Source organism: Sceloporus undulatus, chromosome 4, assembly GCF_019175285.1.
Source record: "Sceloporus undulatus isolate JIND9_A2432 ecotype Alabama chromosome 4, SceUnd_v1.1, whole genome shotgun sequence".
NCBI lineage: Eukaryota > Metazoa > Chordata > Lepidosauria > Squamata > Phrynosomatidae > Sceloporus > Sceloporus undulatus.
In genome coordinates, this window is record NC_056525.1 from 214,169,561 (window position 1) to 214,241,649 (window position 72,089).

A 72,089-nucleotide genomic window follows, 5' to 3' on the forward strand; every position below is an offset into this window, starting at 1 on the left:
ACAATCCTCAAGACAATACGCAGCCTCTTGCAAAGCACCCTTTGAGCCAAGCAATACCCCACATATTTAAAGATGCTGACATAGTTTGTGGAGACACCCCCCAGTCCCCTCCCACCTTTTTGGGTAACACTTGAGCCACCTGGAGCAAGCAGGAAGCAGAGTGCCAGTATCATGACTCTGGGTTGCCATATTACCTGGCTAACCAGGCCTGAAATTTTTCAGAGTTATTCTCTAGGTATGAGAACAGTATTTACTAATATTCCAGAAATGGTCAAAAAACATGTTTCTGTGGCATCAAGAAACTTTGATGAGAAGAATCCTGAACTGATCAGATCCTGTCAATTTCAGACTTATTCTTTGCAAAATTTGCACATGTTTAATCCTATAAAAGTAGGGAAGGGGTTTCTGCTGCTGCTGCTGATCTAGCAAGTCTGCCTAGATTCTTGATTTCTTTAAAAATGGAACTTCTTCTCCAATGTAATATGAAGAAATTACATCATTAAGATCAAACAGATTTGAACCAGATCAGTTGTACATGTGGAATAAACAAATGTTTGCATATAAGAGCCAAGAGAAACATAAATCTTATCCTAATAGGCAGATGTGAAGGGGATCTAATCTGGAAAAGCATGCTACTGTATGCTTTACTACAGCAGCAAGCCATGTTACAGTATCTTGTACTGTATCAGATAATTGATGTCAGTTTTCTGGGTGTGAAAAATATTTGCTCAGTGTGAGTGAGCACAGCGACAGCTGAGTAAAAAGATCTTGGCGTTGTAACTAGCTTGAAGAGAATTGACCTTTCTCTGCCTTGTCTGCCAATCTTTTAGGTAATCCTAGACACACACACCCCTTTAATGCCATGAACCAATTGTGACTGACAGGACAACTGGTCCATCTGTTCAAATGCAAAACAACTCTTTCATATTCTCCTGTGAGGCATCCTTTCCACATTTTCCCAATATAGGCTCTTTCTTCCACATGTGGTGGACTTGCCCTAAAACAAGGGAGTTCTAGTCCAAAACACTTATGATAGTCAATCAGATATTAGGAATTAATTTTTTGATGTATGCAGAATTATATCTTTTAAACATCACACATATGCTAAGCCAAAATGATGAAAGGCAATATTGGAGAATATTGCTGTAGATAATTACAGCAGCCCATATACAGTACTTTTTGCCAAGAAATGGAAAGCCAAGGAGTTATCGACAACAAATGATTGGCTGATAAAATTAACAAACATATTAGAACTGGACAAACCTAGAAACATAGAATCATAGTGTTGGAATATCTGTCTGATTAATAAGTGGTATTTGCAAAATTTGAGGAGGACTAGCATCCGGTATTAAGGTATTGAAAAGTCATGTGGACAGGTCTTGATAATATATTTTAAATGGCTATAGGAACAGAATACTATTATTATACATAAAGGAAAAGGTTCCATACCAGAGATAATGACTATATGATAGAAAAAGCTCAGTTGATGGAAATAAGACAAGAAGTCACTAAAAATTCTACTGGGTTGGAATTGAAGATTTGTGGAGATTAAAGGTAGAATACACAAGGATTTCTTTTGGATTAAGATATGAAACTAATGAAGGCTCCTATATAGTATTTATTTTTTTTTAAAAAAAAAAGATTTAAACAGCCAACAAAAGCAAGAAAGGAAGCAGGGAAATTTAGATAGGATTTTGACAAACAGCTTCTAGGTTAAACTGAATAATTTTAAGAGGCAATAATGTCATAGGAAACAAAGTAAATATTTATTCTGAATTTTTATTATTACAGTTGTCCTTTCTTATCTTAAGGGGATCCATTCCACTCCCCACCCCCGGTGGATAACAAAAAATGTGGGACCTCAAGTCATGTTGGCTTCTATGGCAGCATGGTTATGTGCATGCACCTCCATTGCGAACATCTAGGTTTGTCATCTGTGGAAGTTCAAATCTGCAGATGGCAACCCCATAGATAATGAGACCTCACTGTATAAGGATATTGAGAGTATTGATATATTATCAGAATGAATAATAATCTTGAAGAATATTTTTTTTTAAAAAAAATAAATTTTTTCAAGGAGCATGTTGGACAAGTTCAGACAAAAACCTGGAATAGATTCACCTCTTCCTTGATCTAGGAGCCCTCAGCTGCCACCAATTTTGTGGATCTTCTCCTTGCTCCTTTTCCCCAAGAAAGGATGAATGATCAGCAAACAAGGGGAGATGTGTCCATGCTGAATCTCCAGATCAGGGATAGATGTGGTGGCTGTGTGTCTTACTTTGCAGTGAACAGTTTTTTTTATATGGAGAGCCCCAGGAATCATTTATAACATAGGTGCTTAACATTGGCAGGGAGATTGTGAATAATTTTGACTAGCTAAAAGTAGTGTTTTTAAACAAAACAATGAAAACACAACACACTGCATTAAAGCAATGTATTATATTCCCCTGCCCTACCATCACAGGATCCTTGTCTATATGAAGGGCTATCAGTGGGTCATTTTGTTTCATTTTTAAGACAAAGGCCCTATAGGCCTATGGGCAGAGTCAGGGTGCAGTGTCCTGATGATGCATGCCCTGACTCCGCCATGATGCTGTGTGCTGCTCCATTTTGATGAGCGGCATCATGGCGCACCTCCAGTGGTGTGTCCAGATGACGCAGCACCATACAGCTGCGCTGCCATGGCTAAGAAACCCTTTGGAGAGCACAAAAAGGAGCCACTTTTTGCAGCTCCTTTTTGCTCCCTCTAAAAGCTGGATCAGGGCCATGGCATAAGGTTGCGGCGGTCCCAATATAGCCAGGAAAGGCCACCCCTTAGGGGCAGTTTGTAGAGCCCCATAGAATCATAGAGTTGGAAGAGACCACAAGGGATGTCCAGCCCAGCTCCTTGCCATGCATGAATACGCAATCAAAGGACTCCCACAGATGACCACCCATCTGTTTACAAACCTCTAAAGGAGAAGACTCTACTGTACTACATTTTGGAGATTTTTAGATGAGGAAATAAACCAGGAGTAAAAGGCATAATCTCAGCATGAATGATTTATTCATGGATGTGTGTGGAATGTGATCACAATATTATTTGGTATTTATGTCACAATTATTGCATGATTGTGTGAAAATGTCAGGTGCTATAGTGCTACTGTTGCATTAGTTTTCAATACCGAGCATTGACTCCACCACACTCTGATTTGACTCACTAGAAAATACAATAATGCTTGGTAAGGTAGAAGGCAGCAGGAAAAGAGGAAGTTTACATTACAAGTGGATAGACTCAATCAGGGAAGCCATGGCCCTGCGTTTGGATGACCTGAGTAGGACTATTGATAGCAGGGTGACTTGGAGGACTCTCATTTCTAGGGTTGCCATAAGCCAAAGTTGACTTTAAGGCCATTAGCAATGACAATCAGTGGGTAGTCCTCTCTCTAAGGATGCCCTTAAAACAGTTAACCACTAAAACAGTAGATGTGGCTGCTTGCCACAATTCAGTAGCAAGTGCTGCCCTCTGCTGCCTCTTGGGGAGAAATGAAATCTAGATGAATTTTTTTCTCAGGCTCTGTTTTCTCGAATATACATTAAGGGAATCATTCAGACAATTAATAAATATGTAAATACAGTTTTTAAAATGTCTTTATTAGTGTTTGCTGCTGTTGTGTGGCTTCAAGACATTTCTGACTTATGGTGACCCTAAAGTGATCCTATCATGGATTTTTCTTGGTAAGTTTCTTCAGAGAGGGTTTGCCATTGCCATCCTCTGAGGCTGAGAAAGTATGATGTGCACAGAATTGCTCAGCTGGTTTCGATGGATGAGCTTGGATTTGAACTTTGGGATACAGACTCATAGTCCAATGGTCAAACCACTACACGACAATGGCTCTTGTTTTATTAGTACACTTATGTATATTGGCTGGCATTCTGTATTGTAACCTAAAGTTATAATATAAAGATAGTAACTGCTCCATATTCACTAACTCTACATTGATTATCATAAATAAACTCCCAAACAATGGATGGTGAATCCATGGATGCAAAATACATGGAGAAAGAGGGCTGACTATACAATTGGAGATGCGCAGGCCTGCTAGATGTCCTGTGGACAATATGTGCAAATATGGGGAATTTACTTTTTAAACAGCCCCCCTTTTTTAAGTGCTATAGAAGGTGCTAATATGAACTCAGGCAAAACTGGAAATCTGACGAGAAATTATTGGTGTTTGAAAGAACCTCCCCCACTCTCTCCTGGTATGTTCCATGCCCCATCTTTTTCACTGTGTTTGTAATGTTCAGGAGATTTACAAGGAAGCTGTATTTAGGATTATGATAGTGACTAAACACTATGCTCTTTTTGAAGGAGAGACAGAAAGATGGTAAGATAAAATACTCCACTCCATCAAATGCATCTCGGGAAGTAGATGAAATATGAATATTTTGTGTGTGCATTTAATCATCATATCTATGAAAGCTCATGCTGTCAACTTCTTTCTTTGTCTCAAAGGTGCTACAAGATCTCTCTACAAGGTAAATATGAGTTTCTGTTTTTTAATCTTCTGTACACCTGTATATATTTTTAGAGAGTATTTGCTTATCAGGACCACTTCAACAGCTCCCCAGGCCACAACATATGCTTCTGTATGTATTATGTGTTCAAGATGTGACCAAAATTTGTGTTAGCCAAATAATGTTCTTGCCATTTGAAGAGATTAACAATGGAAGATTGTCGTAAGGCAAGTGTGTCAACTGTGTCCATTCCTGGATGTCTGGTCTGGCTATGGTAGTGCATGCCTTTGATACATCCTGCCAGTCATGATTAACATAGCTATCAAGTTCATCAAATGTATGTCAGTTACATGCAGTTTAACACATTCAGCACGAAATACCAAATATGGATATCTCGTGTCTGTGTTTAATCATCATGTACTCATGAGAAAAATGCTTGTTCAAATATATGTCTTATATGAGAATGCCAGCCATGTCACTGTTGTATTCTTTGTAGTGAGAAACATGTCTTTCCATGCAAACTGTAGAGCACTCCTTAATGGATACATTCAGAAGGAAAGTTGACTATTTTTTTTTTAAAAAAAAGGATGGGGAACTTGTAACAGTTAATTTATATCAAGATCTATGTGGCATTTAGCCCTTACTTTTTGAAACCAGTGTCTCTTCCTTGTTTTTGTTTGTTTGTTTGGCAAGTTTCTTCAGAGGAGGCATGCCATTGCCATCTTCTGAGGCTGTGACACACCCAGGGTCACCAAATGGGTTTCTATTGCTGAGTCAGGATTCAAACCCTGGCCTCCAGAGTCATAGTTCAACACTCAAACCACTACACCACACACAATACTCACTACAGCTTCTTATATTCATGGAACTATCAGAATGTATAATAAGACAAAGAAATTTCAGTTCCAGTAAGAAAACTACCTGTACAACAAAGAAATATTAATAGGAATATGCCAAACTCAGCTGTAGGTATTTGAATGTATGTATGTGTATTAATGTGTGCATTGGACTATGGCTCTGGAGAGCAGGGTTCAAATCCCATTATGTCCATGGAAACCCACTGGGTGAATTTGGACAATTCACACTCTCAACCTCAGAGGATGCCAATGGCAAACCCCCTCTGAAGAAACTTGTCAAGAAAACCCTGTGATAGGGTTGCCTTAGGGTCAACATGTTGGAAACAACTTGAAGGTACACAACAACAACAGATGTGTGTGTGTGTGAAAAAACTTCTAATCAGTTGTAATTACAGGAGTAGATTATAATTCCAATGATGTTCTTTACAAGAATAGTATTTTCAGGTTAAGAACTAAAGGCTCCATGGACCCTTCCTAATATGTTTTCCAGTTCTGTCCTCTGAGAAAAGAGATGTTCTCCACTGAGCATACTCTTTCTGCAGAACAAATGAGAAAGTCAAAGTGATATATTTTTCAAATTATTATATGCTGCTATCTTTTTCTCCCAGTTCTTTCTTGGGACACAAGCTATTTGTGAGGAATTGCACTTCTCCATTTAAAAAGATCAACATCATAAAAAGAGGGCATCATAATCTCTTTTCTCAGACAAGAAAGGTGTGTGGGTGGCTACAGAACCTCTGAATTTATGGTTAAACAAATGCTGCTTGCCCAAGCATTGAGGCATGCAAGTTGTTGACTTATTGCCCAACAATGTGGGTAAGTTCTATAATTGAAACACTGAGTCCATGCAGCTGTAGGAAAAGGTACATGGGTGTAAGTTCAGAGAGAATACTTTCCATGCTTGGGGTCTTAAAGTACTGTTGTACAGATAAAAAAATCTATGGATCTCTCTAAGTCACTGTTTTGGGAAATAGAGGGCAAAGCGAAAGTCCATAAAATGTTAGCTTGTAAAAAGATGGCCTATTGGGCAAGAACTAATTCAGAGGGTGAACAATAAAGCATCAGGAGCATGGATGTAATGTGATGGCCTTCAGACTAAATGTGCTTCCGGATCTGGTGCCAATGATAATGAATGTATACTGCATAGTCATGACACCTACGTATTCCATGTGTGCACATAGGCACGCTTTTGTAATGTACAATCCTGGTTGGGGGGGGGAAGAGAATGGGTGAAGACTTAACTTCTGGTTATCTGCCCCACCAGATTGTTTTTCAGGGGCAATTTAATCCCTTACACTATCTACACATAGACATGTGTATAAAACCCAGCCCTAATTTTAGAAGCCTAGGTGATATCTGTGGCATGAACCACCTTTTACCAACTGAGATTTATATGCCAAATGCAACCTTCCCGTGGACAGAAATTGCCTGGTCCACAGTATGCAGTATTGTGTTCCAGTGCAACATGTTCCAGTGGTGGCGTGTAAATTTTGAAGTCCGTGCTGTCTAGGAGGGCACAAAAACACAGGCTGCAGTGTTGACCCATATCTGTATGTGTGTGTTTATGTTCTATGTGAGCTTACAAACTACAGTGATTACAACATTGGATCTCAGTTAGACCTCAGCTGGAGAGACCTGAGGTTGTATGACAAAGAAGTACAGCCAGTCCCCAAACAGCATAAGGACTTCAGCTCAGTATTCCCCACCCCCCAGACTTTCTTTGTCCAGGTCTAAAAGCTTTTTCTGAAACCCATTCTTTCAAGTTTTCACTTCCTCCCAGGATATGAAAACTCTCATGTAAAGCTAATGAGCCCCAATTTCCCATCAGGATCAAGCCAGGGTGACCACAAAGGAGGACAAGGCATCACAAAATGTAGGACATTTAAGAAAAGTGTCTGACGTTACTAAATAAAAGCTCTCCTATAGTTAGAAATTCATGGTTCTTAGTCATGCTCGAAATGGAGGACATTTTGAAATTCCTCCTGGAGAGAAGGCTGAAATGTGGGATCCTGGAATATGAGGACTTCATGTCACCCTGGATCAAGCCAACCCAAATAAGTTTCATTGCAAACAGAAGAGAGAGCTCACTACTGTTTATTCTTGATATTTAAAAAAATCTGTCAGGTGTGCTGTAGTGATTTCAGCGTTGGACTACAACTCTTGAGACCAGGATTTGAATCTCCACTCAGCCATGAAACCCCACATGGGCAAGTCGCGCTCTCTCAGCCTCAAACAAAGACACTATCTACTTGGCAAGAAAATCCTGTGATAGGTTTGCCTTAGGGTAGCCATAAGTCAGAAATAACTTGAGGGCACACAACAATAACTTTGAAAACTGCTGCTAAGCTCAGAAGCAACAAGAAAATCTGAGAGAGCGGCACATTATATCATTATCCCTTGTCAATCAAAACGTGTCACTGTTTCAGCACTGTGAGCCCTCCTTCCATCACACCACTGCAGGTAACATCCCAAATAGATTAAGGCAATGTGTGATATGTGAGGCTGCCTCTAGTAACTACTCAGAAAGTTAAACTGATGCAGAAAACAGCAAACAGATTATTGACTGAAATTAGCTAAATGGAATCCAAAATGCTGGATTTTGTATCTTGTTACTGGTAAAAATAATACATCAGGCAAGCCTTGTATGCAGATAACATATTTGCTTTTTCACCTTTTTCCTCTTAGAGTTCCTATATCATCTTTCCTATTTTGTACATGCTTTTCTTTCTATGTTTTTTTCTCTCCAATCTTTCAATTGGCACGCTCAAGAGAGAAACTTCTAACAAACAAACAGAGAAAGAGCAACATATCTATAAGGATTTAACACATGCAAGTCATGTTAAAGTGTTTCATAGCTTGGGACCCAGATATCAAATAGATGACCTAACCTTTGTATGAACCCACCAATCAGTTAAAACCTTCAGAGTTCATTTTCTAAATGGAAGTCTTTGAAGAGTTGGTGTTTGGTATTGAACAGAAAAGGCCTTTTCTGTGTTAGCACCCCAATTGTGGGACGTTTACCTGTGCAGTGTTGGCCTTGCATCTACAGTTTCATAAAAAACAAAACAATTATAGATGTGGAGTTATGAAACCACTTGCTCTTGTTGAAAACTTGCTATAATCAAGATACACCATACCACAGCATTCCCCTGATCTACCAGGCTAAAATATATCAAAAGGGGAACATAAGGCTAATCTAGCATGCTTGTTGTTGAGACACATTGTGTTTTTATTGATATCATTTATAAATATGCTGAGATCAATGGCTAGATGGATAGATAGATGATAGACCGACTGACCGACCGACCGCAGGGGTTATGACTGCTCTTTTTTGGCAATGTATGGCCAACCTATATCAGACAAATTGTAACTTTCACTTCAAACAGAACTGTAATCTGACACACATTTACCTAGTAGCAAGCCTCATAGAATTCCTTGGTGAATTTACTGTTGACATTCATATAGCCATGTTCTAAGAAGTTGCTATTGCCATTTCTAAGAAGCTGAGGGCATAACATCTCTGTTGGAAGAGAAGTTGAAATGCTTAGAGGACAAATCTGAGAGCAAGCAAGAGCCATACACCATGTGGAAGGAGATGATGGCAAGTAGTTCTTGGGAGAGGACTGGTTGTTTCAAAATGGAATGTTCTTGGAAAGGTCATTGAGTGTCTCCAATAGGACAAGGGAACCTTTGATGGAGGTGAAGGTTATGTGCTCCTAAGATATTATTTATCCAAAGGTCATGGGTACCTAAGGGATTTAATGAGCAGCCTGTGTACTTCATGTGGGGTGTTAGGAACAAGTGTAAAAGAAGAGTGCAATGTTTTACATATTTCTGTGTGGATGTGCAAATGTGAGGCAACTGTTCGATAAAGAACATAGGTTAGTTAGAAGATAAAACTGTAAGGGAAAAAACCCCACTCTTCACATTAGTTGTTCCACTGGGAAGAAGAACTAATGCATGTACAGCTGATGCCATGATTGCAGAATTACTGGCTTGAAAGGAAATCCAAATGTCCAACTTCTGGATGTGAAAAAATTCACAGCTAAAGCACTCTCTATCTCTGTTTAAAAACCTACAATGAAAGAGACCTACTACCTTCTGGAATAGTCTTCAATGTCAAACAGCTCTTGTCATTAGGAAGTTCCCCTAATGTTTAGGTGGAATCTCTTTGCTTATAATTTAAATCCATTATTTTGTGCCCTAATCTCTGTAATAGCAGAAAATAAGCTAGCATGGCTAAATGACTTCACAAATTATTCACTTGAAGGACTGACCAGACAAAAGTCAGTTTTAAAGTTATAGGAAGAGAGCAGAAGAGGCCATAAATGCACAGATAACAGACTGAGTAGGCACATGGATCGCCTGATTACAATCACTATGAAGAGATGAATTTTATTTCTGTTTGAATTATAGTAATTACTTCTAAGTTTAGATACATGCATCTATACATTGCTTCTTTTTGGTAATATATTTTCATTTTTTTTAGTGAGGGTACTTTAAGAATCACTGCCACCACTCACCTGATCAACACCTCAGTCAAGCTAAACTTTAGCCATGTTGGCCAATGGTCTGGGATTCTGGGAGGTGAAGTCCAAAATCCCTTAAAGAGCACAGCCTGGGGACCACTTGTGTACAGTGTCTACCTTAATGTCTACCACAGACTATGAACTCATTGCAGAGACCCTTCAGCAAGTTCAAGGATGGACACTCAGTGCTCATGGATATGTTGCAGATTTGTTGAACATCATGTCTTTTCATACGGACAGTTATTACAACCAAGAACTAGAGTTGTGAACTTGGTAGGAAAAAAGAAAATTACCACCCTGGACTGCTTTTGCCATATTAATACCAGCTTCTTTACTGATTTTTCTGGTCACTCATTCTGCATAAATCAATTCATGAAAGAAACAAGCTTACCTCCTAAAATCTACAGAATGCGTTTTCCCCCTGGAGCAAGAATTGGTATAAACACAAATTTTCTTTTACTGATAATCAGTAGGGTTTTTTGTTTGTTAATTTTATCAATAAATGTTTGACAGAGCTTGGAATAGTTTGAACCACAACTTCTAGAATTCCCCAGCTAGAGTCCAACTCATAGGCAGTAATTTATTTCTTCATTAAACTCACATCAATTGACCTCATTACCTTCTTCTCTGACCTCAGCTCACTGTTTTATTTTGCAAGGTGGTGAATGTTCCAGATCATCCAAGATTCCCATCTAAATGAACATAGCTTTCAAGGTCAACATGTGACAAAAAAGCTGTACCTTGCTAGAGAGGAGATGCCAGTCTTCTGGAATTTCAAAGCAGACATGTCCAGGGTTTATAAAAGCAAACAGCTTAAGTCAGATTGTCATTCTTGGATTATTCTGAGCCAGCCTTGCCAGCATATATAAATGTAGATAGCTCATCTCAGATTTTCATTCTTGAATTGAGATTTGGATTTCAACACACATGTCACGCATATGAATACCTATGACAAATCACCTACTTACAGAGATTAGTGAGTTTCAGTGTATCATATTTGGAAGCTGTGCCTTAAATAGATGAAAGATTTGTGTTGTATAAACTCCAGATGTATTAACCAATTGCCTGAGTACACAAGAGATAGATGGATGTTCTCTCTTACAATGACATTTTTTAAACCTAAAATATCTCAGGGTGAAAAACAACTTTGCTTTGTCTCCTCAGATATTGCATTCACATGCTCATCATCATAGTTCCAGCTGCATAATTCTATGCAACATTGAAGGAAAGTGATTGTATAATGCCAGTGAGAAGGGATTACACAAGTAAACTACTATGTACCATAACGGTGATCTGCTGCTATATCTGTGAGATTGTGTCATTTTTCTTATGTACTAATTTTCAAGCAAAAGCAACCAACCCCCTGTTCTTGCATTGGCAAGAAATTGTACTAGGTGACCACAGGGGATCCTTTCCACAACTGTGTGACTGTATGGAAATGGCAGGTAGGCAGATACTTCTCCCTGATTTTGAAAAGGACAGCAATCTTTGCCTCTGTGTTTTGCTCTTATAGCTTTGGCAGCACTTCCAAGACAGATCTGGCTCTTGAGGGGTTTCCATCCGTACCTATCATGTTTTCCATATTGTGGCATGCTGCACAGTGAAATGAAAGGCTTATGAGAACCTGGCTTGTTGGCTGCAACATACCACCAAAAACTTGGCATCCCTCAATCAAAACACAGTGTGACATGCCTTCAACTGTACTGAGAGGCATGTTACATGTCAAATGCTATCAAATGTGGGATAACTCCACCTCACACTGAGAAATCAGCTCTTACCCTTAAGAGTTTCATATCTTGGCTGGCAAATCACAGGTACACTCCTTCTTTTGGGTAAGCAGCTTGCAAGAATTTGTAGCCACCATGTTCAGAGAATAACTAGTGCTGCAATATTTAATTGATGGATCAATCCCCTTTATCAATTAAAATGTTGGTGATTAAATTGTGCCTCTAATCAAGCAATAGCTAAATACAATATCTTTCACAAATTCTGGGTGATCAGAGTGTGGTATAGTGGTTTCAGCATTGGACTAAGACTCTAGGAGACCAGGGTTCGAATCTCCACTCAGTCATGGAAACCCATGGAGTGACCTTAGGCTTTCTTGACAAGCTTTGTTCAAGGTGATTTCCCCTCTGTCACACTCTCTCAACCTCAGAGGACTGCAAAGGAAAGCTTGCCAAGAAAACCCCATGAACCTTAGGGTCACCATAAGTCAGAATCAACTTGAAGGCACACAATAAGAACTCTCTTGGAAAAGACCTTCTCAATTTTTTTACACACAGTAATATAAGCATCTACTTAGAGAGTTTTATCATGTACAGCCTGAAACTAACAGCTTGCTAATAACTTTTGCAATTAACTAGTTTCTTGTAATTGTATATTATGTTTCAGTAACAAAGATATATACAGTCAACAGTGACAACATCTATGCCATTCAGTATATATCCCATGACGTGTCCTGGAAACCAATAGTTTTTTTTAAATAATCAATAACAATTAATAAATAATCAATAAAAATTAATTCAGTCATTTGTGCTGTGATAAGGAATTATCTCCTCAATATCTAATAATTAACATTATCAAATTAAGTTTCAAACTGAACATTTCAAGCTCTGTCAATAACTAACTACTCTGAGGTACCTTGTAGCCAATTCCTTTTTAAAGGTCATTATCTGATTTTTGCTGCTGCATCTGCTGTGCTATCTTCTAAGCAGAAGTATTCTTTCTCTCCATTCAGGGCTTTTCTTTATTCAGTTAATTGGCTATAGTTCATACAATTACACAAGTCATTTGTTTAATTAGTTTAGCACTGGAAATTATAGTAGTCTTCCCATAGAATTAAAACTGACACCATCCTAGTCTCATAGAGATTCAGACTTCTGGTTCATCTAGCTCAGCATGGTCTCAAACACTGAATGCCAGAGATCTTTCAATATTTCAGGGCCTTTTTACATTTCACAGTTACAGTACTATGATTTCACTTTAAGGAAAAATTTAAGGATTTGCCAAGGAAAATCCTATAGAATTCTTGGATTTGCAGTTTCAGGAGAGACTGTTTAGAGAGGACTTCTCGTTTCCCCATAGGATACTATCATACCAATTAAAGTGGAATATAGCATTACAATGGTATAGTGTGAAAGGGCCCACAGGGTACATCTACATTGTAGAAATAATGCAGTTTGACACCACTTTAAGTGCTATAGCTCCATCCTATGGAATCCTGGGATTTGTACTTTTACAAGGTCTTTAGCTTTCTCTGCCACAAAACTACAAATCCAAGGATTCTGAAGGATGGAGCCTTGACAATTAAAGTGGTGTCTAACTATGTTATTTCTGCAGTGTAGATGCACCCTCAGACAGGGGTCTTTCTCATCCCTCCCTGCAGTCAGATACCTCTTGCAGTGAATCCAGTTACGGAAGAGCTGGACACATCTTCACTTATCCTGTCTGGTCTCTGGCAATGGTTGCGTTGTGAGAGGAGGAGGGCTGCACTGCTTAAAAGGTATGTTGAAGGAGAATTTTGGTTGTTGAATGATACGTCTTTTATGACCATGCAATGACTATAAAAATGATTTGTGATGACACAGGTCAGACTTAGGCCATCATAATTCATGAACCGGATGCCAGCCTTACATATAGCTTTGTTTTATTTTAGTAATTCCAGAAAATGTTTGGAAGGGGTCACCTGAATGGATCAGCTCCCCAACATTGTTATAGTCATAGGTCAACAAACTGATGAAGTGAACTAGAGTCCATGAAAACTTACACTAGAAGGGAATCCCAGTCCATGGAAGCTTCTGATAAACCTCACTTTCTATACTGTGAAGTTGAAGGCTTTCATGACCGGCATCCATAGTTTTTTGTGGGTTTTTCGGGCTATGTGGCCATGTTCTAGAAGAGTTTATTCCTGACGTTTCACCAGCATCTGTGGCTGACATCTTCAGAGAGTGCTGACCTGGAAGAGAGTGGGTGTGTGTGTATGTATGTATGTATATGTATGTGTATACACACACACACACACACACACACACACACACACACACTGTGTGACCCTGAGTAAGGAGGAATGATTCCCATGTTAATCTGTCTATTGTTCTGTTGTTGGTGGCAGGGCCTTAGGGTGGAAGGCAAGTTGGCTGGGGCTTCTGGCAGTTGAAGCAGACACTAATCCTCTTTTGCATATCCTCTCACCCTGGAGAACCAAAGTTTGGGAACCACTGGTTTAGAGGCTCCAGAAAAGCCCTGGACATGAGCCCCACTTTTATACTGTATCCAGTTTATATCTAGTGGTGCAATTCATTTTATCCCAGATGCCATGATCTCTCTGGAATTCATTATAGTGGATGTTCATTTTTTCCAAAATAAAAACATGCTACACTAATGTATCCTAAGGGACTGGTTTAGGACATTACCGTTTCATAATAAGTAGTGGGAATGACGATAAGGGCCATTTCTGCTTAATGTGTTTGTTTTACCTGCCTTAATAGCCTCATCAGCTGTAATATGGCAAGGTGCAAATTTAAGCAAAGTTCAATTGGCACTATTCTTTATCTTTCCATACTCCTATCCATCCAGGAGAGCCTTTTACTGGCTTTAAATCTACCAGAAAGCATTCTTTAAGATATGAAGTGATGATTACAGCTGGCTCTTCTGCTTGCATCTCTCATTGAAATGACAGCTGTACAGAATCCCCTTTTGGATGGATAACGGAGGCTGCATTTAGATGCTGTACTGTAGTTTTGTCATTTACTTTTGACAGGCTAGTTCTGAAGACTTGAAAGAATTCCTTTTTATTAGACTATGGCGTGGGACAGACCACCCAAAAAGAGTGGACTCCCGGTGCCTGTTTTTCCGCCAGAGGGAAGCTGCAGCCGCCAAACCGCAAAAAGCGGGTTCTTTTAAAGCCGCAGTGGTGGCGTAACAAGTGCACCACTGGTGCACTGGTTATATAAGCGCTGTGCGGCACCATGCAGATGCCACGCAGTGCTTACGTAACAATGGCAGTGCCCAGGCAACCCTAGCATGTTTCGAGGGCATCGCAAAGGGCCCGTATGTACTGGGCCTACAATTCCCAGAATATGCCAGCTTACTACAGTATAAGCTTATAGAGACTCAGTCGTTGAAATATGGCTGGGGATTTCTGAGAGTTGTAGTCAAATAAAAATGAACTTTCCTTTTCAAATTCTGTTCAGGAAAGTTTGTGGCTCTTTAGAAGCTTACCAGAGATTCTCAGACTGAATTAATGAAAGAAGGTGGGCAAGATTCCATGACAAACAGCTTTTCCACAACTACTGATCTCCTTCTGCACATACTATGATGAAGAGGCCTCCACAGGAATTCATTGTTCAGGGTGGAACATGCCCCAGGATGTTTTATAAGCCATACGTGGGATTTCCAAGAGCCCTGTTTTGTATGGGACATCCCATATTTGAGGTTATAAAGTCAGGTTCCATGTTAGAGTCATAAAGGGACACCCCGAAATGTCATATCTTCATTAACACCAGCTACATTCCCACCAGATCATCTGGCATGTATGTAGCAATTGGGCCTTACATACCAAATAGAATTGCAGCTGGCATAGCATCACTGTTCCTCCTCTCTGGGCTGACACCAAGCAGCAGAGTTAAATTCTCATCTCACAATGGCTGGCCTGCCATCACAAGACTGGCATGGGTTTTGGGGGTTTCCATGAGATTGAAAATCTCACAGAAGCCCTGAGACCTTGTGAGAGGCCCTTCTCTTCCTATTTGGACTGCCTCATGGACCCTTTACTGCTGTGCAGGAAATCTGGAAGCCCTACAGGAGACATCATCAGTGAGCATGCAGAAGGAGCTACTGCTTTGATTTAGAACAAGATCATGCAGGTTGCTAGTATCAGTCAAATGTGATATTGCATCTTTTCAGAACTTGGAAAATTAGATTTTGGACTAAAGTCTCCACTATCACTCATCCAATATTGGCACTGAGCAGGCTGGCTGGGAATTTTGAGATGTAATAATAATAATAGGATTTATTTATACACTGCCCAATCACTGGGAATCCGAGCGGTTTACAACAGAGGGGATAACAGATGGTTCCCTGCCCTCAGGCTTACAATCTAAAAGACACAACACAAAAGGAGAAGGAAATGGTGAGGGGGGGGGGATCAGGTCCAGTAGTTCTTCTCTCCCTCTGAGGCCTGGGTCAAGGCAGATGGACCGGAGGGAGGGCTCTCTATCTTCAGGCTGGCCCCTGATGGAGCTGAGCCAGCCTATTCTCTCCCTCAGAGGCCGAAAGATGACAGTTATGTAGGCACAAAAGTAATGTTTAACACCACTGTTTCTTGTGGGTGCATTATGGTGGCCTACCTCTGCCAGCATTGTGGGAAGGGGGAGACCATAGGTGTAGTACCTGTGAAGGAGGGAAGGAAGGAGAGAAGGAAGGAAGGAAGGAAGGAGAGCAGACAGGCACTGGAGAAATACACAGTTTGGAGCTGCCTAGTTTGTCTGATTTCCTTCACACTTCTGGAAAAAGTGCAACCACTAGAGTATCATGCCAACAGAATTCTGGTCTAAAGGTCTGAGTGTAGAACATACAAGTTAATTAACAAAACACATAATTCAAAGACATGGCCATATTAGTCTGGAGAATCAGAGTGCAAAGAGAGCTTGTAGCACCTTTGAGACTAACAGAAAGAAAAAAGCTGGTAGCATGAGCTTTTGTAGATTTCAGTCTACTTCCTCAGATGACCCTGAAAGCTATGAAAGCTTACAGGACTGCTATAGAAACATTTGCACAAGGAGAAAATAACTTTGTATTTAATTTAAAATTTCTTGTGCAGTCCTCTAGTACAAATTGTAGAAGAGCTCTTCTGCAAGGGAAAGCATACCTTTAGCCCAGTCTTATGAGAAAAACAATGTCATCATAATGGGTTTGATCCATACTTAGCCATGTTTACATCAGACCCCTTAAAAGAAATGGGACTTGCATACTCTTCAACATTTCACAAATGAAAAGTGGGATACCTGTGGCCAGGCAACATCAGAGTACAGTCATGATGGCAAAAGTTATTAATGAGGAAGAACACATAAGCTAGGAAGACCTATAACTGTTTGCTTTTACCTGAGCCCAGTGGGAAAGGCAAGATTTCACCCTCTGCTCTCCTTACCTCTGTCACCCACTGAGTTACTTTGGTGCAAATTATTTTTGCATTTTAAACTCAGTCTGCAGCAACTGAAGTAAGGGGGAATTGCAGATCAGATGTAGCCTTTGAAGAGTCTAGTCACTAGACTCTAGTGCAACCCTTGGGATCCTCATTAACCACCCAAAGGCCCTGGCACACCCTCTAATTTTTGCCCTTCCCCTTAAGACTATCTGTGCAGCTGTTGCATGTTATTTCAAGTGGTTCTCCATTGTGAAATCTCCATTGTTCAATCAAACATCCCCATGCCCTGTGAAACTACCCTGGGTCATGTGTACTCTCACCTAAACTGGCATCTATGATGTCCTGTAATGTACTAAAGGAGCAAACAGTCAAGTGGTGCAGCCCTCTGAACTGTGAAGTGTACTCCTCTTGTTTTAAAACAGTAAATTTCACACTGGGTGTGCTCTAAGCTGGACTACGTATCTAATACAGCACAATTTAACTATTTTTGTGTTCTCACAAGCTAAGCAGAGTCAATTCTGGTTAATACTTGGATGGGAAACTGCTAACAAATACCAGGTGCTGTGGGCTATATTTCAGAGGAAGGAACTAGCAAGACCACCTCTGAGTACTCTTTGCCTAAGGAAAGCGTTATGAAATTCATTGAGTCACTGTGAGTTGACAGGTGACGTGAAACACATACACACAAACACACATTTCTTCATAAAGAACAGAAGAAACATTTACTGAAAGATTAACACAAGTGCTAAGAACTGAAACACATATCAGTTTAATTTGCATGTATTTACTAATACATACACACATACATTACTGATGATCATTTTATTCTGTTGTTGTTAACTATCCTCAAGTTGACATTGTCTCATGGCAACCCCTGTGGAGAAGACATCACATCACCAAGACTCACTGTCTTCTCCTGCTCTTCTTAGGTTTGGCAGACTCATGCCTGTGACATCTCTAATTGAATCTATCTACTGTATCTGGCATGAAGTCTTCCTCTCTTTCTACTACCTGTAACATTTTTCAGCATTGTTGTGTTTTCTAATGATTCATGTCTTCTTATGAGGTGGCCAAAGTACAACAGCCTCAATTTGATTATATTTGCTTCTAGGAGTATTTCAGGCTCGATCTGTTCAAGGACACAGGTGTGTGTTTTTGGCTGTTCACAGTGTCCTCAGCACTCTTCTTCAGCACCACATTACAAATGAGTTGATTTTATTTTTATCTACTTTTTTCACTGTCCAGCTCTCACATCCATACATAGTGATGGGGAATACCATAGCTTGGATGATTCCAACTTTAGTGCTCAGTTGTATATCTAGCCAAGAAGAGAAATTCTGTTCATAATTCATAATTGTAATATGCCATCAATTGATTATTATTATTTCTTTCAGGTCTGTGAAAAGAAGACTTTCTAAAAGATGTTATTATACTGTATATATATTTCTAACTGGCCAACCTCAGGTTACCTTTTGAGCCTTGTCTCTGTTGAGCACTCCACTTTCTTTGGAACAATAATTAGTAATGTGAGAAGCATATCCAATGACAACGCTTGATTTTAAGCACCATGCCCATTACATGAGCCCAAAGGCAATGCAGGTTTCCAGCTTTGATGTCTTTGCCAACACCATTCTTCTTTTCTGCTCTTGGCACTGTTCATGAATAAGAATTTGTACAAAGTTGGTATAAGCTTCTTCAAGCAGACATGTTGTCTTTTAAGCATCAGGGAAACTGACTATGCCTTTACACTGTGGTAATTAAAATAAAAGAGAATATATGATATCATCTGTTAAGCTGACTGTCTAGATGACTTCTTGGCTGAAGTAGATTTCCTCTGGTTGGTGCCATGTATGACTTTTTTAAAACTGATGTATTGTCAACTGATTTGTTTTTTATGATTTAACTATAATTTCTATTTTAGTTTTGGCTGCCTTGAATGCTGTTTGTCATGGAAACAAATTATAGACGTACTGCTAGAGGATAACTGACTGTGGATGGGAAATGTAACTGTCCAGTGTTACGGCAGAAAACAGGTATGGGGAAAGTGCAGCCTATATACTGTATGTAGTTCAAAGCTCATTCTTCTGGCCCCTAAGGTCCCATGGCATTCCCACAATGAGTGCCATACCAAATATATTTCACACCCAGTGTGGACCATTTTTAACACCCCTCTCTCCTCTCTTCAACAGCCAGTGGCTATTGGTGGGAATGGGGTGCTCCTGTCATCTTGCAGCCTTTCTGGGTTTGGTGGAGCAGCTGGCTGTGTGGGAGATGGAGGCAACTCTTTTTCCGGCTCAGCCAGCAAAGCCACCAGAAGCAGAAAGCAGCCCCTTCCCACCAACAGCCACTGGTGCCAGAGGGATACTCCAGCTGCCCCACATCTTTTCTGAGTCTGGCAGAGCTGCTGGCCAGATGAGGAAAGGAGATGATTCTCTTTTCCGCCCAATCAGCAAAGTCACCAGATGTGGATGGTGGTCCAGTCCCACCAGTGGCCACTGGTTGGGATGGGCTGCTCCTGCTGTCCTGCAGCCTTTCTCACTTTCCTGCCCACCTAGCAAAGCTGTCAGATTCACAAGGCAGCCCTTTGACCAGTACAGTGGGGGACACCCCCCTCTGAGGTGTCACCTGGTGCTATCTGCACCCCCGCAACCCTAGTGATGCCCCCGCCCCCATTGTTCCTCCAATCCCCTCAAATATTTCATTCCCAAGCAATCCAAATTGCATGAAAATACAGTAATTTTGCTTTACTTTCTTCCTTCCTTGACCCAGTATCCCCCAGCCCCTCTGGGCAAAAAAAGATGCGAAAATGGTGATTGGAAATGACATGAGATCACATGCGCTGCACCACTGACATAACAGTGCAGCATGCAAGGGCAAAAACTGGCTTCTGTCTGCTGCAGTGGCAACCCACTCCAAAATGATTACTTCAAGGTTCACAGAAGTGAATGAGACTGCTCCAGATTTCATTACTTTATGTAAAAAGTTTTTTAAAAGTATTTTTGTTTAAAAGATAAGAATACCTTTTAAAAGGATTTGGTTTTATAAACATATAACATTGCCCCTCCTCCCCCACTAAGAACTTAAAATTAAAGCAGATCCAGAACAAACTGATCTGAAACATAATTGTATACACAACATTAAAAGAACAGTACAATTAAAAATGTGTAGATGGTTCTCCATATCTTAACCTACAAGTTGCATGCAACAGGATGAATGCCAGGAACTAAATCACTTGTCACTGTTAATAAAGGAATGGTGAAAATGAAATAATAATGTAATTAGTTGTTTGCTTTCAAGTAGTTTCTGACATATTGCAACCCTAAGGCAAACCTATCATGGGGTTTTCTTGGCAAGATTTGTTCAGTTGGCTCCCAATGAATGGTTTGCAAACAGTTATTTCCAAATTTTGATCAAAATTTGTTTTTCTCTGCAAAGCAGCATTTTGTCTGCATTCCCCCCCTGCAAAGTAGCCACCTAAAACTTTTTAAAAACCATTCATCTCTCTTGTGGCCTCCTCTGATCTCCCTTCTTGGAAAATTTACCTTAGCTTTAACAGTTCAAGGTCAGCAGAGGTAGAAGGCTGTGTGACAGCAGGAATGAGTCGCCAATCTTCTGGAACTTCAGGACAGACACGCCTGGAGTTTAAAAAAGCAAACAGCTTAGGTCAGACTTTCAGTCTTGGATTATTTTGAGCCAGACTGTGCCAGAGTTCATAAAAACAGATTGCTCAGATTAGATTTTCATTCCTGAAACAGGTTTTAGATTTATCTTCGCATACCATGTAAATGAATGTTTACAAGAAAACACATACAATGACTGAAATTATTGTATGTCTGTGTGTATACTAATTGAATTGAATTCTAAAGTGAATCCATAATGTTTCGAACTGCACTCTAAGATCACTGATAACAAGTGTTTTGCATTCAAATTATTAATGCCTTTGACTGGGTTTCTGTACATACTGTGCCCCCCCCCAAGTGTATAATACACCTTCAATCTTTGTACAAATGTCAAGAATGAAATTGACCTGACCAATGTGCATATAACATGCAGGTACACCTTTTGGAAAGCTAGGTTGGCAACATACATGGTGGTATAATTGGTATATGTTTGATGGCAATCCTGATGTATTACAATTGTGTAATATGTGGTACAGCCAGAGATGCCCTGGCAGAAACACACAGAAGAGGGGTTTTATGCAACAGCTGCTCTTCTGAATTATACTGCCACTAGGAATCTTGACAATTTCAGAAATACAGTGGGACCAGCAAGGATCAGATTGACACAGTTACTATATATCTTGTGGGTACTGGATGTATTGAATGAACATGATACACCAAGCCTTCACACAGCAGCCAGTATCTTGTTGGTTAATTCTTCATGCATCACTCTTCTATGGAAATAGTTGGACATTTTTTGCCTCGTGAAATATCCACTTTCAGTTCAAGGCTGTAGAAGTGCACTTGTGCTTATGGTGCCAACTTGTGTTTGTGGTGTACATAGGCATTCTTGCGTGATCTGTATCCATCTCCCCCTTCTGCAATTGTTGGTAGCATTCCTTTGGTTGTGCATTCCTTTGTGCATTCCCATTTGAATATACATCCAGTTGTATATCCAACTACATATTCTATTATGTGTTTACTTGTGCATTTAGGGGCTGTACAGACCAGCACTTTGTGCCAGCCTGTGGGCAGGGTGAGGGCTGAGCGTCTGCATGCTCTGAGCCCATATGCCACTGCCTGGCATCATTTTGGCGCAAGCCCTTCTAGATAGTGTGTGTCATGATGACAGACCTCTGGTGCAGCTCCCAAATGGCACAGCGTGGAAGGGGTGTTATCATGTCATGCCATGGCGGATATGACGCCTTTTAGAGGGTGCAAGAAGGAGCTGCATTTTGCCTCTCCTTTTTGCATCCTCCAAAGGGTGGAACAGGATTGTGGCGTGCGGTTGCCATGGCCCCAATCTGGAGCGAAAAGGGGCAGCATCACACCACTCGTCTGTACAGCCCCTCAGTCATGCAATATTGTTGCATAATTAAACATACAACAGAAATTACCATTGGATATGCAACTGGATGTGTATCCAAATGTGCAAGGGTTCATAGCAAAGGTTGACTAGTGCAATCATTGTGTAATAAATTTGGAAAGCAATGGCATTTTATAAGCATTGCCATATACTTGGACTTTCATCAATATATCAAAGTATCCCAGTATACCATATTTACACTACACAATCCTGTAAAACCAGTAGGTATGTTTAATTGGCACTCATCTACATTCAGAAATACTACACGTGTGTGCAAGTGACCATTTGTCCATTACACAACTACTTATGGTAGGTTGCTTGTGTCAGCAATTCCCTGCAATAAGCATTTGCTGCGCCTTGTCCCACTTGGTCTGTTCTTGTTTCTTTTGGGCTTCTCCTGCCAGTTAAGACAATCCTCATTCACCTGGGAAGAAGCTGCACTGAACAAAGGAAAATGTACTGTCGAGTAAACATAGAGCAGGGCTGTTAATCACATATTTCTCCATATAGCTAAGCTTAGCATGCTTGTCCTCCCACACTTCTTGTATTATCATAAAGGCATTTCAGATGTCTGGTGGTGCCATGTTTCAAGCTACCTCCTCATTGTCTGTCTCCCGCTACCACAAGACAAATGGAAAAGACAGGTGTTATCAAGCAAGGGACAATTGCAGGAACAGCACCCTTCTCTACCAATGAGCTGTTTAACAAGCAGCTGCTGGTTTGTGGGAAATGAAGTGGTCAAGCAAGGACAAGGGAGTGTGATGGTATCAATGATATATTGATGTTAGCCTGAGCACATGGCTGTGCTAATAAAGATGCCATTGCTTTGATCTGAGAATGGAAATGAATCATCAAGTGATACTGCCCCTTAAAACTCAAATAAAAAGAGTGGACAGTCCACCTCACATTTTTGCAAGACTAAGCTGAAACTATTACAGGGTTCAGCGATCAAGAAGCCTCTCATCTAAGCTGGCATTGTGGCAAAAGCTTGCATGGGTGAGAGACTTCTCACTCACTGCTTGACCAGCTGCTTGGTTACTGCTCCCAAAGTGACCAAGTGCAAAGGGTAAGGAAGGTAAGGAAGGACTCTCGATCCTTCTTTGCCAGGGAAGAGAGGGGAGCTGTCAGCTTGAAAATTTAGGGGCTTGACAGGCAGCTCCGTGCCACCTCTCTTTGCCCTGCATCATTGCCACAACAACCAAATGGTGCAGCAATGATGCATTCCCTCCAAAAGCAGCTTCCTGGAAGGGGTGAGACTGGCACATTTGTACACGATTGCATCACTTTCTGCCAGCACTATTTGGGTGCTGCATGATCCTTGTGCCATCATGGCGCCGACATGTGGACGGCAGTGAGCCATGATGGTGGTGGCCTTGTGGACTAGGGTTGCTGGGCATGGAAATGCCCAGCCTCAGCTAGCCCTAGTTCGTGGTGAGGATGCCACAAAGTGCCCGTTTGTACTGGGCCTTACTCTCCAGCAAAGAAAGACTCTCAATCTGAGAAGTAAAGCATCAGCCTTTGATACTTCTCCTTCTCCTTTCCCAGAACTGTGCCTTCCCCATGTAGCTTTACATCACCCCTGTGACACTAACATTTTACTTTATCACATGGGGAAAATTGTGGGCTTAAACAGTGATTGTCCCATAAAAATCATGCAACCGCGATTAACATTTTCACATGATGTCACAATTAAAGTGCCATTATCCCAGGAAATCCCGTGAATGATTTGTTGCTGTTTATTCCCAGGATAATGGCTTTTTAATCACGATGTGTGTGAAAATGTTAATTGCGTTTGTGTGAGTTTTCACAGGATGTTTAAACCCCCGATTTTTCATGTCCTATGAATTCTGTTGTTTCTTCTGCTACCTCTTCTATCAATCTGTCTGACAAAAGTAAGCAGGATTGACAGCACAGCTCTGCTTACCAAAACTCATCAAGTTAAGCAGGATCCTGAATGTGAAAGTTCATTTTTGCCACTGCTTCTCTTTCACCGCCTCATCCCTATCATGGTTTTAAAGGCTGCTAGTTCTTCTTGTCTTTTTTTGCACCGCAATACTTTGAACAAAGCCCTCCTTTTTCCTCACCACCGCCCCCCCCCCCCCCCCCCCCCCCCCCCCCCCCCCCCCCGCTGTCCTTTTTCACCTCACCAGCCCCCTGGATCGTTCCACTGGTGTATAGGTCACTTTGGAAATATTGTTATAAATCAGCAGGTGACTTGAGGGCATATACATTAATACTAAAACATCAGTATAAGTAACCATTTAAAATACTGAAATAAATATAAATTACAGACAGCCCTCCACATTTTCAGCTTTGACTTTTGTGGATTTGATTATTTGATTATTCACAGATTAATATATTCTCTCTAGGAATCTCTAGGTCCTCCAGCATGACTAGTCTGTTTCCACTAAAAATTACACTGGAACACCTGGGGATTCCTAGAACAGTTCTCTAGGTACTTGTAGGTCTTCTAGCATGATTTTATGGTCAACTTCCAGCTGATGTGAACCACAGAGGTGCCCTAGAGGAACCAGAGATTCCTAGAGAGGTGTTCTCTCAAGCTAAAAAAAACAGTGTTTTTAACTGCATTTTTTTGTACTTTCACAGGGATCCTGTTCCCCTAATCCCAGAGAATGTGGAGGGTCCACTGTACTTTTAAAAAAAATTATGTGCAGTGTGCCCCTAAACAAGCTTACTTGAGATATGAGTTAGGCTTTCCAATTTTGACAGAATTCTCAATGGATGTTATCAGACAAGGGAAATTGGAAATATAATCCAATGGCAATCCGAATGCAATCATGGGATTTAACGTTATTGTGTGATAGACTACCACATGCAGTTTCAGAAAATGGCAAGCTATTTTCGGGCAATGGGAAGTCAGTTCGAATGCAATTCAAATTCACATAAATTAGCTGAACTAGTGAATTCATGTGAATGCGTTCTGGCCCCAGTTTCTTTTCATTCAAAATTAAGAGAAATTCCTCCCCTGTGATAAATTCCAATGGTGCTCAGCCAGCATGCTTCTGAATATCAGTTGCTTGTGTGTGTGTGTGTGTGGGGGGGGGAATACCAGTGGGAGGGTGTAATTCAGTTCATTTTTCTGCTTTTATAGGCATCTGGTTGGTCACTGGAGAAAGTCAATGACAGATTCATTGTCCAGCCCAACTCTTTGCACATTCTTACTACCATGTTAAATGTTAAGTATGTGTAGGACTGAACCCATAAGCTATTTCATGGTCAGAATGGGAGGAAAACCACCTACTGTGGGTAGATAACAGCAGTCCCCCCCCCCCCCCCGGTTTCATTCACTGTTGTAGTGACCTAATGGAAACAAAAGAGTATTTCCAAAAAATGAAATGTGGTCTTAATTTGCAGACATGTAGAAGGTCAATAATTTTATCACTGTGAGCAGTCCTTCCTCCAGTGAACATTGTAACTATTTCATACTCTCATATCTCTGACTGTTGTGGAGGAAATGGCAGATATACGAACCAAAATTTGGTTTCCTTGGTTAAAATTGTACTGTTGTTGTTGTTAACTGCCCTCGAGTCGATCTCGACCCATGGCGACCCTGTGGATGAGACATTTCCAAGGCCCCTGTCCTCCACCACTCTGCTTAGTTCCTGTACATTCATACCTGTGACCTCCTTAATAAAGTCCATCCATCTAGCATCTGGCTTTCCTCTCTTCCTACTTCCCTCCACCTTTCCCAACATTAATGTTTTTTCCAGTGAGTCGTGCCTTCTCATGATGTGTCCGAAGTATGACAGTCTCAGTTCTGCCATCTTGACTTCCAGGGAGATTTCTGGTTTGATCTGCTCTAGGACCCATTTGTTTGTCTTTTTGGCCATCCATGGCATCCTCAGCATTCTTCTCCAGCACCACATCTTGAATGCATTGATTTTCTTCTTACCTTCTTTCTTAACCGTCCAGCTCTCACATCTATACATGGTAATAGCAAATACAATGGCTTGTATGATTCTAACTTTTGTGCTCAGTTGTACATCTTTGCATGTTAGAATCTTTTCCAGTCCTTTCATAGCCATCCTCCCCATTCTTAAGCTTCTTCTAACTTCCTGGCTGCAGCCCTCATTTCTAGGTATGAGAACACTTTTACTATTTCTATTTCTTCATTTTCTATGTTGAATATGTGTAGATTTTCTGTGATCATTATTTTTGTTTTCTTTATCTTCGACAGTAGGTCTGCTTTTGTACTTTCTTCTTGACCTTCCCTTAGTAATTGTTCCAGGTCTTGGAGGTTTTCTGCTAGTATTATGGTGTCATCTGCATTTCTTAGATGGTTGATATGCCTTCCTATATTCACTTTTAATTAAAAAGTGTCCTACATTCTTTTAATTTAAGTTTTAGATGCTTAACCTGTGAAGCCAGTTAAAGCTCACAGAACTAAATGGAATCTAATTATTTTGTTCATAGGTACAAAAGTAACTACAGAAATATAATTTTATTCACACTAAAGCCACATTGAATTTTATGAGACTTACTTCTGAGAACATGGATAGGTTTGGGCTGTAAGTCTGTCTGTCTAGGGCCTAGACTCTTTAGGGACACTGGCATAGGAGCATCTGAAGTATTGTGAAAAGGGTACATTTTACAGAGCCCTGGAAAGTTGCACTTTTGCTTGTCAAATGTAATTTGTACTGCCATTCATTACAGTCTTTTTAAAAATAACCAGTTGCGCGTACTCATTACAATGTTAAACAGATAACTTGCTACAATACTTCTTCTACAGCTTTTAGATTGAATGCCATTGGCAGTTTTTATCTTGGTTTTGATGATTAAGTAAAGCTCTGTGCAAAACGTAAAGCACTATATAAATAAACTTTGATTATAATAATAATAATGATAATGATACAGCTTGTTTTTAAATTACTTTCAAACAACTTATTTTTTATTACTTTCTGGGGGAAAAAACACTGTTTAGAATTTATAAGAGAATGGCATAAAACTTGAAACCTGTCCATCAAAGTGCCTATAAATCTAACTTTTGAAAATATATAGAAATAATTACACCATTAAAATAACCTTACTCTTGTTACTTTGCTTTTAAAATGTAGCTTTCTTATCTATTTAAAGTTGTTACAATGTCTTTATAAAAAGTCACTAGTTACATAGAACTAATAGTTGTAGCAACAATGTTACTTGCTACTGTACTTCAAAGCACATTTTCAGACTTGGAATCTTCTGGGAGTTGTAGATGAGAAAATTATTTGTTCCTTGTTCTGATCTAAAATCATATTACAGAGAATATAGAGAACACAGTGTGCACATAAGTTTATTATGAGGATCATGTGGAGACAGCATGAGAAACGTTGATAGAAAAAGTGTGATGATAAGTGACTGCTATGCTGAATTTAGCTGTGGGAATCCCAGGATTAAAATTAAAATCCCAGGATGCAGCCTTAGTTATTAGATCTGGTCTACCTTGTATGTCTAATGCATCATTAGTGTATTACTGTATATTCATAGCTATATCGATGTCATGAACATATAAAATCATCCTTATATCCCTCCTCCCTGCAGTCTTTCAGTCCCTACAGTACATTCGGTTCACACTTTACAAGTCACAGAGGATTTACAAAGCAACCACTGGCTGCAATGAGTTGCAAAGTGATTTAATTTCAGATTCTAAATCTGGACTAAACCAAACAAATTACAACAGCAGTGTCAATCATTCAAAGCACTCTGTTAAATCCCTCTTTCTTTATGTTGCTGTTGTTGCTGTTGTTGTTGTGTGCCTTCCAGTCATTTCTGATGCACCCATGATTTGTGTCCTGATCCGTGTTATAAGCCAGTGGGAATGGAGCCCCAGGCATAACATCAAGGGGTTTTCTTGGCAAGATTAGAGTCATGGGAACCCACTGGGCAAGTCACACTCTCTCAGCCTCAGGGGATGGCCATGGGAAACCTCCTCTGAATGAAACCTGCTGAGAAAACCCCAGATCCCTTGGACAAGTCACACTCTTTCAGCCTCAGGGGATGGCCATGAGAAACCTCCCTCTGAATGAAACCCTGCCAAGAAAACCCCTGGGTAGCTTCGCCTTAGGGTCATGGAAATCCACTGAGTGACCATGGGCAAGTCACACTTTCTCAGCCTCAGAGGGTGGCCATGGCAAACCTCCTCTGAATGAAACCCTGCCAAGAACCTCCCCCTCCCCCCTTTAGGGCTGTATGAAACTGGAAAGGCCTGGAAGGCACCCAACAACAACCACATCAGCAAGTACTGTATTGTGCCAGGGAGGCCTGCCTTTCTTGGGGGGCTTCCATGCTGCCAGCCCTGGAGGGACTCCTCCCTTGGCCTGGTCCCTCCCTCCCAGCTCCTGGCTTCCTACATAAAGGAGGCCCGGAGGGAGGCTGGGCGGCCACCCTGAGGGCCAGAGACGCCTGAGCCCCTTCTCCTCCTCCTCCTCCCGGCTGAGACCATGAGCCACCCGCCCTGGAGCTACTCCGGCAAGGAGAAAGGTGAGCCCAGCACCTGCCCTCCATTGCAGCCTCCTTCTGTCCAGGAGGACGTCCCCAAAGGTCCTCCATTTTGAGCAGGGTTTTATATTTCTAGGAGTGTAATTTTTTAAAGCTTTTATTTGGTCATATCCAGGGTGACCAGACCAGTCCTCTTTTTCCAGGACTTGTCCTCCATTTTAGTCTCCTTCTGTCCAGGAGGAATTTTCAAAAAGTCCTCCATTTTGAGCATGACTGAGAAGCATGCATCTAACACTGACAGAAGAATCAATAGCTGGGCTGGATTCAGGCTGCTGTTCTTTCCCTTGCTTTTATATCTTTTAGAAAACTTGCCAGAAACACAGCCTTTTGTGTTATGGATTCTTCCCTACAGTTTGAGCATGAATTTATATTTATAGGAATGTTTTGAGCTTTTGGTTAGGACCTGCCCTCCCTTTTTTCTGGAATGTCCTACATTTTGCAGTGTCTTGTCCTTCTTTGTGGAGAGAACATGGTGACCTGTCCTTCTTGTCCAGGACCTGTCCTCCAATCTTCTGTCCAGGAGGAATTTCAGTAGTTCTTCCATTTTGAGCACGATTAAGAAGCATGCACCTGACATTGATATGAGTGTTTTGAGCTTTGCGTTGGTAATGTCCTACATTCTTCTGGACTGCCCTACATCTTGCAGTGCCTTGTCCTCCTTTGCAGGGGGACAGGGTGGCCAGTCCTCCTTTGCAGGGAGACAGGGTGGCCAGTCCTCCTTCTTTTGCAGGACCTGTCCCCCCTTTCCATCTTCTCTGCAGGAAGAATTTCCAAAAGGTCCCTCATTTTTTGATCAAGATGTACAAATTTGTATTTATAGGAGTGTTTTGCAGTTTGATTGGGTCCTGTCCTCCATTTTTCCTGCATGTCCAATGCTTTGCAGTGCCTTGTCCTTCTTTGTGGGGAGGACAGGGTGACCAGACATCCTCCTTTTCTAGGATCTACCCTACCTTTCAACCTCTTTCTGTCCAGGAGGAATTTCAATAGGTCCTACATTTTGAGCATTAAGGTGTTAAAGCACATGTGTGTGTGGTCCACCATCACCCAAATCCAAGAGTCTTGCTTCCTTATTTGCCAGGAACTTCAGAAGGGGCCAAGACCTTCCAGTGTTGAGTTCCCTAAGAGGACCAAACTTTGGATTTGAATGGGCTTTTTTTCCCTTTTAAAAGGGAAAATAGGGCAGACAAATATTTGGGTATTTCATCTGGGCTCACCACCCATATCATGGGTGTTTGCAGACATTTTTCTCTCCTGCCAGGGCCACAAACACAGTATTTTGCAGAATGTCCAAGTCCCCCTTTTAACCCTTTCCTTTCAGTTTCTTCTTTCCCTTCCCTTCCCTTCCCTTCCCTTTATCCCTTCCCTTCCTTCCTTCCTTCCTTCCCTTCCCTTCCCTTCCCTTCCCTTCCCTTCCCTTCCCTTTCCTTTCTTTATTTATTTCAAGGATTTATATCCCACCTTTCTCCCACAATGGGATTCAAGGTGAAGGAAGAAAAGGCAAAATGGGTGGCACAGTGGCTTTTGAGTGGCAGCACTAGTTTCATTTGGAGATGAGGTGCTCTGCACTCTTTGATCCCTCAAAGGGTCCCACATTGTCATTGTCTGGCCATCTCTGGACTTCTGTTATTTCCTACTGGGGAACTTCTTTCCCCCCAGATGTTGATGAACAACAACTACCATTATCCCTCATCATGGGTCAGGCTGGATAGGGCTGATGGAAATGGAGTCGGAGCAACATCTGCAGGGCTATGGCCTCTCTAGCGCTAGTTGAGCAGTTAATCTCAAAAGAGCTACAAGGTGTGATAAAGTCCCTAGTGTACTCAAGTAGAATTCCCAGGTAGTGAAGCAATGCTTAGGGCCAGATTTCTTCAGCATGTACAATCAGAGCATGCGTGCATGTATACACATGCACACACAAACATGTCTGTGTGTGTGTGTGTGTGTGTGTGTGTGTGTGTGTGTGTATGGAGTTTGGGAAATTGTTTTGCAACTCACAGAATCTTTCTCAGATAAAGCTGATAAGATTCTGGGAGCTGCAATCCAAAGAAATAACATTTCCAAGTTTTGCATCTACATAAACACAATGTACAAATACACACATATGGATATGTATAGACACATATTACTGCTGTTTTTATTGCCATTGCTATTATTGGTATTAGTATATGTCACTAATGAATTCCCTGTGCAGGTGTTAGAAAGAGTAAAGAAAGTTCCTGAATCGGGTTCAGAATCTCTCCTTTGTGGATGAAAGCCTCTGCTCACATAAGATGCTTCCTAATTTTTTTTTTGGGGGGGGGGGGGGTGGTGGTGGTGATGGTGGTGGTGGTATCTCTCCATGATATAGTCCACACCACTTGGTAGGACCCCCTAGCCCTCTATGTGCCATTTCAAATGGGCTACCATAGCAGAGGAAGGGAAGTCCACTTCCTCCCCACGCCAGCTGAGACATGTATTTAAATCCAGATGCAGCCTTCTACCTGTATGCCCACAATTTAATGGATACAATTCAAAAGGAAAAAGGAATGGGTAATGGTGGTAGGGAAAGCATAAGAGCAGCTGAGCCTTCACCAGCCAATAAAAGGGACAAGCATGAATCTGATATGCTGTCTTTCTGTGTGTGTGTGTGTGAGAGAGAGAGAGAGAGAGAGAGAGAGAACACCCCAATGACTGGCAGACAGTTTGTCTTCAGCCCTGCATCCCTTATTTTCTTCCAATTAAACCTATGCATGCTTAATCAAAAGTAAATCTTATTAATTTTTATATTCTTTGATACATTTCTGTGATATGCAGTATTGAGATTTCAGCCTTTGGGGACTTCCTGATAGGAAATGACAGTGGTGTGTCACTGAGATAGTAAACTGCAAAATTATAAACTACAAACACAGTTCTTCACTTGAGTATTTGCAGTACCTCAGTTTGAAAGTGGATATAGTTTAGTGTTTATAGGCCTTGTTATGACATGTCTTCAGAGCATGACACACTTTTGTGCTGACTTCTCTTCTTAGGGCCTGATCGCTGGCATGAATCGTATCCATTTGCCAGAGGGAATAATCAGTCACCTATTGCAATCATTACTAAGAATGTCCACAAAGACCCTATTCTATTGCCTTGGTTTACTGGTTATGATCCAGGTGCATCTAAGTCCATAAAGAACACGGGAAAAACTTGCCGTATTGCATTTGATGACACGTTTGATCGCTCAGGTAAGTTTGTGTTTAATCTTTTATAATTATTTCTCATTTACCCGAGTGGGCCCTCTGAAATTCATAGGGTACAGTAAACTATGGGATAGAGAAATTTCCCCCCACAAATCTGAAAAGTTACTGTTTCATACAATATTGTGACAAAATTTTTATCAGGCCAATCAAAAGGTGTAAAATGCATCCTGATAATTTTCAGAATTCATGGTAAAGACAGTGAAAAAGCACCCAGATGAAAGCATGTAACACTGTTAAAGTCATGGTATTTGCATAGTGCTTTGAAATGATATACAGTCCGTCCTCCTTATCGGCAGACTTGCCATCCATGTATTTTGCCATCTATGGATGGCAAGCCCCCGTTTTGGTTAATGGAGGTGCATGCACATAACTGCACTAGCAGGCATGCACCACACCACCATTACTTTTAACAGTCTTGAGCATGCATAGATTTTTGTATCTCCGGGGGTGGTGTTGGTGGTGTTGGTGTTGGTGGCTGGAATGGGTCTCCCAATAATACAGAGGTCCGACTGTACTATAGAGTAATGCTAGTCAGTGGGGTGGTCTGTAAACCAGAACCAATCCACACTGGTCCACACTGAATTTCCAGGAAAGAAATAAACAACTGTAACTAATGGGAATAAATATGGTACCAGTCCCGGGCATACTAGGGGAATAAAAATGACCCACCACATCATTAAAAGCAACTGTATAGAAGAAATTTAGGCCATATTCTCCAACATGACATGACTGAGGACAACGATAGTAAAAACAAGGGAAATAAAGTTTTGGTTCTCCATTTGAAATTACACATTTTGTTGACTAGGGGATTCTGCAAGTTGTAATCAAAAAAGTACCCTTTCAGGTTCTGCCTTGTTCTTCTCCCAAAACAGCTTGATCTGGAGAATCTAGGCTCAAGGGCCACAAGAACAGCCTTCTAGAGCCACGTACAACTCCAGGGCCGTACAGTGCCCACTCCTGCTATAAGGAGACAGAGAAAGCGGAAAGGCTACTAAAGATCTGTGTAACTTTTTTTTTTTAAAATCCTCAAAGGGTTCAACTCAAAATACACTGGATGCTCAAGATGTATTTATTCAAGGCACTTGGGTGCAAATTATTATGTATGTGTTCTTGGGAGCAATCCTGACAGATATGGATGGTACTTGGTCCCATGTAAAAACATATCATTGTGATCATGTCTGCTCAGGACAAATGAAGCAGTTTCTCCCAGACTTCAAGTCGACCTGTCTTCATGATGCAGGGTCAATTCCATGATTTGAGTATAAACTATCTTCACGACGTAAGGCGAATTTTCCATCAAATTTGCCCTATGCCTCCGTTAAACCTGTTTTTAAAAATTACCTTTTGCTCTGGGTTTTCCTGCAAAATCCAAAGCACTCCGTACTGAAACCAGGCAACTGTCTATGTATGCATCCCTGTTGTGTGGCGCAGCACTCCTGCTGATGATGCAAGCTGCTCCCTCTGAAGTGAAAGCCATGTGATCAAGGCTGGCTTTTTTCTGACCTCAGAAGGAGCAACTCATGCCGGTGGTGATGGGCAAGAGAGCAGGGATGGATGAGTAGGCAACTGTCTAGTATCACTACTGAGTGCAGAGGTAATGAGGGAAATCCAGGGCAGCTCTAGGGCCAGAATACTCCGGGAGCAGCCTGGAGTATGCTGGCCTGTGTAAACTTGGATGGGAGATTGCCAAAATACCAGATGCTGTAGGCTGTATTTCAGAGGAATGAACTGGCAAAACCACTTCTTAGTATTCCTTGCCCAGGAAAACCCTATAAAATTTATGGGGTTGCAATAAGTGAACACATACTAGCCTCATATCTTACCCAGTTGCTCATGTATTTTGCAATCAGGTGTCTGCAATTATGGTGAAAATATAAATGATGATGATAATGAAGAGTTGGTTGCAAGATATTAATTTAAAAATATTTACTTTAAGCCAACTGCACCTATAATTTGCTCTACGGTAGAGGAGATGTTTTATGTTATCTATTTTCTATATTATCTTTTAACACTTGTGTATTTATTAAGATGCCTACTTTGTTTTAGGTTTTTCTTTCTCTTTGTCTTTTTTTAAAAATGCATCCAAGAAATGTAGCAACTAGTAAATTCCCAAGAGAGTGCTTTCCAGTCAAAGGGCTTTGGTATTCAAAACTTTCATGTCACCAGAAAAGCATGCGGCGCTGATCTAATGTTAGTAGAGCTCTCATTAGTTACATATATTGTTGTTTTTAATGAAGTACCGTATTATATAATTAGACTTGTAATATTTCTGCATACTAAGGCTGTGACTTCATGGCCAAATCATACATTATCCCCCATATCCTTATAGTGATTAGTCCATATTATGTAGAGTCCAATCTGTGATTCTGGTGCAAACTGTCCATACAGCATACAGCCGGTTCAACACTGAACCTGTGGTATACTATCCTTTAAATGGATTGTTAAAAATCACCTTTTGCTCTGGATCTTTTGAGAAGATCTGGAGTCCTCCAGAGCAATGCCAGGTGACTGTTTACAACTTGTTCTACTGTGCCACCACCTATCACTACTGGCATAATTTGGTCCCTTTGAGGTCAGAATATGAGATCCAGACATGTGATTGATGCTTTGTTATGTTAACTTCTGTGTAACATGCAGCTAAATCTTTTTTACTCTGTGTTGGGTAGATTGGGTTTACTGTGCCCTAGCAGAAGGGGTTTTTTTAAAAAAAAAACACCAAAACCCCGATAAGATTCTAATCCAATATGCAAGGGGGAAAACATGTGCCAAGGCTGTGCCTTACTCATTGTCATATTCTCAACTGGAAGTCTGCAGTTCAGCAAACTCATCTGATTGTTTCTATCTGCTTTTGCTAATGTAATACTAAGGACTGGGATCATAATTCTAAAAATACACATCAAAATAATGCAAACTGTTCAATGTAATTTTCTTCAAGCTCATTTTCTCCCAGGGAGAGAAGAGATATGGGAGGAAATACCTGTTAATTTTTACCTACGAGCTGCTGCTGCTGCTGCTGCTGCTGTATATCTTCAAATCATTTCCGACTTATGGCAATCCTATCTTGGGGTTTTTATGAGCTGAGGGTGTGTTACTCATTCAAAATCATGGCCGGGCGGGGGATCAAATCCTAATCTCCAGACTCATAGTCTGATACTCAGACCACTATATATAAAGGGTAATATTTCTGTTTAGTAAAACACAAGGAGTTGGATCCAGATAAGAAGGATTTCTTTTTCTTTTTTCTATTCCAAATGACACCCAAAATGCATTAAAGCTGAAGAGGTAGGACAGGGCTAGAATTCTGACAGAGCTTGGAAAACGACTTTTTGGAAGAATCAGTTTCATGACAATGCTCTCTGTAACAGAACAGCAGTAGGTTGATGCAGGGTTGTCATTAGGAGGTGTGGTGGTTTGGACCACACCAAGTGACACTCTAAACATCTGCCTTTGGGCAGAAAAGGGATAAAGCATTCATCTGTGCCCCTTAAAATGCTGAAGAGATGGTGTATGTGGTGCAAGGGTCAGTGGGAGGAGAAAGGAGAGTTCCTAGTTTTTTAAAAATTGAATTTAAAATTAAATGTAAAACATTTTAAAATAAATTTTAAAATTCTTTTAAAATTTGTTTTAAAATTACATCTTACCAAATCTTCACTTTAACAATGTGCATGTAAACTATGTGCATGCAAATCCACTTAGACTGTGCATATGATATGCTAATTTAAAGGTATACTTTTAATTTTGCTATGTCAGGACGATTACCATTACATCCAGCAATATACAGGAATTACGATTTATTAGTACAAAATATTTGTACATTAGTACAAAAAATTTGCTAAGGATTCTGTGTGGTGTGGTGCGGGAGGAAATCAGTGGGGTGGATGACACTATGAGTTACCACACCAGGTGACACCAACCCTAGTGACACTACTAAGTTGATGCTCTGTGTCCTATTCTCTCTCTCTGTGTGTGTGTGTATCCTCTCAAAGTCACTTTCTAGACAGAGTTCTGAGCAGACACATGTTGCAATGGATTTTCAGTAAAACAACAACTTGCTAATATATCTGGTTTCAGTCCATTGGACCTCAGCCATAAGTTAAGTGGGTTTTATGTTTGTTCATTTTAATTGCACTCGGAAGCTACAGTTCTCAAGGGATGCTTGATGTAACTGCTTTCAGCAGGACTTCCTGAAACTGCTTCAGATACTTAAGGATTTGAACCTTGCATACAGAGCCTAAACATTTGTATCATTTCTCCTTATGACATTTTTTTGTGAAGTTGTAGCAGCACCAGGACAATGATCATATTTCCTGAAGTTGTGCTGCTATAGCAGTTGTTATACCCTGGCATTGTGCTAACAGACAAGTCATCAGAACCCAGCTACTGGGTTATAACATTCAGCCTAGTGGGAATTTTTGATCTCAGCTCTGAGCTACCAGGCCTCTTGTCTTTTGTTTTGCTCTGTCTTCGTGTCCTCATTTGTCATGTGCAAGAATGTACCCGCTCTTCATATGGGACTCTGAGATCTTTACATAATTGCTTTCTGGTGGTGGTGATTTATTTTTGTAAGAGTTCATCTATATACCAACCAGAATTGGAAGAATTACACAGCTGAAAGGGAGAGAGAGTTTTGTGTGGGCAGGCATCCTGTGCCAACAAACGACAGGAAAGTCGAAACTAAGCCTTTCACCCTGTGCTTAACACATCTTTTATCCTTGGGTGTTCCAGCACATAGGATATCAATCACTGACAGCAGACTAGCAGTACTCCAGCACAGAAGGATTTCAGAGTGGTAGTAGCATTAACTTTGAAATTCCATGCTGTTGCAGAAGGTCAAAGAACTTGACAGTTATTCAAAGAAAGGCCTTCTGGGATTGCTATAGGACAATGGGCTATATCAGCTTTCTGTCCCAGGAGACATAGGCTCCTTTACCTTTTTAGGTTGCAAATAAAAGACTGGTTTAGTATCTCAGGAGACCTAGGGTTAGAACAGTGGGGCCAGGGCATTATAGGTCAGGAATGAAGTTCACTTGCAGAATGCCATGCCAGGACATTTCCTAGTGGCTCCATCTTCCTTGTCAAGGCTATTTGGTCAGCATGTCAGAAATGCTCATACAGTAAAAGCCTGATCTGTATTGGCAGTTGTTTGCACTTAGGAAAAAATGGCATTATTTTAGACAGAAAGTTTACTTCTTCGAAATACAAGATATATAATTACATATTGTCAAATGTGCATAGCTGACTTTATTGCCCGTAATGACAAAGAACACACCAAACCAATCTGGGGACCATATGTTTATTTTTATTCCTGGACTCTTAATGCATTGTTGTTGACATAACAAACTGTGCTATATTGCCACTTGGTGTTTATCATAAACACTGCAAAGCCATCATTTGTGTCTTGGGGAACCTCATTATTTCCCCCCGTAAATTGTCACCTGTCACTGTAAATCTGACAACAGGTGAGGCTTTTCAAACTTTCATATCAATAAAACATGATCTCTTCAAGACAGACAGACAGACAGACAGACACACACAGAGAGAGAGAGAGAGAGAGAGAGAGAGAGAGAGAGAGAGAAATGTTAACCCAGTATCTCTGTCTGTCGGGGGGCCCTATCATTTTTTGCTTGGTAAATTTTGTTTTACATAACTCTTAACAATATGTGTCCCAAGGGAAAGGCAATTGTTTTTACACTTGCAATTACTGGTGGCATAGCTTATACCATTTTTTGCAGCCTCTGTTTCTTTTTCTTCTTTTTATCTGCTATGCCATCACATAGTTTCAGTTACATTTGAAATAAGTAATATATAACTCTCAGATCCATTGATACACAACAATTCTCTGTGTGGGGAAAGTTATGGAAAGTTTGTTTTGATGTCCTTCACATGAGACAATATCACAACAATTCTGCAGTTAAAGAGGAAAATATATTTGAATCTACCTACTGAGGTCCCTGTAGAACAGTGGATATGTAGGTATGTGGCATTTTTAGAACAGGTTAAGTCTCTGTTATCTGAAATGCTTGGGATCAGAGGTATTTTAGATTTTGGATTCTTTTGGATTTTGGAATACCTGTACAGTATTTGTATAGGTGTCACCAGGTCAGCCACCCATGAAAAAAGTTTTGGCTTCTGAAATATTTCAGATTTTGGATAAGGGAGACTCAACCTGTAGCAATCTTCTACAGCTCTTCTCCATCATTCTAAAAATGGTCTGAAGAAGTAATCAAGCTTTTAAAAAAAAATGGTATTGGGTGATCCCTAGATGTCATGTCTAATTGTCCCCTCAGTGGAATTATAGAGATCTGGAAGTGTCAACTGTCCTGGACCTGTTACATATCAAAAGGATAATCAGTCTATTTTATGGGGGAAGAAATTGCTCGGTGTTGAGGAGAAACTCATATGCAAAGGGATGCTATTCTCAGCAGAGTAGGTGAGACTCTTCTGTCACTGATGTTGATTAAATGGTCGGTCTGTTTCCACACAGAATGGTAGAAGAGGGAAGCCCTGTGATATACTCTTCCTCTGGCTGGATAATGTTTTGGCCCTGACTTATTTGCAGAGGCAACTATTTTACCCTATTTGCATCTGATTGGGCAGTAGTAGCATGTAGCTAAATTGTAGTGGGGCTGGTTTATGTTTTGTACTATTGGTCTTTAAAAAGGTAAGGAAAACAAAACTTCAAAGCCCTTTCCTGTCATGGAACCCTGGTGGTGCAGTGGTTATAATGCCTGTACTGCAGCCATTCACTCAAAACCACAAGGTTGCGAGTTCAAGACCAGAAAAAGGGCCCAAGCTCGACTCAGGCTTGCATCCTTCCGAGGTTGCTAAAATGAGTACCCAGACTGTTGGGGACAAATTAGCTTACTTGCTGTTCACTGCTATGATCTTTGGAATAGCGGTATATAAATAAAACAAATTATTATTATTATTATTATTATTATTATTATTATTATTATTAATGTGAAAGAGGTACTTGAATTTTACAAGGGTTTTTTTGGTCATTATATATGGTTCTTCATTAAGTTAGGAAGCAGATTCTATTAATAGATAACTAGAGTGTGAAGGTTGGGCAAGTGCCCAGTCTCACTTGATACCTGCAGAGTGACATACTGTATAATTTGCTCACAGATGGCAAGCTTGAGCTATTATTGTTCTGCAGCAAGATTGCCTGCTCTTAATTGACATCTACAGGGCTACTGTTAGATGTCTGTGTGGTCTCGTGTCTAGAATTGTGCCTCTAGCCAGCCCTTTTGGGGTGGTCTGTTGAGCCCCTATGTTAGAAATGACTTGAAGGCACAGAACACCCACATATACAGAGAAGATCCAGGTTGCCCTAGGCCAGTCACCTACCTTTCTTACAATAGGGCTGATATGAGTTTCACACTTCTCTGAAAGACTTTGTTTTAATCATTTAAATCACTAGTGAGGATCAGTCTATTTAATGCTGACATTTTTGTCTTTAGTAGAAATAATAAAGTTTACTATAAGCTTAATATTTACTGAGAAAATATAGGTTTCATTAGAAAGTACATAGACTATAAGCAATTATTCTGAATTGTTTTCAGATCATTTTCAATATATCAAAGAGTATGATCCCTTGCATTTATATCCAAACTTCTCCTTCTTGTTCAGAAACACTCCCATGGCCACCAGATTTATTGTTCTTCTGTATCACTGCTCTGAGAAAGAGGAAAGCCTAGAGAGAGAAACTGTACTTCATGCACACCATCTGGTTACCTGCAATCTCTATAAATTGCTGTTAACATATTTGCATGCGTATAATTAGAAGTTGCATAATTAGTATTCATGATGATATCTTTGAATGAGGATCTTCTTTTACTAATTGAATTAAGAAAAACATGAACTCTGGTTTAAAAATGATTAAATGAATTAATTGTAAGAAACACAGGCTGGCTCTTAGTTATCACAGGATTCTTTTTAAGCACTTAAATGAACGCCTTAGGGAGCTGGGGATGTTTAGCCTGGAGAAAAGAAGGTTAAGAGGTGATATGATAGCTCTGTTTAAATATTTGAAGGGATGTCATATTGAGGAGGGAGCAAGCTTGTTTTCTGCTGTTCCAGAGACTAGGACCCGGAGCAATGGATGCAAGCTGCAGGAAAAGAGATTCCACCTCAACATTAGGAGGAACTTCCTGACAGTAAGGGCTGTCGACATTGGAACACACTCCCTCGGAGTGTAGTGGAGTCTCCCTCCTTGGAGGTCTTCAAACGGAGGCTGGATGGCCATCTGTCGGGGATGCTTTGATTTGGATTTCCTGCATGGCAGGGGGTTGGACTGGATGGCCCTTGTGGTCTCTTCCAACTCTATGATTCTATGATTCTGTGTTTTCCGATCTTTCCTGTGTTGACTGAGTTGACTGTTCAGCAGCTGTCCAGGTCAATATCCAGTGTGCAGAGACCTCACCTGCTCACTGTTTTTAACTAGGATTCTCTGATCTTACAGATTCTATTCTCTTATCCTCAGGGCAAGAGGGGAATCTTAGGTCAAGAGCAATGACTTGAAAATTAACTGTGTGTTTGTGTGTGCGCGCGCATGCGCTAATCTTTGCTGCTGCAGTCTGCTTTTAAGTGACTATATGTTCTCTCTAAGAATGCCACCTGTTTACTCTGCCATGGCAGGAAGGAGTGACCAGTGTGGTGAAATTGTGAGAAAAGTTGTCAAAACTTCATGCAGTTTCCTTTCTTGGAGCGAAATGCATGTGGTTTGCGCCATTGTTGGCAAATGTCATGATACAAATGTCTGTCTTCAGCTCCACTTAAACAATTGATTACTTTCTCTTTTAATTCTTTGTTTTGCTCCCAAATTCTCCTCCTTTCCCCCTCTATTTCTGACACAAAATCCTTTTAAATGCTCTTTCTCCTTCAACATGCTTCCACTGACAACGTTTGGACTTAACACTTACATACTTCTTTCCTCTTTACTTCTTTCTCCCCCTCCCATTCTTTTTCTTCTCCCTTCTGCACAATTTTCCTGACTACATTTCTGTTCTCCCTTCTTCCCCATTTCTCTCTCTCTCTCTCTCTCTCTCTCTCTCATCCTCTTTCTCCTTCTACCCCTCCTTTTTTGTTGTTGTGTGCCTTCAAGTCACTTCTGACTTATGGTAACCTTAAGGCGAACCAATCATGGGCTTTTCTTGGTAAGATTGATTCACAGGGGTTTGCCATTGCCATCCTCTGAGGCTGAGAGTGTGTGATCTGCCTAAGGTCACCCAATGGGATTCCATGGCCAAGCTTGGATTTGAGCCCTGGTCTGCAGAGTCGTCGTAGTCCAATTGAATAAGCATACCGGTACCTTCCCTCCCTCCCTCCCTCCCTTCCCTGTATCGCTCCATGTTTTTCTCCCTTGCTCCATGTACCACAAAAGAAAACTCTGAAATCAGGACTGGAATGTATTATATTCTCTGCATTTTAAAGCTGTAGATCCATTTAACCTCTACATAGTTCACAGAATCATAGAATTAGAAGAGACTGTAAGGACCATCCAGACCAACCCTCTGTCATGCAGGAATAATAAAAATAAATAAATAAAAATAAACTTTTATTTATATCCCACTTTTTGTTTCAACAATCTAAGTGGCGTGCAACATTAAAATAATACAATAATATATACAACCCCCCCCTTAAAAAGGATTAAACAGTTGTAGCAATTAAAATTACAAAGACTAAAATCTAAAAACAATAGAACAATAGTGGGCAGAGTCATCACATATATATGTCTGTGGGGGGATCTTTACGTGGCCGGATGCTATTCCGGGAAGGCCTGCTGGAAGAGGTCCATCTTGACAGCTTTCTTAAAGCTATCTATGTTGGTAATTTTATGGATCTCGTACGGCAGGCCATTCCATAAGATGGGAGCGATCGCGGAAAAAGTCCTCTAGGAAGTTGCAGTCAATCTGGTTTTTACAGACTGCAACAAATTCCTCCCAGAGGCTCTGAGTGCACGGGGTGGTTTATATGGAAGAAGGCGATTCCTTAAACAGGTTGGGGCCAGGCCATGAAGGGCTTTGAAGGTAATAATCAACACCTTGTACTGTGCCCGGAAACTAATAGGCAGCCAGTGGAGTGATTACAATATTGGAGTAATATGGTCACTCCTAGTTTTTCCTCTAATCAGTCTGGCTGTCATATTCTGTACCTGCTGAAGTTTCCGGACTAGGCACAAGGGTAGCCCCATGTAGAGTGCATAGCAAAAATCAAGTCTTGAGGTCACCAGTGCATGTACTACAGTTTCAAGGTCCTCTGGTTCCAGGAAAGGGCACAGCTGGCATATCAGCTGAAACTGATAGCAGGTGCTTTTAACCGTCACATTCACCTGATTTCTCATCTGAAGTGACGAGTCAAGAAGCACCCCCAAACTGCGAACAGAGTCCTTTGAGGGGAACGTGAGTGAAATCAAAACACTCCCAACAGATGGCCATTCACCCTCTGTTTAAAAATCTCCAAAGGAAACTCCACCATACTCTGAGGCAGAATATTCCACTGGCAAATAATTCTTACATTGCATAGATACCATTATCCTATTGATTTCTATTGCCCTCTTGATATATCACCATCATTGCCATTATTTTTTGCTGCTGATGTTGTTAGCTGCTCTCAAATTGATCTTGTCTCATGGCAACCATGTTGATAAGATATCTCCAAGCCACACTGTCCTCAACCACTCCACTCAAGTCCTTCAGGCTCTGGTCTCGTTAATTAAATCTATCCATCTCTTATGTGGTCTTCCTGTCTTTCTGCCACTGTACACTTTTTCTAGTATTACAGTGTTGTCTTTTCTAGTGAGTCCTATTTCCCCATGATATGGCTAAAGTACGACAGCTCCAGTTTTAGTCATCTTGGGTGCCATTCACACTAGCTTTTTTGTGACGAGTAGATCCAGGGAGATTCAATGATGCAATACCAAATCAAAGTTCCCACTATGTTTACCCCAATTGAATCTCTCCGTGGCAATTTAACCTTGATTCAGTTCACATTATCATTTGTATCAATTTAAAATGGAGCCGCCATTTCGCTTGTTCTCGGGGGGGGGGGAGGTTCTACAGTGTCAATCAAATGATGTGCATCTATGTCACACTGTTTGGCCAACCTCCCCCCCACCCCGGTCAGCCTCAATGGCAAGCCCCTCAGAACAACCCATAGCAAGAAACCCTGGGATAGGTTAGCCTTGGGGGGGAGTCACACTCTTTCAGCCATATAATATGATAACATAATCTCACAACAATATAATATGTGTGTGAGAGCTTTAGTTTACACCAACTCAGGAGCAGAGTCTGTTGTGGTTTTATTTCTTGGGAAAGAGGAAAAAATGACCCCTAACCCACAGCCCCACTGATAGGTTTTTTTAAAAATTTCAAGTAAATCATGTGTACCTTTGTCATACTAATGACTCCTGTGCAGTCTGCTGTGGCCATGCAATAGCAAATATGTGCATAAGCTGTTTTTTTAAAGCACCATCTGATGATGTTCCCTGGCTTTGGTGAACTCTGGGCTGGGAATCAGACATTGGTGCAGATAAGGGGACTTATGGGCAGAAAAGAAAAGAAAAGCCAGGCGTAACTTTAAAGAGAGCACTTTTCAAAGCATGGGAAGTTTGAATCCACGGCATTTCTGGACCTACCTTTTCACTCCTGCAACTGAGTGCCAAGAGAGAAAAACAATGGCACTTGGCTGGCAGGGAGAGGGCAAAGCGGTGGGCATGATCTGCCCCCTGCACATTAACCCCTCTGTCCTGGATTCCCCAAATGGTATCAGGAGTAAGTTCCCATCTGCCCTGATAAAACCCAGTGTTTTGGAAAAGAAACAGGGAAAAACTCAACCTTCGAAAAATCAGATTAAGGGGAATTTGTGCCAGCACCCCTCCTTCAATTTGGATTAGGAAAAATCAGTGCAAGTGTGTGAAGTTTGCAAACTAGTTTATAATGTAGTGCAAACGGCCCCTTGGCTTCCAGAAAGAGTACAGGTTTGATCTGTTCTAGGACCCATTTGTTTGTCTTTTTGGTCACCCATGGTATCCTCAGCACTTTTCTCCAGCACCATCACTCAAATGAGTTGCTTTTCTATCATTTCTTTTCACTGTCCAGCTCTTGCTTACATTCATGGTGATGAGCAATATAATGGCTTGGACTAGCCATACTCTAGTGTTCAGTTTTACATCTTTGCACTTTAGGATCTTGTCTTCTTTCATAGTTGCCCTCCTAGTCCTAAATGATGATGAGGATGATGATGATGATGATGATGATGATGATGATGATAATAATAATAATAATAATAATAATAATAATAATAATAAATATCCCGCTTCTCTACAAAATGCATCATTTGTGTTGAATTTATGTAAGTCTTCCATGGTCATTATTTTTGTTTTCTTGAAGATCAGCATTAAGCCTACCTTAGTACTTTCCTCTTTGACTTTCTTTAGTAATTGTTCCAAGTCTTTGTAGTTTTCTGCTAGTTGTAGGGTGATAGAATGCAGTCTTGATTAGAAATCACTCTATTTCACTATATTCTATTATTTTCTCCCTCTCCCAAATATTTGGTGATTACTAGTATTGTTGTTATGATATTTATTTTAAAAAACAGTCATTGAGGGGCACTAGAGAGCAATCCATACAAAGCAGAACTTGGAAAAAAATGCTTGGAAAAATGGCTTTGGTTAGATAATAGCTCCCACGTTTTAAATGCACTGCTTACAAAAGTGTTAAAATAGAGCTAGGAAAGTCTTTTTTAATTGCAAAGCTTGGGAAATTAATTTCCAGTCAGAGAAATATTTTCTCATATGTTATTCTTGGTTTTTGTTACTTGAGTTACACGTTGTGAGCAACTGTGGTTGATACCCAGCATACAATACTTAATGGTATACCTTTAGCTTGCCCCTATGGTATCACTGGGGGCTGTCCTAGTTTTTGGCCCTGAAATCATAGATTTCAAGATACAAGATACACAGATACAAGACCTAGAAAACCTAATTTTAACACAGAGAAACATTCCTAACTACAGTGGCTCCTTCCTATACGCGGGAATCCCTTCCAGACACACACACCTGCGTATGGGAAAAACATGTATACTTAAATCCTATTATTTTCTGTGGCGACCCTTTCTGTAATTCTGGGAGCTGTAACATTCCATGTTCCATTGCCAGAGGCCCTGACATCTGTCCAAGGATGCTGGTAGATGCTTTCTTTATTAAAGCAGTGGGTATCAGCTGTATTTGGAAGAGGGGCTCCTAAGTCTGAAATAAAAGGTTTTCACACTGAGGGCATGTGTGTGCAGTGGCTAGAGTGTTGGACTGGCTACTGACTGGAAGACCTTGGGCCTGTTACTCTCTCAAGCCTCATCTCCTTCACAGGGTTTCTGTGAGGATAAATGTGTGGAGGAGCAGAGTCATAGAGCTCAGGGCAGGGATATAATATAACCAATAAATAAAATAGTAGCATCTGGTGGTGCCTTTTGTTTTGACATACACAATCCTTTTAGACGTTCAGATTCTAATTTAAACTCTTCATTGCAGTACTGAGGGGAGGACCACTTCCAGGAATTTATAGGCTGCGTCAGCTGCACATCCACTGGGGTTCTACAGATGACAAAGGTTCAGAGCATGTTGTGGATTTACAAAGGCACGCGGGAGAGGTGAGTCAATTTACTTATTTATTTTGTTGTTGTTCTGTTTCTTCATGTTGTTTTCAGCTTACGGTGATCCTAAGGAGAGCCTATCATGGGGTTTTGTTGGCATGTTTCTTCAAAGGGGTTTTGTCATTGCCATCCTTTGAAGCAGAAACAGTCAGTTATCTCAGCCAGACAATGAGCAAGTGAGGGAGAAAACATCACTGCCTGCTGGAGACCCATGGCTCCTTCTAAGTTCAGGGATCCTGGCTGCTAGTGATTGTGGTCTCACTTGTCACTGGGTCACCAGATAATGACAAAAAAGTGATAAGAATCCTCCAGTAAATTGAATAAAAATTAGATATTTGCATTCCTACTATGTAATGGCACTTACAATATTTTCCTTGTTTCCAGATTCATTTGGTGCACTGGAATCCCAAGTATAGCAATTATCTCGATGCTTTGAGAAAAAATGATGGTGTGGCTATAATGGGTATTTTTTTGCAGGTAAGCTGATTTCATTTGTATCCCAACTTTCTCATGAAACTGAGATCCAAAGCAGCTTAGGCCATAATTAAAAAAACAAAACAAAAAACAAGTAGGAATAAACACATAATTAAGTTATAAATATTAAGGTAGGGAGGGGGTTGGGGATTATATAGAATTGGGTTTATACGTTATTATGTATTTTATTGTTAATTTCATCATATTGTAACCCGCCTCGATCTGTAGGGAGTGGTGGGATATAAATAAATATTATTATTATTATTATTATTATTATTATTATTATTAAAATACAATTAAATTATAATATTAAAACACAAATTAAGTTAAAATAATTTAAGCCATAACAACAACAACAATAAAGTTCAGTGCAAGCAAACATTCTTCATGTGTAGTCAGTTTGTTGCTCAAAGCCTGCTTGAATAAAAAGGTCTTTGCTTGACAGTGGAAGGTCAACAACAAAAAAATGGTAGCCTAGGCTTCCTCAGAAGACATTTCCATAGTCTGGAATCAGCCATTGAGAAAACTTGTTATCTTGTTATCTTCACCGACTATCTGAATGTGATGGCACCACAAAATTACTTTGAAGCCTCAGCACATTTATCTGAAACAATCCTGTCTTTCAGATGACCTGGACTCATATTATAATCTATTTTTAGTTTTGTTTATAAACATGTTTAGTTATTTTTCTTCTTTTTGGCCAGTTCTGGAAAAAGGGTTCCATAGTATTACTGATAGGGCTAAATCATGTTGCTAGCACCAACCAAAATAGGTGCATTGAATTAATAGATTTATGTAAGTGTTAATCTCATTTGTTCAGTGGGTGGTCTCTAGCTCAGTATGCTCCAAGTGGTTATCCATAGACTGATGCTGGTCCCTGGAGTTTCCAGGAAAGTGAGTCCCTGACACATGGAGAGAGAGAAAATGGCACTCCTGCTCATCAGATAGTTTAAGAAGCACTTTCCTAGTAGAGATTAACAATTGGATTTAGCCCACTTTCCTCTACATTACATTGTGGCCAAACTGTGTCTGTATACTGCTTAACTAGTTCAACACAATGAATCTGCAGTCCTATACTCATTTGTTTGGGGAGATTATCACACACAGACAGGATAGGGATGGAATCGCTTTCCCATCCTTATCCCATCCATGATAACGATCGCGTGAAAGTCTTTCATAACGTAGCTCTGATCCTGTCATTATCTTGTCATTGAAGTGGCATTGCATTAATGCAAACTCCGATTAATGCAAAATGCTTGGCAATGCCACTTCAGTGACTGGACAATGACAAGATCAGCACAACATCATATGAAAATCTTTCAAACGATCGCTGTCACTCGCGCTTTCCAGATGCAATAATGTCCGGATAAGTGTGACGTCATCTGAAAGTCCTTCTCACGATTGTGCAGGAGAAATGGGACAGGGATGGGACAATGACATCTCATGCCCCATGTGATAATCTCCATAGTCTAAACTCCATAACTTCATTGGCACTTTTCTCCATAGTCTAAACTCCATTGGCTTCAACAGAACCTACTACTGAGCTGACCTGCATAGGATTGCACATCTGTAACTTACATAGACATACTGATTTGGTCATCTGTCAAACAAATCTCAGAATCCTACCCAGTGGGCTGTTGTTACTAATTACAGTGTAAGAGTTTGAAACATCACAGTATCATTTTTGTATGGCATTATGGGCAGTGATTATATTGATTAACTAAGCAGCACTTCTAAGTGAAATTACAGCACTTCTACTGCAATGTTAGGAAAGTTTAATTAGAAGCAGCACCTCCTGAAATCAATGAGACTTGCTCCCCAGCGAGTGAGTTTTAGGAGTGCAGTTCTAGCTGTAATTGGTTTGATTAATCATTTAACTGCAATTCTGTGGATGTCTATTTAGAAGAAAGCCCCATTAGCCAGGATCCGGTGGCATACTTTTGATGCATTCCATTGCCTTTCCCAGAATTGGTGACTACCTTTCCTTCTTATCACTTCCCAGTCACCTTAAAACTCTGTTATGGATGACCAAGAAACTCCTTGGAGTAGCAAACATATTCAGGAGGAGCCATTTTGGTCATGTAGCAAAATAAAACAAAATCCAAAACCCACAAAAGAGTGATATCTTTATTGGAAAATCAAAATATACAAACGACACCGTGAAAGATTTAGAAGTTCCACTGGTTTCTTCAGCAGGCAAAATCATGTAGGAGAAGAAAAGTTAAGAAGTTAGAGTTGCAAGCCTACATTTTGTATCAGATATTCTTTTTGTTGTTGTTCAGTTGATTTAGAGGCATTTCAATGTAGGCAGAGGCCACTCACCTCTTGGTCATGTGGAGAAAGGACAGTAAAACTCCATTAGAAGCAGGAAAGTAACTACTTTGGGATCCAGGGTGTGTCTATACTTTGTGAAGCCACTACTTTGTGAAGCTACTCCTTTGGAGTAGGTTTTTATTTATTCCATGAAGGACTGCATTGGAAGGACAGGGAAGGGATCAGTGTTTTGATTTTTCTGGTCTTAGATATTGAATCACACCACTGGTTTGTGGCCACTGAACTCAGTGGGACTTACTTCTCCAGTAAATGTGTACTGGATTGCAGCCTGAAGCATTGAAGGTGCCACAGTTTAATGAGGCAAAATGCTTTACCTTCTTCCTGTCAAGTGTTCAATTTTAATGCCAGAACTTACAAGGCTAGAGATTGCAGCCATTTTAGGAAAGGCAATCCTACTAGAATTGAGCCTACTGCTTTTGTTTGTTTTGTTTTGTATTTTACTATCACTTTGGACAAAAATATCACTACATAAACAAACATGGATCGTTCATGGTTTAACCATGTTTTAGCCCAGCAATGTGATATCCAATACTCTTGGCTGGAATTTTTAGGAAAATTTGCCAGCATGCTTTATGCCAAAGTCACAGAGTGAAAAGTTGGACACCGAACAGCCATGATCTAGCCTCTGGGAGAGATCATCCAGAGGCATGGGGCGGGGTGTTATCAGTACGCTGATGACACCCAGATATATTTCTCCATTTCTCGGTCTTCAGCTTTGACTTCAGATGGTGTCTCCCCTCTCAATGACTGTCTTAAAGCGGTAATGGATTGGATGAGGGAAAACAAATTGAAGTTGAATCCAGACAAAATGGAAGTACTTACGGTATCGGCTCTAAACCCAGGCATCGAGATATAACCTCCAGTCCTAGAAGGGGCCACACTCTCCTCAAAGGACTGTGTTCACAGTCTGGGGATGCTCCTAGATTCGTCGCTTCACATGACAAATCAGGTGAATGCGATGGTCAGGAGTGCCTGTTATCAGCTTTGGCTGATACGCCAGCTGTGCCCTTTCCTGGAAGTCAGGGACCTTGAGACTGTAGTACATGGTCTGGTAACCTCACGCCTTGATTTCTGCAATGCACTCTACATGGGGCAACCCTTGTGCTTGGTCCGGAAACTTCAATTAGTTCAGAACATGGTAGCCAGACTGGTCTCTAGCACATCCAGAAGAGACCATATAACACCAATCCTAAGATCACTCCACTGGCTGCCCATCAGTTTCCGGGCCCAGTACAAGGTGTTGGTTATTACCTTTAAAGCCCTAAATGGCTTGGGTCCAACCTATCTTCGGGACTGCCTCCTTCCATATAATCCTCCCCACACACTTAGATCCTTGGGGGAAAAACGTGTTACAGCCTTGTAAAACAAGGCTGTCCATGACCTCCCAGAGGACTTTTTCAGCTATTGCCCCCAGATTGTGGAATGGCTTGCCGGATGAGATCCGTCATATTACCACCCTAAATAGCTTTTAAAAAGCTATAAAGACGACTCTCTTTTGGCAGGCCTTTACTGAATAGTCCCCTAGCCATCAGAAGTAAAATCAAATTGCTGACCCCTGACTTCACCACATTGTTTTTAAAGTATGTTTTATGTTTTAAATTCCACATTGTTTAATTGTATTTTAAGGGGTGTGGGTGGGTTGAGGCTTCGGATTGTATATTTTAACCTTGTAAGCTGCCCCAATTGCATTTTGTAGAGAGACGGGATATAAATAAATATTATTATTATTATTATTATTATTATTATTATTATTATTATTATTATCATCATCATCATCATCTAGAAGTCTGTGTTTACCACAGGTGGACATGCTTTGGATTCCAGAGGGCTGCCCCACCTCATCTCAGTCATCCTGCAACTCCAGAGGGCCACACTGCGATATTTTTTGTTTCTTATTAAGTTTCATTTTCTTATTACTTTTTAGAAGAGTCTGATTGCCTTTTGTTTCAGCAGCATGATGTATAGACCTACGGAAACCTTTTAGAATGCCAGTGCCTTCAGTGATAAAAGAACTAGGTCCTGCTTTTCTTTTGAGTATAACTTTTGAGCATAACTGACATATAGACAAGTAAAACGAACCAGGCAACTACATCGTTCTAAATTTCCTTTTATTTTACATTTTTATTGGGTCTTCTTCTGTGAAAGATCTTCTCAAAATTTTGCTAATTAAATGGACAGATGGGGTGGTTAAAGATCAATTGTTATTATTTATAAGATGTTGTTATGATGTATTACTTGATGGTGGAGGAGAAATTGGCTTCTGCAGCAACTCTTCATATGCTTGCTTCCTGACAGGTAGGGAAAACTCCCAAACCAGAGATGAAAAGAATTCTTGAAGAACTAGATGCCATTAAGACAAAGGTGAGTAGAAGAATTCTGTCAAGAATTAGTCAATGAGAAGGTGTTTGATATGAACTTGAGAGGCTGGTAAAGTTACTTTTTCAGATTACAGCTCCCAAAATAACCAACCAGAGTGAGTGAGCAGCATGACTATGCTAGCTGATGATTTGGGGAGCCAGTCCAAAAACATAATTTTCCCAAGCTCTCTTCCCAGGGTAGTAAAAGGAGCAAGTATGTTTACATCAAGCGTGGAATTTATAACAAAACTGAGTAACAATTGAGGCCCCAGAACCATCAAGAGAAAGAAAAGGTGAGCACCAGGAACTAATTTCATATTTCTACACAAGAACAGCAACTGTTCTTTACTGGAATAAATCCACTGAATCTGTTGGATTTATGTAAGTGTTGACTTAATCATTCAACATATGATTCTTTAATGTTCAAACTACAATGTATCAAGTGTGAAGGAACTGTAAATAACAGTCACCATACATAATTTCTGAATAGTTGCCATGTCACTACAGGTTGAGTATCCCTTATCTGGAAATCTGAAATTCTCCAAAATCATCCACAAGGGTGGTTGAGATAGTGACACCTTTGCAGTCTGATGGTTCTGTCAAAGGGTTAAAGTCAGCACACTGGGAAATGCTTAGATGTGTGTGTGTGTGTGTCTGACCATGAGCATCTAGCACTGGGAAGGACAAAGCTGATCAAGCACAGCTGATGCTCATAGGCTCAAGGACACTCTGGTGCCTGCGTGCACCTAAGCCTGGATGATGAAACTTGTGTAAGTATTGCACAGAAGGACACTTTACAGTGTGGGACAGGAAGTGACTGGGTTTGGGAGACCACATGGTCTGAAGGCTATATAAACTCAGGAGCTTCCACTGATTGCTTGTGGGTTGTAGTAGGAGTTGGTATTCGTGTGATCTTTATTATAGCGTTGGTGATTTGGTGTGTGATCTGTAAATAAAGATAGCACTTCGGGAGACTTGGCTTGTCTCATCATTAATCAGCTGAAGCCTGGCATTGGTTGCTGAGAGTCCCCAGAGATTCCTGCATTCCTTCAGTTCCTGGAAGACATCCAGTTGCTGTTATCTCTGCTGAGGGCTGTGAACCACGTTTCTGAATTTGCCAGTTACACTCTGCTATATGCCAGCATTGGTTATATGGCTCAGATGAGTTGCTGACAGGTTCAATGTATACAAACTTTATTTCCTGCACAAAATTATTAAACATTTTGTATAAAATTACTTTCAGGCTGTGTATGGAAGATGTATATGAAACATAAAATAATTTTATATTTAGACTTGGGTCTCATCTCCAAGATATCACATTATGTATATGCAAATATTCCAAAATCTGAAATAAATGCAAAATCCAAAGCACTTTTGGAGCTAAGCATTTTGGACAAGGGGTTTTCAAACTGTAGAAGCAATGACTGATGTAACTTCCATCTTCCCATTTTATATACTTTTTAAAAGGTTTGCCATTAATTTCTTTTTGACCCTTTAGAAGCCCTCTAAATACTGAACCTTCCCAACCCCCTTACCATTGGCTGTACTGAATAGTCTTGATGAGATTTATAGTTTAACATCTGGGAGGGGGGCACAAATTATTCTAATATACATCCTTAAAACCAAACTAGACATGAATTATGTGAGTGTAGTTTTTAAAAACAAAAATGTAAATTGCTGCATTGAGGGGGTGTATTGTGTTTGGAGAGAGAACATAAATCCTCCCCCTTTCTATTGAGTTTGTGGTTTGTAAGACACTAGAGCTCTCAAACAGAAAATTCTAAATATTTCTCCCTAAACTGCAGATTTCCATGGGATGAAACCATGTCAATTCAAGTAGAATTATAGTGCTATAATTGTGTAGTGTGAAAAGACCCAGGGAACTGGGCGCAGGCAGCAAAGTAAGAGTCTTGTAGAAAATAATGGGATAAAACAAAGCTAACCAGTGAACTTGGGTACTGTTTCAGCATGTGGGTAGAAGACAACAATGACCAAGCAGGTCAGTGGATCTTATCCCTCCATGGGCAGGATGCAGAGCATCAACAGATGGGTATGGTGGTGAAGACTGCACTGGGTGCCAACTTAGAGAGGGGTGAATATCAGGTTGTGCAGTTGCTCACCTCCCATCCCAAGATACCCGATCTGCCAGCCATGGCACTTCTGTCCTCACTCACTGTGACCACCTGAGAGTTGCTACTACCACCTGGCATCCCCTTCCCGGACTCACAAGGCTGCTGGCTGAGCCAGGAAAGGAGGTGTCAACAGAAGCAGTGGCAACTATGGAATCCTTCCCTTCGTGCCCCCATTACCTTCCTTTCTTGCCAAGCCAACAGCCCTACCAGACCCAGAAGGGGCTTCAAGCTGGTGGCATCATCCTACCTCCACCATTGGGCACAGTGGGCAGATAGCAAAGATGCCCTGGCTGGTGGGGGGGGGGTGCAGCTGGGAAATGTGCCAGACATTTTGGGTGGGACAGGGGGAGTAACATCCCCTCGCCACCCCTCACACTTTCTCCCCATGTACTCTCCCCTAGGGTGATTGCCTGCTTGGGGATGATTACATGAGTTACCACACTGGGGTGACACCAACTCTGGTGATGCCATTGGGAGAATTAGGTACTGGCTCCCTGGCTCAGGCCATGGACCATTGCTGTTAGAGCAGGGGTAGGCAACCTTTTTGAGCCGGGGGCCGGGTTGCTGTCCCTCAGACAACTGGGGGGCCGAACTCAAAATGGCGCCCGGAGCGGCATGGAAGCTGCGGCAGGGGCAGCAATCGGCGGCAGGACCAGGCTGGGGCCGGTCCCAAGGCCTCGCCGGGCCGGATCCGGCCCGCGGGCCATAGGTTGCTGACCCCTGTGTTAGAGGATGTATTCCTCTCTGACTTAGAAGTTGTTTTTTTTTTAATAATAATGGCCACAAAAGCTCACATAGTTTGTACCTGTCTATGTGAAGTGCTGCCTTGGGTAATAATTTGTTATCATGTGTGTCTATACATGATCTCATCTGTATCTTCTCTCTTCATCTGGCTTTAACAGAAGTATTTCTTTTTTTTTTTATCTTATTTAAGGGGAAGGAGGTTCCTTTTCTAAACTTTGATCCGTCCATTCTTTTCCCTCAAAATCGGAGCTACTATACCTACCAAGGTTCCTTCACGACACCGCCCTGTGAGGAGTGTGTTACCTGGCTTCTCCTGAAAGAGCCTTTAATTGTCAGTGCAGAACAGGTAAACCTGAGATATTAACACACATCTTCCTCAACCCCCTACATTTGTATTTCATCCAAACCATATCTGTACATAGAATTTGTTGAAAGTTTTGTTCCATTAATCAGAAGTTTTAATTCAGTGTTGGTACATGGGGTGAAAAAGGCTGGACATTTCTGAAGCTGAAAAAATCAGAACTACACAAAAGGGTTAAAGATAACCTATAGTTTTGATATAATGATTGCATTCATTCACACAGTCAAAAAATCAAGCCCAGTTTTCTGACTACCACTCAGATCTCTTCTTCCACTATAAATGAACGTAGGGATTGACTCCAGAATAAGGAAATCAGCAGCTCCCCCAATGATAGAATAGACCAGTTTCATTTAAACACTGGGATTGTCTTCATTTATTTATTAGGACTTAATTCAGTTTTATTGGACAAGAGAAAGCACCCAGGAAAAATAATGCTTGGCCTGAATCTAGTATATTCCTAACCTACTTTTCTCCTAGTTTCTGTATAATTGATTTGTTCTTAGAATGCAAAATGTAGATGGGCTTTGGTATGGTTTCCTGGTTCATTACCCTAAATTTTGCAGAAGCCTCCCATTCCATCCTGTTTACGTTGTCCTGATAACAAGGATTCTGGGAGCTGATTTTGACACAATCCACTTCCAAGAAAATTGCAATCTATATGGTTGAGTTTATATACAAAGCTCCATCGGCATAAAACCTGTAATCTGTCACATATGTAAAATCCATGTTTGGCAGGTACTATATATTGGAAATTTTCAGCCACCTAGCACAATGTCGAGCAGGTATACCTGCTTGCATCTATGTAGTACCCACACAATGCTTTTTTGTGTATGTGCTTCATTTAGAACTCAACTGAAACAATTAATGTTTGCAGACTAAAGTGGAAATGCTTCTGCCATCGAGTTTTTGCATTCTCTTTTCTGTCTAATGCAGTTTTTTTTATAATAGTCAGGAAAATAATGGTGTGAGTGTGGCAGCTAAGTGCAGGCTTGCTGATCAGCTGCAATTATCACCAATCTGTTCACTTACTGTCTATATTCTTCTGAATCCCACCCACCAGCAGACTTCAGCAAACAACTTACATCATTTTTAAGAACTCAGAAGGAAAAGAAAATAATATTCAAATGATGCAGTTTGAGAAGTTCATCAGAAAAGAACAGATTTATGGTGACACCAAGACCTCATAACAAATGCAATTTCTAAATGTACTTAGAGTCATTGAAACATGTTTTGTTGAGTTCAGTGGGATGCATTCCTAATAAATAGGATAGCATTCTGACCATGAGTTAATATGTTTGCCACAAATAAAAAAAAAAATTGGACTAGATCTGACCAAAGATCTATGTAGTATGGCTTCCTGTTACTAAGAGTAGTCATTCATAGTGTTGGGATAGTTGCTTTTTCAAACTACAACTTCAAGCATCCCCCAGCTGTTGGTCAGAAGACTCTGGAAGGTTCTGGGAGGTTTAGTTTAAAACATAATTGTTCTAATCTCTGCAGATGTTTCAAATAAATATTGTAACATTATAGTGTTTGCACAAAATCCATGTACATTAACATTTAATTGGCCCCATGTGGAACTCAGAGTGGTTCTAAATCTAATAATGTACTTCTGAGGAGAGGTAGTCTTAATGTAGATATTGCTAGAACAGAATCTGTGCAGTCAAGTCTTGCTTTATTGTCACTATTACTGCAATTTAAAACTATAATATTTGGTATATTATAGAGTTACCATAGGCAATGTGGTCAGATCACTGCTTGTCACAGCTGAACCACAGGTAGCTGAAAGAGCAGTGATCCCATCAGGTTGATATTTTAAAGTGGATACCCAGGATTCAGCTTGGCAGAATGTGTAGGAAGTAATACACATTGCCATCTAAAGAAGAGAGGACATTAGGTAATTTGGTTCAGAATCTAGAATTATATAACAACACACCTTCCCTGGGCACAGAAATGAACCAGGAATTACAGTTAAGAAGTTAAGTTAGGGAGCTAAAGCCAGAGGATGTACAGAAGCACACCATACCTGGGAAGACCTTATTATTTAGGCAGGGTTCCTATCCAAACACAAAATCTTTTACAGCCATAACATGGACTATTCTATGATTGCAAACCAAATTTAGAGTGCTAGCATGGTATACTGGTCTCAGATCCTTGCTCAGCCATGGAAACCCACTGGGTAATATTGAGTGAATCACACACTCTCATTTTTCAGAGAATGGCAATGGAAAAACTTCCTTTGAATAAATCTTGCCAAGAAAATCCTAAAATGGGGTTCCCTTAAGTCAGGATTGACTTGAGGGCACATAACAATAACAACACAAAATAAATTTAATTTATATCTTTCAATATATTGCTCAGTACACCTTACTATACTTGCTCAGTGTATTATCTCATTTGGCCCTTATATGAGCCAAACAAAATTTGATAATCTGGTGAAATATATTTCATAGGGGGAAAAAAATGAGAACCCGTCCTTCCCACTGGGTTGCATTTTTACCCCCATTAATGGACAGTTGCAGCTTTCTGAGGAAAGTACTGTTTCTTACTCTACACATCTCTTTTGTCCCATTTTCTCTGGGTTGTTTTTAACAGCATATCTGTTTAATTTCCCCGCAGATGGCAAAGCTTCGTAGCCTTTCTAGCAATGCTGAAAATGAACCTTACTGTCCTTTGGAGGACAACTGGAGGCCTCTTCAGCCAATCAATCACAGGATGGTCCGGAGTCCATGCCAATAGAATATTTGTTGAAGGTCATCATTTTAAGTTGTGATAATCTTAAGATTCTACACTGATGTTGTGTACCATCCGTGCTGTTGAGTCAGAAATTCTGTGCAATGAAACAGGACAAGTTAATAAACACATCTAACCTGTAGAGCAGTGCTACTCAAAGTGATGTCATTTGGACAACTTGGTCAGTCCATGAGCCATTGGCTGCTGGTGCCTCGTGAGTCTCCAGAAAAGACAGGGGAAAAAACCTGTAGCCAATGGACATAAATATGGTACAAGTCCTTGACACATTGGGGGGGAAACAATTGCAGGCCTCTGACAACAGGGAACTTGAGATGCACTGCTGTAGAGGACACTAAATAAATAATTACTCTGGGAAAATATAATCTCTTTATTAAATTGTTGAATCTGTGCGATCTTAAGTAATGCTAGAATTTCTTAGGAAGATATAATTCTATAAAATAAAAGGGTTCTTGAATTGTATTTAAAAGAGGTCAGATTCTTTTGTCACAGGGTCCTTTCATACTATAGAGTTATAATGTTGTGATGGTCTTAATGCTCATGGCAATATCCTATGAAATCTTAGGAACTGCAGTTTAGGGAAGCATATTTAGATTTTTCAGCCAGAAAGCAATAGTACCTCACCAAACTACAGACACCAGGATTCCAGAGGATGTTGTCATGACAAAGTGGAATCATAACACTGTCATTGTGTGGTCTGAATGGACCTTTATCTCCAAAATAGGTTTAGCATCCTGGATATCTCCTTCTGAATTTGGACTAAAACCCAGAGTGGATTCATCACCCTATGGACATGGAAGCCAATATCTGCCACAGGTCTAGGGGCTGCACACTGCCTCAGCCGGAGATCTGGGAGGGCTAAGCTTTCCCACCATACCCCCATTCAGATTAGTTTTACTCAAAACACCCAGCGTCCTCTAGGAAGTCTGTGGGCAATTTCACCACGTTTTAGGCACAGACTGCACTCTTTTAAACTAGGAAGAGATTTATTAAACAAAGAAGTTACAGACAGTTTTTAAACATAGTCTAAAAGTACCAATGGAAGGGGACATAGTGACACTACCTAGATGCACCCTAGAGGATTACTGAAGCATTTTGCGTTGATCTTTGTAATTTTAGTGGAGGGCTCTTGTGGGGTCTCAAAAATGCCTCTAGGTGCCACACATGACCTATGGACTTACGACTTTTCCTACTCTTCAATTATAGGATTGCATTATCAGACTTCTATATCCTAATCCTATATGAGGCAAATCATGTGGACTTCAGAAGTTACTGGACTGCAAGTCTCAGCGGCCAGCATAGCCACTGGTGAGGAATGCTGGGAACTGCAGTCCAACACCAAGAGGACACATGATTCCTGCTGTCTTCTGTACCCAGGATTAATTTTAATGGGATATAATCATGAGCAGACATGTATAAGAGTGTGCTAGTAAATAACCAAAATGTTAAGTAAAAGAACAATATATCAAGAAAACACTGTATCAGTTCCCCTGACCAAACCAAATTGAACTTATAACTTCAAAATAGAGTATAGAATAGGATAAAGAACTTTTATTTTCTTGTACAAGTGTACATTTTTCTGCTATGAATCTTTTCAGGAATTTAATATTGAAATAATATTGGTGATTACCAATCAGATTGTTGTTCTGGGGAGAGGATGTTACAGTTTACTTAATTTTCAGTTTTACTGTATTACTTTTCTGATGTGTCAAAAAGTCATATTTTCTGCTCTTATTCTTACTGTGTTATTTTGCAATTCACTTTGTATCTGTGAAATTGGTTCGCATTCTATTCAGGGCTGCTAAGTGAGATGGGATGAAATTTCCTAACATTATGAAGTTTTGATGGGGGGATTTATTTCAGTTTTGAATTGTTCAGATGAACTCTGAAAGGGGAAAAATTATAAATTCACACTCTTAAACACCAGCATTAAGATTTTTGACATAGAACTTTTGTACCAGTACTTTGCAGATCTTAGAATATTGTTTTCTAATTTTAAACATGGTATCTATGATTTCTCTTTCAAATTTCCAAAAATGATAGCTACAGTTTTTAATAACTGCAATCAGTTTAGGCTGGAATCCTATTAGTGTACTATGCCAGAGTAACTATTCCAAAAGAGGAAAAAGGTATCAGCCTATCTGTGGTAGGAGAAAGACATTGGAGGACTTGTCTGCACTGCAGAAATAAAGCAGTTTGACACCACTTTAACTGCAATGGTCCAATGCTATGGAATTCTGGGATTTGTAGTTTTGTGAGATATTTAGCCTTCTCTGACAGAGAGCTCTGGTGCTCCACCAAACTACAAATTCAAGAATTCCATGGCATTGAGCCATTGCAGTTAAAGTGGTATCAAATTGCATTATTTCTGCAGTGCAGATGCAACCAGAGAAATAGTCTATGGGAAGCTTGTGGATGCTATATTCCCGCACCACCCTGTAGATGCAGCTGCTAACACAGTGCACCAAAAAAGTTCCAGCTGATATTTTAAAATTGTAGTCATTTGAAAAACTTTTTCAAAATTTATAATGAAAATATCAATTGGCTTTTTTTTGGGGGGGGATCTTAAATTGTTAATAAAATATTTGCTGCGGGAGTTGTTTTTTTCTTCTTGCGCTGGGATCCTGCTTCTTAGTATGATCAGTTCAGTATTGTCTGATGGTAATATACTTGCTTTTGTAAAACAAGAAAAATAAATCTATTTATCTCTGAAGTTAAGTTTTCAGATTCATGCTTAACTTTTTTAGTGAGTTTAAAAAAGATTAAAGCTCTTTCTATACATCAAATAATATTAGTATTGAAAAATAATTTAAATGTCTTATATAAATTCCAGATGGGTAGCCATGTTAGCCAGCTGTTGATTTCTTGCCTTCAAATATCCCAAAATACTCTTTAGGGGATGCAGAGGGCATTCATGCCAGGTTATTTGAGCCCTTGGGGCATTTTAAGCCCATGGAAACCTTTTTTTTACAACAGGAAATGATGGACAAAACTGTCAAAAATATTTCCTAACCCTGACAGTGGGCTCAAAATTTGGCAAGAACACCTCCTTCTTCTGCTGCTTGCTTTCCTCTTGTTCTTCCTGTTCCTCCTCTTCCTGCTGATGTTTCCCAGGAGTCTTTAAAGGCAACCTCATATACAGTAATCCAAATGGGCTGTGTTACCGTGGTCAGATCCAGTGTCTCTAGGAACAGGTGCTGCTGGCACACAGTCATTAACTGTGCAAATGCACTCCTGACCATCACCTAAATCTGAGCTTCCAGGATCAGGGGTCAATCCAGGAGTAAACTCAAACTGCAAACCTGCATCTTCAGAGTGAGTGTTAATCCCATCCAGCACAGGCTGAATCCCTATTCACTATCCATCAGACATAGAATTCTATGAAAATCAAACATAGAATTCTATCGACTGCTATTTGTAATGGGGCCAGGATTTCTGTATACACTTAACCTTCTGATTTTTGTTGAATTTACTTTCATGTAACCGGGTTAGAGTCTCAAAATTTATTCTCAAGGATTTACTGCTGTTACTCACAGCTTGGAGTTTTTCCAGTCTTGGACTTTATCACACCAGCTTGCCATCCCACCGTGATCGTTCTGGTTTAAGAATGAAAGCATATGGCTTATGCATCATTTCCTATCATACTTCCCCCCATATTAGTGCTTTGAGTGATCCATGGTCACATGATGTTTTTTGCACTGTCAAGGGTGGTAATGAGTGATTGTGGCTGCACATCTCCTCTGAATGTGTACACAGCAGCCGGCTTCAGAAAGGTGTTGGCAGCCACGATTGCTATTCATCTCCCCCTCATGCAGTGCAGGGTTGCTTTATGCATATTCACACAGCAGCCCCACACTTTGGAGTGAAGCAATCACAGCTGCCAAATGCCTTCTGAAGCCAGATGCTGTGTGAATGTGCACATAGGAGCTGACTTTGGGAAGCTTTTGGGAGATGCCATTGCTGTGAGGGGGAACGGGTGAGGAGCAGAATTACAGCCATTCACACTACATTATTGCCTGAGAAGTGGAACTGCAGCAGAAGGGACCTGCACAGGGTCAGTAATGGAATTACAGTGAGACAGAGACAGAGACCCTACTGATGGGGTTTGCCCATCAGTGAAAAGTTTCACTACAGCAACAAATGGAATACAAGGTGGCAACAGGACAGACTTGACATAGTGTGATAATTACCTGTCAAAGATTTATCCTGTTAAACTTCTGCTTTTATAGCCTAGTGTGACAAAGTAATCATAGAATCATAGAATTAGAAGAGACCCCAAGAGCCATCAAGTTCAACCCCCTGCCTTGCAGGAACACAGAATCAAAGCACCCTGACAGATGGCCATCCAGCCTCTGTTTGAAGACTTCCAAAGAAGGAGACTTTATTACACTCCGAGGAAGTGTGTTCCACTGTCGAACAGCTCTTGCTGTCTGGAAGTTGCTCCCAATGTTGAGGTGGAATATCTTTTCCTGTAGCTTGCATCCATTGTTCTGGGTCCTATTATTTGGCATAACAGAGAACAAACTTGCTCCATCCTCAATATGACATCCCTTCAACTACTTAAACAGGGCTATCATATCACCTCTTAACCATCTCTTCTCCAGGCTAAACATACCCAGCAACCTAAGTCTCTCCTCACAAGGCATGGTTTCCAGACCCTTCACCATTTTGGTCGCCCTCCTCTGGACACTCTCCAGCTTCTCCTTTTTGAATTGTGGTGCCCAGAACTGGTCACAATATTCCAGGTGGGACCTGACCAAAGCAGAATAGAATGGCGTTATTACTTCCCTTGATTTAGACACTATGGCCCAGTACAGATGGGCCTTTTAGGATGTAAGGAATATGTGCTAGGGTTGCCTCGGGGCATCACTTACAGACGCCCCGCAACCCTTGTACGTATTCCATATGTCAAAATGGTGGCGCCCCGTACACACGGGCGCCGCCATTTTGACACGATGGACACTTAGTGTCCGCATGTCGCGGCGCACTTGTGATGTCACGAGTGCACCATTGCGGGTTCTTTTTTTGCGGGTTCTTCTTTTGCTGGTGGGAAACCGCATGGTTTATCTGCTGCGGCTTCCCACCGGCAGAAAAGGAGGCACCGGTAGACCGCCCTTTTTGGGTGGTCTGTATTCTGCCTATGCTTCTATTGACGCAGTCTAGAATCGCATTGGCCCTTTTAGCTGCTGAATCACACTGTTGACTCATGTTCAATTTGTGGTCTACTAGGACTCCTAAATTCCTTTCACACGTGGTCTTATTAAGCCAGGTGTCCCCCATCCTATATCTATGTATTTCATTTTTCCACCCTAAGTGCAGTACCTTGCATTTCTCCCTGTTGAAGTTCATTTTGTTAGTTTTGGCCCAGCTTTCTAGTTTATTCAGGTCATTTTGAATTTTGATCCTCTCCTCTAGGGTATTAGCTATTCCTCCTAATTTGATGTCATCTGCAAATTTGATAAGCATGCCCTCTATCCTTTCATACAAGTCATTGATAAAGATGTTGAATAGCACTGGGCCCAGAACAGAATCCCGTGGCACACCACTGGTCATTCTCTCCAGGATGAAGAGGAACCATTATTGAACACTCTTTGGGTTTGGCTGGTCGATCAGTTATAAATCAGTTTAGCAGTTGCTTTGTCTAGCCCACATTTTACTAACTTGTTAGGAAGAACATCATGCAGGGACCTTGTCAAAAGCCATACTGAAACCAGCTTTCTACATTGGGTTTTAGTTATATATGTGTAACGAAGTAATATCTGCTGACCTGACCTCCCAAGCCCACCTTATAGCCAGCAGCAGCATTAGACACTGAGGGTCTGTTCAGAGGCTGATTGGGATGCAAAGAGGACAATGTTTTCAGCCCCCTCTCACCAGCAAGCAAGGAATTGTGATGGATCTGATTATTTCAGCCTCACTCACTACCTTGCAACTCAACAGACCTTCACCAAATATGTATAGTTAGACTATGACATCTTTCTGTATATGCAACAGTTACACATCTGTAGCTCTAGGTTACAAATAAAAAACTGCAATACAGAATGCCAGCCATTACTTTCAAAAAGTAATCAATTGCCATTAATGGCCAAAAATGAAGTGTTAGTACTATAGTTACTTTAGAAATAACTATTTTTAATTTTCTAAAAAGTAACTGATTACTTTTTTTTACTTTAGGGGGGAAATCCCAATGTTACAAGGTGCTAAGCTATGATATAATACATCCTTTCATCCCATCTACCTCATTGTAAGTTCAGTGCTCACAGTAGAGCATAAGGCATGTAAATCATGTGATAGCGTTCCTCCATACTTTAATAAGGCTGCACCCCCATAATTATAAAAGTATCTAAATGGTACAAAAAAGAAGTGAAGGTATTCCTTCTAAAGTAATAATTGTAATATAATTATCATTACATTGCTGGGAAAGGAATTAATTATAAGTAACTATTCATAATTAGGTATTTCCATGCTCTGTGCCTAATGCATAACCTTAACAGCCCTAGAAAGGAGAAAGAATAAATGAGTGTAATATCAGATTTCCACTCCTTGTGCTGTTTGTCTATAAAAGATTATTGGGTGCATTACATGTCAAAACTAAATTTTCATTAATGTTTGGGGAAAAGTCAACTTGCATTTGTTTAAAAATAGTTTTGTATTTACATGGTAATGCAAATTTGTCATCTTGCTGGCTACAATTCATCTTGGAATGAATCCTCAAAATGCCCAGCATACCATTTCAATTATACAAATGTCAATATTATTTCAGTGCTCTCCCACAAAGTGAAAAACACAGCCCCCTCCATTCTGACCTTTCTGTATTATAAATGTCTGTGGACAGCCTCACTGAAGCACCAAAATACCTTTTGGATTTGATTGGTTATATCAGTAGATCTGGCTGAGCAGTGCAGAACACAGCCACATTTGTTGAGTGCCCTCCGGGAGAACGGAAAAACTTCGCTAATCACATCTGGTAAAACAAGCATGCTGTCTGCAAAAAGCCTCTTCTCAAAAACAGAGCAATCTGAGCAGTGCGTAGTGAATTCAAAGCCAGAATTTAGGTCATGAAGCTCAGATAATAGGCACTAGAGTATCATATGTAATTTCATGCTGTCACAGAATGGAGAGAAAATAAAAGATCATATTCCCAGATATAACAGGCAATTTCCTCAAGGGGATTACTAGGCTACTAGCTGTGTCGTCTCTTAATCCTATTAATTTGTTTAAAAATAATAATCTTAAAAGGATCATGTTTGACATTTTGTGTACCTGGATTGTTTCAGTACATACAGCACAATCCAAAATATATTTACTCAGGATTAAGTCACACTGAATGCAATGGAATTTACTTTGTTGCAAATGTATTTAGAACTGGAGATTTAAGGCAATCCTCACTAGCAAAGACTTCCCAGTTACAAACATAGGCTGGAATCCTGTTGGGATGTTACATCTTCACAGTGGATTTAATATCTGTGGGAATGAGAATCTGGCAATTTTATAACATCCATATCCAGTAGAGGTCTACTGTACAATAATTTCATAGTAGAGCCAGCAAAATAACTGATTTGCAACAGAATCGATGCACAATGGGATGAGCATCACATCAGTACCAATGTGTAATAGCACCAACACTCTTGCCAGTGTCCTGTTGCGCATCTTTGAAATTCAGCAAAGGAGTTTCTTAGTGCCACAGCTACATAGCTAACCCATTATATAGGATTCCAATGATATTTACCTAATTTGGGACAAAGCTCACCAATAAGAGTGAGACATTAAGAATACATTAAGAATCCGTTGGTAATGTGTGAACAAGACCTACACTTTAAATTAGTTAAACATGTCTCACTGTTACTTAACACATTATTAATTATGCAAATGAACATGCATATAGAGTTATGTATATGAGCGTTGGACGACAACTCTGGAGACCAGGGTTCGATTCCCCACTTGGCCATGAAACCCAGTGGGTGACCTTGGGCAAGTCACATGCTCTCAGCTTCAGGCGAAGGCAATGGTAAACCACCTCTGAAGAAACTTATCAAGAAAACCCCATGCGGTGTGTACTGGGCCTAAGACTCTAAAACTTTGCCCCTTTTCTATGGTTGTTTAAATGCTTAACTAGAATTTTAAGTTACTGCAGTGTTCGGAATTCAAGGATGGAAAGAAAACTTCATTGAATAGAGGGAGAGTTCTTATGGGTGGGGGAAAATACTCTTATTTTGTCCTTCTTTAGCTACAGCCCTGTAGGGACCCTAGTGGGACACTGATTGTTTTTTTAAAATAGGCACCTATTAGACAGTGCTGAGTGAGTGAATTATATGACTGTGAGTAATTGAGTTATATGACTCTCGCAACATCTTTCTTTCTCTATATTATGGTCTTATGGGTCTGTGTGTGTGCTTGATCATGACAATAGTGTCACATCAGTGACTAAATAATGATCATGAATATAAAAAAGTTACAGTTAGCTGAATAATTGTTTCATATTCAAGATCACTACTTAGCCACAATTTTGACATTATTGCCATGATCATAATTCTGCCGCCGCTGCCACCTACTTTACCCACCATCAGCTGCATGGGGAGAAGGAGGGCCATTCTGCTGATGATCAGAGCATGGCTGAATGATATTTTTGTCAGGTTTGGGCCAGGAGAAGTTACTTAGTTAAGTATTTAAGTATAAGCTGATACAGGATTCTTGCTATCATTTACATCATCTGCTGCTCTCTGTGGGCCGTGGACTTTGGCACTGGTTACATATGTTTGCAATACTTGTGCTATAATATCATAATGGCTAGATTGAAAAAGCTGGAGAAATGCATTTCAGATGGGTCTCCTGCATTTTGTCCCACGGCCACTAGATGGCAGCCAAATTACAGGCACCTAAATCATAACCCTGAAAACAGCAGTAGTTCCATCAGACATCAGCTGCTAAGTATCACTGATGGATTTTTGTTTGGATTTGTTAAATGGCCAACACAGCTACCCCTGCATGTTTATAATACTTTGTGTACAAGATAAAAATCTTCTCTTATCCAAGATGTGCTTTCCGCTGCCATAGTGCTTTCTTTAAAATTATCATTGCATTTATCTTTACAAAACAATATTAATGGAAATATAAATGGCTGGCGCTGCATGTTGGTTAGAGTAATGGATGAGTGCTGAGGAATGCAGTGTGTTCACTTGCCACTTGGCATGTAACCTTGCTCCAGTCACTTTCTGTCAGCCTAACATACCTCTTAGGATAAAAACGGGGAAGAGTTCTAGTCTTTCAGCTCCTTGGAAGAAAAGTGGGATATAAATGTAACAAATATGCATTTATTTACTACATTTTTATCACCCTCAGAAGTATGCAAACCCAAGAAAATACACGGGCCACACTCATGTTGATGACATATGCAGGCATAAATTGTGCTACACATGCAAAGTGACATTTTTGGATACTGTGGAATGGATGTATCCAGCTAATGCTGGCAGAAACAGAGTTCCACACAGGAATCATTGAAGATGCACATTAATGCACCTAGATTACCGTCTCAACAAGGATTGAGTGTTGCATGCTGTCTTTGGGCATTTCCCATTGTACAATGAGGTAACAGCTATGCACATTCACCAGTTCTCATACAATTGCACTATGCTGGTATTTTGTATAGGGACTGTGTAGTACTAACATAGCATAATTCCACCAATGGATATTCACAATATGCTGAGATGATGTAGATCTTGGCCCTGGAGTGGCAGAGTGTCTCAAGCTGGCCTTACATGGATTTTGGCTAATTAAATTGCCTGTGGTCATCTTATGGAAAGCAATTAAGTTGAAACAACCACAGTATAGTTAACCTCATGGATCTGTCTATACCTTCAGGTGCACCACAAAGATGCACAGTTTTGTAAACTCAGACAACCACAAAAGAATGTGAATCCAACATAAAATAAGAATAAACCACAGAAAGTGTTTTACTGGACTGAACAGGGTTAATCTAGCTTTGCATTCTGTTTCTAGCATTATCCAGTTAAGTGTCTCTGATGTTTCAAAGCAGCATATGAAGGCAGTGGCTATTTTTTCAAATGTCTAAAGGAGGATGGGGAAATTATTGTTTCTCTATTTGGGGCTGCTTTTCTTCATAGATACCCTTTCAAGGACAGTATGCTGGTACATTTCAAGGACATCGTGTGTTTCATAGACTACAGCAAAGCATTTGATTGTATAGATCATGAAAAGCTATGGAATGCACTCAAAGACATGGGCATGCTATTACATCTGTAGTTTTGATGAGGAATCTGTACCAAGGACAAGAGGCCCCATCAGAACAGAATTCAGCGAAACAGAGTGGTTCCCAATAGGCAAAGTGGTCAGGCAAGGCTGCATCCTATCACCTTACTTGTTTAACTTACAGTATATGCTGAAAACATAAGTAAAGCAGAATTAGAATCAGAAAAATGAAGAGTGAAGACAGGAGGAAGCAACATCAACCACCTAAGATATGCAGATGACACCATAATATTAGCAGAGACATTCAGGAATTGGAACAGTTAATAAGGAAGGTCAAAGATGAAAGCGCAAAGGCAGGTCTGATGCTGAACATAAAGAAAACAAAAATAATGACTATAGAAGAAATACACAAATTCAATCTAGACAACAAGGAAATTGAAATAGTTAAAGAATTCCCATATCTAGGATCAAACATTGACCAGAATGGAGAATGCAGTCAGGAAATAAGAAGACTAGGAATGGGAAGGGCAGCTATGAATCATAGAATCATAGAGTTGGAAGAGACCACAAGGGCCATTCAGTCCAACCCCCTGCCATGCAGGAACTCTCAATCAAAGCATCCCCGACAAATGGCCATCCAGCCTCTGTTTAAAGAGCTCCAAGAAAGAAGACTCCAATACACTCCAAAGGTGAAAGAACTGGAAAAGATGCTGAAGAGCAGAGACATACAACTGAGCACTAAAGTCAGAATCATTCAGCCCATTGTATTCCCAGTTGCCATGTATGGATGTGACAGCTGGATAGAGAAGGAAGCAGACTGAAAGAAAATCAACTCATTTGAAATGTGGTGCTGGAGAAGAGTACTTAGGTTACCATGGACAGCCAAGAAAACAATAAATGGGTTCTTGAACAGATCAGATGAGGGCTGTCCTTGGAAGCTAAGATGATCAAGTTGAGACTATTGTACTTTGGCTACATAATAAGAAGATATGGATCACTAGGAAAAAATAATAATGCTAGGAAAGGTGGAGGGTGGAAGAAAGAGAGGAAAACCACAAACTAGATGGATAGATTCAATCAGGAGGGTTATGGGCAAGGGCTTGCAGGATTTGGGCAAGGCCGTGGAGGATAGGGATTCTTGTAGTTGTCTCATCCACAGGGTCGCCATGAGTCGGAACCAACCTGAGGGCACTAACAACAACAAATGCTGGTACTGGGTAGGTTCAGAGTTCAAAGCAATCAGGATTGCCCCCTTTCTCTTTCTGCCACACTTTTCTATCTCCCCCCCCCCCACACACACACACACCGGCTCCATCTGCTATTTGCTTTTCTCTCTATTTCTTCCTGCCACTTCAATTTCTCTTTTTATTTCTGCTACCCTTTTCTCTTCCCCTCTTTCATTCTTTTTCTGCCACTTTTGCTTTCTTTTTCCTGGAGCTGCCAGGGGACAGTTACATTGCTCTTGCCAAAGGTCTGAAATGATTCCTTGCAAAGGAGCTTTGTAATAAGGCCAAAGGCCATAGGTCTAGAGACCATTACACATAGTACTCCAAGACAGACTGCTTCTGAACACAGAGGTTCTGTCTAGCTATAACAAGGCTAATTACCACAGATGTACCTGTTCTCTGTCAATTTGTCTAACTGGGTGTTTCAAATTTACTCCAGAAGAGACATCAGCCATCATAGAGCAGCAATTATAATCAATTATGCTCACAGAGACCAGAACCCTGAAAAAGGCACATGTTGGGATGACCTGAGGTTATGTCAATATTTGTACTGATAAAGACATTGTGGAAGGAAGTGTTTTATACCTTCTTTCACAGGACCTTTGCAGCAGGTGGATCCTGGACCCAGCTTCTCCTCCAGCTAGAGACTGGTTGTGGGGTGCTGTCCAGTGTGTGTGTGTATGTGTGTGTATGAAATAGAGAGCGGGGGGGAGAGATGATTGCTTCTTTACCTCTCCAAATATATAAGGACAGACAGATAGCTGTATAGCACATATCTGTAGTTTGTCACTAGCTGGGAATAGGAGAGGGCACGATGTGCTAGGAGCCGTAATCAGCTTCTATGCAACCAAGACAAAAGACAAAGTCATCATATGGGATCACTGGTGGAGCTATGCTGGTTTACCAGTGATGGTATTGGATATAGGTCAAAGAACACTAAACCTGGGCACAGGTATGATGCCAATGTAACAAGAGCACATACATGAGTCAGGGTCCATGCAGAGGGGTGTTTCCTCCTCTAATTCAGGAGGAGCTACCCAACGTCCATGGTTTGGTCCATGAGCCATCTATTGTAAAATCAACCAGAGTGTTATTAGGCCACCAGCTAAAGTTAGTAACCAGAATCCTAAGTGGCCTTGCATCTGTGGGAATTAGTACTTGACAGTTTCGTAACATCCATGTCCAATTTAAGGATGCTGCTAAGTTATCATATAGTGGAGCCAGCAAAGTGACCATTGCACAATGGGACTGATACTCATAGGGACAGATGTACAATGGGATGTGCATTGCATCAGTCTTGATATGTATCAGGCATTAATGTGCATAAGCCACTTTTGGTGGTGTCCTGTTATGCTTATAGGGTTTCTTAGCATCTCTGTTACATAGCTAATGCAGATGGTGATACAGGATTCCTAGAAGGTGATAAGCTACTTTCTCAAACAAACCTCAGATAATATAAGATTTGCTATCTACTATCCATCCTCTTACTTAGGTAGAGGTTCAAAGAAAATGCTGGGCAATTGCAAAGTATCCTGTGAAAGAGGCCAAACAGGAAGATGCTGGATAACACTGGAAGAAGAATAAGTGCTGCTTTAAAAATTAGCACTGCCTGCATTGACCTACTCCTCCCTACTCAGTTTGTATACTTGAAAAGCAAGCATTCTCTTTCAAACGCTGCCATAAATCTCTAATACTTTCTTTTTTTATAAGGTAACAAACAAGGCAAAAAGCTGACACTTGGGATGTTCAACACTTGGGCTGTGAAACAGTATATTCCATAAGAATAAGTATATTTTTTAGAAAGTGGAGGAGCAAGGGAAAGGGAAGAATAGGTTGAAAAGGGTTATAGCTGCTAATTCAACTAATAAAGCCAGTGGGGGGGGGGGGGGGGGGAGAGAAACCAGGTCAAAATGTTTGCATGAATTGTATCTAACAGTCTGTTTATAAAAATAACTAAAGTAGAACTAGCTGTGCTCCAAGCATCAGAATGGGAAGAAGAAATGTTGTCCAAAGAGATGCTTTGTCAAGTTCACCATGAGCCTGTCAGTCAGTATCAGATCACAGTCTCATGTTGCTTGAGCCCAATGTTTGTTTTGTTTTTGAGATTAATCCTATGCAGTCTTTATTTAGGGAAGGTTTAAGAGTAAATGATCCCCTGCCTTCCTATGTTTGCCCTAATATCTGGCATTGCATATCCATCTTCATTAAAATACTGAAATCATGAGCTGGCTGTGAAAAAAGTTATGAATATTTATTTCTAGAGGCTTAGCTGTGTTACTCTGTTGAAACAAAAACAGCAACAGAAGAGTTTTGTGGCAGTTTCAAGGCTACCAGATTTAACAGATTTCTTATGGCAGGAGCTTTTGTGGTCTAGAGGCTGCATCCTCAAATGATAGAAGTGTTATCCTCAGTTGGCAGGCCCGCACACACACACACACACACACAATCATGGCTACAGAGGAAAAGATGGAGCCAAAAGAACAATGAAGTAGAAAAGGTACTCTCTGGGAAGTGAGTGGAAAACCATTTCTAGTTTGTTGTTGTTGTTGTTTAAAATCCCATTTATGAAGTTTATTGGTGGGAGGAGAGAATCAAAGAATTGGGCATGCACCTTGTTTTAGAAGAGAATCCTGCCTCCTGGGGTCCTTTCACACTGCACAAGTGTAGCACTATGGTTCTGCTTTAACCACTACAGTTCCATCCTGTAGAATCCTGGGATTTGTAGTCTGAGGTAGTGCATTTAGAATTCTCAGCCAATTCCTCACCAAACTATAAACCCCAGAATTCTACAAGATGCAGCCATGGAATCATAGTATTGAAACTATGTAGTGTTAAAGGACCCCTAAAGGCTTATGAAAACAAGATTCCCCAGGATTTCCCCCCTCAAAATAGACAGAGGGGCTCTGCAGGCTGTAATAGTGGCCTTTGGGCCATATGCAGATCTTGAGGTACCTGATTCTTATTCCTAGTGTAAGGAACCGCCTCTCTTGGTCATTCATCAGACATTGTTGTTGTTGTTGTTGTCGGTGGTGGTGTGTGCCTTTAAGTCATTTCCAGTTTATAGCAACCCAAAGCATTCCTGGGGTTGAAATGTGTGATTTCCCCAAGGTCATCCAGTGGATTTCCATGGCCAAATGAGCAATTGAACCCTGGTCTCCAGACTTGTAGTCCATCACTCTAACCACTATACCACTTTCATCAGAAATAGGGTGGCCATTTTAGCTTTTAATATTCTGCTGTTTAAATGCCCTTACCCTTTAAATGTATTTAAAGAGCATGGTAGTGAAACTTTAAACACTCTGCTCTGCAATAATATAAAATAATAAAATACTTTAATCATAGGCTTGTGCTTTGAAATGTCTATTACTGTGACTGACTTCTGCGCCTTAATTCTGAGCAATATATAGAACTGAGCTGTAATGTCTAAACCTGAAAACCATAGAGCTGGAAGATTAATGCTGAGTATTATGCAAAGAACTGAACTTAATGGGAAGGTGTTCGAATTGGTAAAAAAGATATCTAGCCATGTCCTGTTTGTTTTGGTGTTGCCTACTCTGTTATTAGCCCAACCACCACTAAAATAAACTTACACATAAGCCCCAAATTGGAATTTGGCCATTAGGCTGAAAAAGGTTCCCTACCCCGGCAATAAAGGAAGAAAACCTAATCACTGCTACAGCAGAGTTCTCTATTAATTTCATGCATGAACTTGTATTTTCCCAGCAGTTAGTACTGACAAGTAAAGTGGGCCCTTGATATTAACTGGAGTTTGGTCCCAGGACCCCGTATAGATACCAAAATGTGTGGATGCTCAAGTCCCATTAAATACAACTTAATGTATTTAAATATATTGTAGTGTAGTGAAATGGTGTACATTATATAAATGTATTTGTTGTTGTGTGCCTTCCAGTTGTTTCCAACTTATAATGACCCTACCATAGAGTTTTCTTGGCAAGTTTCTTCAGAGGGGGTTTGCCATTGCCATCCTCTGAGCTGAGAGAGTGTGCTTTGCTCAAGGTTACCCAGGGTGTTTCTGTTTAATGGGATAATATTTCTATTTAATGGAATAATATGTTAGATGTC

The 72,089-nt window shown here is 40.5% G+C and overlaps 1 protein-coding gene across 1 annotated transcript; it reads left to right on the plus strand.

The window, feature by feature from the left end:
- Nucleotides 1-28,431: 28,431 nt before the first annotated feature.
- LOC121930033 (carbonic anhydrase 3-like) lies at nt 28,432-59,287 on the plus strand. The gene is made up of 7 exons (XM_042466187.1): nt 28,432-28,532; nt 31,559-31,756; nt 45,300-45,418; nt 45,806-45,898; nt 50,525-50,590; nt 53,653-53,808; nt 56,443-59,287. Exons 1-7 carry the CDS (start codon nt 28,493-28,495, stop codon nt 56,560-56,562), a joined length of 792 nt encoding a protein of 263 aa, XP_042322121.1. The 5' UTR covers nt 28,432-28,492; the 3' UTR covers nt 56,563-59,287.
- The last annotated feature ends 12,802 nt before the right edge of the window (nt 59,288-72,089 follow it).

Bases quoted from the DNA above. Each gene is read 5' to 3' on its own strand.
- LOC121930033 (XM_042466187.1), top strand. From the start codon at position 28,493: ATGAGCCACCCGCCCTGGAGCTACTCCGGCAAGGAGAAAG. The intron at 28,533-31,558 runs GTGAGCCCAGCA...TTCTCTTCTTAG, and splicing joins CTACTCCGGCAAGGAGAAAG to GGCCTGATCGCTGGCATGAA. The intron at 53,809-56,442 runs GTAAACCTGAGA...ATTTCCCCGCAG, and splicing joins TAATTGTCAGTGCAGAACAG to ATGGCAAAGCTTCGTAGCCT.